The 72,089-nt window shown below is 39.1% G+C and overlaps 2 protein-coding genes across 3 annotated transcripts in view; both read right to left on the minus strand.

The window, feature by feature from the left end:
• Positions 1-19,304: 19,304 nt before the first annotated feature.
• On the minus strand, positions 19,305-49,150 carry agpat5 (1-acylglycerol-3-phosphate O-acyltransferase 5 (lysophosphatidic acid acyltransferase, epsilon)). The gene is made up of 8 exons (XM_051126731.1): positions 48,318-49,150; positions 47,752-47,821; positions 47,444-47,559; positions 47,200-47,289; positions 35,280-35,370; positions 27,234-27,395; positions 24,280-24,403; positions 19,305-20,982 (listed from the first exon to the last, which is right to left on the minus strand). Exons 1-8 carry the CDS (start codon positions 48,534-48,536, stop codon positions 20,757-20,759), a joined length of 1,098 nt encoding a protein of 365 aa, XP_050982688.1. The 5' UTR covers positions 48,537-49,150; the 3' UTR covers positions 19,305-20,756.
• A 5,022-nt stretch (positions 49,151-54,172) lies between these two features.
• Positions 54,173-72,089, minus strand: part of mcph1 (microcephalin 1) — a 114,997-nt gene continuing 97,080 nt past the window's right edge. For both annotated transcript variants that reach the window (XM_051126729.1, XM_051126728.1), the window contains 2 exons: positions 59,276-59,513; positions 54,173-54,503 (listed from right to left, as the gene is read on the minus strand). In XM_051126729.1, the coding sequence (XP_050982686.1) occupies positions 54,451-54,503; positions 59,276-59,513 (291 nt within the window). In that variant the 3' untranslated portion in view covers positions 54,173-54,450. The remainder of the gene's footprint in view (positions 54,504-59,275; positions 59,514-72,089) is intronic.

Here is a 72,089-nt window from a genome sequence, read left to right on the forward strand (position 1 = left end):
CAGACATACAGTTATTTGTTACATTTAACAAATAATCTTTAAAGCCAACAGCCCAGCTATATGCTGGAGTTTTGGAGACAACCCCCCCAAAGCAACTAACACCCCAAAAGGGCTCAGTTGCCAGGGCGACCATCTGATATCATAGGTTTTATTGCTTCAAGGAATGCAAACAGAGTACACTACATTTCCCTATCGGAAAGACACAATGCCTATAGAGATAGACTCTTTTCTATTCATTCTCAGACAAACCTATCCTTGACCTTCCTATCACACATAGCCCCAGGTCACTGTGTATAATTTTACTATTACTGCCTTGTAATTTTGTGTTTTCATTGTATTCTGTTGTATGCATTTGTTATAATAGATCTCTAGTGTAGTATAACTTACCTATGGCATGTTTGGTCTCTTTTAATTTGTATTTTGATGATCTAAATGATGGTGTATATTATATGTTGATACCTTTGCAACATGTTAGTGTTTTAAAAATCCTTAGTAGTTTTGCATCAACACCCAATTGAATTACATATGCAAAATACCACGCTCACAGACAAGGAGTCGTAAACTTTCCCTCCAAAGGTGAAACTTACCATTGGTTTGTGGACCTCCTGGAGGCGCAACCTCCAGAAAGCTTAAAGGCATCAAATGATTGATCGCCACTCTCTTCTCTCTCTTCTTTGTCTGCAACATGCTCTAATGCAATAGTACTTTAAGAAAGTTATTTTCTGTGGCCAAGAAAATATCATTTCTTAGAGTTGATATAAAAATTATACTGAATGTTCGCTGGGCGAACAGGTTAGTTGATGGAAAATTAATTCTGCTACAGTTACTACTGGCAGCTAATATAAATAATTGCAATCAATCATAATTAATTGTAATTATTTATATACATTTCCCTTTTGAGCTAAAATCGTGACATATTAATGGTGGAGAATGCAGGCAGTCGTTTAAACATTATCTGCAAGCAGATTCAATATCAAACTTGTGTGTTTGTCTTATAAATTTTATTAACGTCTTACACATGCTTCTGATAAAGTCAGATAGACTATAGCTTGAATGTGCCCTACCACAAGCAGTAGAAACTTGTTCAATGCTATAACACATCTTTAAATCGTACAATAAGAAACTAACCTGATATTAGCGAAGAAATCCTAATTGCTGTTGTTAGTAGAGCGTAAACCTTCTCTGACGAAGAAATCTCAGATTAGCAGCCCGTATAAATGGTACCAAAATGAATTAATCTAAATTTGGGTGAAGAAATCCCCACTTTTAGCTTTAAATGTGCAAGTCTCCTCTGACGAAGAAATCTCAGATTAGCAGCCCACATAAACAAATAAATTCATCTAAATTTGGGCGAAGAAATCTCCACTTTTAGCTTTAAATGCATGAGTCTTGTCTGACAAGGAAATTTCAGATTAGCGGCATTAAATAATCTGCATGGCGAATAAATCCCACTTGCATTGATATTAAAACTGAGTGACGAAGAAATCTTGCTACAGTATAGTTATTCTAATGGTGATTTGAGCGATGTTCCACATTTCTCCGAATTAAGGCCTTCTTGTAACCATCGCATATCATTGTAATCATGAAGATTATGCAAATGAATAGCGAATTAATGGTGTAATTCTAGTGATTTGTGAATGAAGTTGTATGCGAAAAGTCATAACTGACTGCGTGTAAGTTTCCCATGCCTGTTTCACAGCAGCGCAAGTTCTGCTCGGCTTGTTCATTGTTGTGAACATGCATCTGTCTCTTGGCAACGTCTGACCCCGGAAGTTGAGAGCAGCCTCTTCCGGTTCAAACTGATAACAGCATACACATCACAGACCCTTGTAATGTTCAAGCCACTCCTCTCCCCTCTCTCTCCCCCTTCCCCCTTTCTCCCCCTTTCTCTCCCCCTTCACCTCCTGTTTGTGCTATAACCTTCTGTTTAGACTCAGTTACGTTGGCCCTCCTCACATACTTGGGTTTTAACTGTGTTCATTTTATATTGACTTTGTTCTACCTCTTTTTGATTTTATTTCATTTATTTACCTTTGTTTAGCTTGAATGTACCAGTTCAGCTGAATTGATTTTAATTAAGTCACAAATTTAATTAAATCAAGTTATGTACTTTTCCTTTTAGTTTCCTAAAGCTATTAGGATATTTTCATTTTTATTTCGCCTTATTTTAGTTTATTGGACCATCACTGTCTTCCCTCTCAGTATAGGATTATAACAGTTCTAGCAACTGTTGTCCCCTTAATGAGCCGTACAGGTCATTAGTAGACTAATTCCTGTCTCTCCTTACTCCTTAGCAGTCAGGCCTGCTACATGAGGTACAAGTACCGTTCACCAAGCCATAGGCCCTGAGAAGACTAGAAACACTTCCTAGTGTTTCTGCTTATTTACCTTGTAATGTTTGATGCATCCTTGCTAGCTTAGCTAACAGTCTCCCTAGATTTATGACCCTACTGCAGCATGCCTTTGAACAAAGAACAACTGCGTAGTCATATCTCCTATCTTAAACTAAATAAGGAAAGCCCTTCCTTCTCCCTTTGTCTCTTTCTGATTTTATTTCAGTTTTGTTTTATTTGATACCTTCATAGTGACCGGACCTGTGAACCATCAGTGTTTTGAGTAATAATTTTACTACAGGTAAAGCCTGGTCATTAGCTGACCCCTGCTTACACCCCCATCAAAGTTACTTAAACCCTCTCTTTGTGCTGACCCGCACAAAATCTTAGCACCCCCACCTCACTAGCTGCCTTAAACTAGCTCTTCACACCTTACACAGCTTACAGAGCCGTTCCCTATACAGATAGCTAACACCTCTGTACGTACTTGCATTTGCCGTCGGCATTTCTCTCTCGTGTTCCCACAAGTGAACCGGCATGCCTCAGACATCCAGCCCTGCCACCCACCAGGAACACCTGGAGACCCTGCAGAGCACTGTGATGGACATCCTTCAGCCTAAAGCAGCCAACAACCTGCACCGGCAGAGAAAGGAACAGCGGGACTGCGACACCAGTGGACACCTCACACCCAGCCTGGAGAACCAGGAGCTGACCAGCATCATTTTCTCTTTGGCCCACACCCTCAAGGGCCTCAGACAGGAGGTAAATGAACTGAAACTGCAAGTCACAGAGTTCCAAAGGGAACCAACACCTGCTCAGCAAGAGAAGGAACGGGACAGGCGCAAGGAACCTGAAAGAAAGGAGCAACAGAAGGAAATCACCCGTCTTCAGGAGGCTCTAACAGCTGCCGGACACAGAGAGCAGCTTGAACAGGCCAAAGTCACTGTTAAAAACAGCATACGTGGAATTTAATGAGAGACACACTAGAGCTAAGGCCCTAGAAGGCCATCTGCATGCAGCCAGAGCTGAAGTTCAAACCCTGACTCAGCAATTCGGCAACATTAAAAAAGGGCTTGACATGGTTCAGAGAGAACTGAAACAGTCTTACAGACTGTGCATGGACTCAAGTAAAAGACACCCTGCTGCACGTCACACAGCCAGCAGTGCAAACCTCCGTGCCCCTGTACACAGATACAAAGGGGGGAGCCAAAACCTTCTGCCTGACACTTCACAAGTCAGTTTCCAGAAAACCTCTGCAGCCGCAGAAGGAACAGAATTCATTCAGACGAACTCTGAAGTGACACATGAAGTGACACTCAAAGAACTCAATCGAATGGCCAGAAACATCCCTGCATTCACACCAGAACTTGCAGGAGACCATGACGTCCACGCCTACCTGAGAGACATTGAGAGAACTACCAAGATAGACTTTATCTGCTCTGGATCACCTCTAGCCCAGAGGTGCGACGCTTCCTGGCTCGACAGCCAGGACACATACAATCGGACTGCCAGCAGCTAAGACAAGCCATCATTAAGGAATTCTCAGACCCAGAGTCTGAACACGGACTGATCGCTGCCCTGGCCACCAAACAGGGCCGGTATGAAACGCCACGTTTACTACCACAGACTTCAGCTAGCTTACTTCGGAGCTCGCAATGAACCCGGGATGGAGGAGGACACCAGCTTCAAGAGTCTCTTCCTCCAAAACCTCCATCCTATGGTGAGTCACCATTTAGGCATTCTAGCCTGCCCTCACTCAATGCCTATTCAACAACTGCGTGACCTGATACAGAAGGCCTTTAACAAGCACAAGGCCTCCACCAAAGGTAAGAACCCACTGATTCTGAACTGCACAACCCAGAATTCAAAGCAGGCACCAGAAAGTTTCCAGCATTGCCACAATGCCAGGCCCTTCTACAGAAAGACACTAGCCAACATAACCGTCGCCATGGCAACAAACCCAGGTTCCAGACCAACCACTGGGAGGAGCCATGGAAAAGGGCATCCTCAGCCTGCGAACACCACGGTATGTCCAACAGCAGTCAACCACATCCTCCTCCACACCCTTCACACAGGTGCTAAATGGAGGCTGCACAACGACAGCTGGACACACCCACTTTTGAGTTACAGGAGCTGCTGACACTAGCAAAAAAGCTCCTTGAACAAAACTCCACTGAGAAGTACTGGAAAGGACAAACTTTGACTCCTTGTCAAACATAACACAGCATCAAACTCCTGCAAAACCAGTCGACACCCCAGAAGACGCCAGACAATGTTGGACAGAGCAACAGGCCCACATGCCTAACAGCCAAACCTCTACCAACACAACTCAGGCAAGCTTAAGTCAGTGCTGCCACCAGAGCAAAGCAACACTGCCAACATCAGACTTTTAGTGACGTTTAAGCAGAACAGAGGGCTAACAACCACCTGCTGCCAGGGCGACCATCTAATATCATAGGTTCCCTATCTGTCGTACACTCCGAGTTGTGTCAAGTGTACAACACTAGGGGTCGCTCTTGGGAGCCCAAACACCTCTGATAGTTTTGAGAAAGGCCCATGAAATTGGGTGTGCAGATTTGCATAGCTGGCCACGCCCAGCCTTCCGGGTATAAATAGGGCAGCGCATGGTTCTGCTCACTTGTTCTGTTTTTCGGAGCCGAATGCAGCGTCTCTGTGTGAGAAGCAGCATCATTCACCTCTTCGTCGTTGGATCTACGGCACAGGCAGCGGACTCTCCCATCTCTAACACAGCTAAGTGTTGTGAGAGTTCCCCTGGGTGCTTCGACGGCGATCTACAAGAGAAGATTCTCCTCTAATTGAGCAAATTTTCTCTAAAAGAGCTGACATGATACAGTCTGTGTGTACATCATGCCTTTCTGTCTGTGTCCTTCTGGTTGCCGTTTCTACCTTTCCCCTAACGATCGGCACGTTCGCTGTGTTCACTGTTTGGGGCTTGATCATGCTGACGCAGCGTTCGCTGAGGGAGGTTGTCAAGCTTGCGAAGACTGCTTCCCGCTCCGGTCCTTCTACTTCCGGGTATGAGGCTGGTGCGATGTGCGTTGAGGAAGAGCAGGGGGAATTGAGCGAGGCTCTGCCGGGTGCGTCCCCACGAGCCGCTCATTCTACATGCTTACCGATGGAGTGTCCGGATGATTTTTGAAAGCTCGTCTCAGTATGGGCTGGATCTTTTGTTCGGCCCTCCTGCTGAGGAAAAGGCAGGCTCTGCAGCATTGGAGGGAGAGCGTGAGCTGTCAGAGGCTGACGCCGCTACTAAACTCACCACTCCAGCGGCCGAGTCTCAGTCAGTGGCGGATGCTGAAATGGCTGCTGCACTTCAACGGGCAGCCAAGGAGATCGGGGTTGTGTGGGTTCCCCCGCCCAGCCCCGAAACCTTCTAGGCTGGACGATTGGTTCCTGGGTAGCGAACGTGACTGGAGGCCACATTCGTCCCCGGATCCGTTTTTCCCAGAAGTGCATGAGGAGTTGACGAAATTGTGGAAAGCCCCTCTGTCGGCTCGACCTTGATATACCAACTCCCCGTCCCTCACCACCCCTGGCGGTCCAGCGAAGGGGTATACGGAGGTCCCCCAGGTGGAGAGAGCGGTTGCGATGCACTTGTGCCCGCAAAACGCCGCCTCCTGGAGGGGCCGCCCGAGACTCCCGTACAGGGCCTGTAAGTTTCGTCTGCTCTTGTAGCGAAGGCTTATGCAGCCTCTGGTCAAGCTGCGTCCGACCTGCACGCCATGGCTATCTTGCAGGTCTATCAAGCCAAGGTTCTCAAAGATCTGCACGAGGGTGATCCCGACCCGGAGCTGCTGCAGGAACTGTGTTCTGTGACCGTCTATGCTCTGCGAGCTACGAAGGTCACGGCGCAGGCTCTGGAAAGGGCGATGTCCACTATGGTGGTCCAGGAGCGCCACCTGTGGCTAAACCTGGCCGAGATGCGAGACGCTGAGAAAGTTCGCTTTCTTGACGCTCCCATTTCCCAGGCTGGTCTCTTTGGCGAAACCGTGGAGGAATTTGCCCAGCAGTTCTCCACGGTGAAGAAGCAGACGGAGGCCATCAAGCACATCCTGCCTCGGCGTGCAGCGAGCGCCAGCCCAGCTCCGCCGAAGCAGCAACCCCCGCCTGCTCCGCGCCGAGGGAGGCCCCCTACGAGAGCAGCTCAGGCCCCGCAACCTGCCGGTCCTGCAGCTAGACCCGTCCAACGGTCCAGTTCTCGTAGGAAGGTGGCACCGCCAGCTCGTCCTCAGGCCACAAAGAACCCTCGTCAGGCTTCAAAGCGTTCCTGAGACGGGCAGCCCAGGGAAGGAGGATCGTTTGACCTGTCCGGATCCACACTCGGCAAGGGGCGAGCGCTGGATTCGGCTCCAACTCGGCTGTCTGCCACCTGGCAGACGGCCACCACATGGTCAATAAAAGAACAATTTCCTTCTTTTCTGGGTGTCACTCACAGCACCTCTGACCCTCTACACAACGGTCGGAAGCTGTGTTCTCTAGTCAGGACATGCGGTCACACACCTCCTTTGTTCCCTCATGTTCTGAAACAGCAAGTTCGTTCAGACGATTCCTCTTCTCAGGGGAATCCTCTGCTCAGCTCTCACGGCACAAACCCGCCAGGCAAAACAGCCAGTGGTCTCTGGGGCTTCTCACCTCCGGCCACACGCCGTTTTCCCAGCCACGGTGCCCCCATCCTAGGTACGTCGGATGTAACTCCTTTGAGGCCCCTAGCGGAGAATTTTTCGGATTGGCTGAACCTCCCCAATCCTTCCCGCTGGCTCCTCAGGACCATTCGACTCGGTTAAGCGATCCAGTTTGCGAGTCGTCCGCCCAAGTTCCATGGTGTTCTTGCTACCTCGGTTTGAGGCAGCAATGCCACAGTTCTTCGTGTGGAAATTGCAGTCCTTCTGGCAAAGGATGCGATAGAAACTGTCCCCTCATCCGAAATAAGGAAAGGGTTTTACAGCCCCTACTTCACTGTACCCAAGAAGGGTGGTGGGCTCAGACCAATCTTAGACCTGAGAGTTTTGAATCGGGCCCTATTCAAGCTCCCGTTCAAAATGTTAACCCTCAAGCACATTCTCACGTTTGTCAGGGCTCAAGATTGGTTTGTGGCAATAGACCTGAAGGTCTTTCATGTCTCGATACTTCCAAGACACAGGCCTTTCCTGCGGTTTGCCTTCGAAGGTCCGGCTTATCAGTACAAAGTTCTTCCCTTCGGCCTCTCCCTGTCGCCCCGCGTCTTTACAAAGGTAGCGGAGGCTGCCCTTGCCCCCCTCAGGGAAATGGGCATCCGCATTCTGAATTATCTCGACGACTGGCTAATTCTAGCTCACTCAGGTGGTTCTCAACCACCTGGTTCAGTTGGGACTTCGGATCAACTGGGAAAAGAGCAAACTCTCCCCGGCGCAGAGGATCTCTTTTCTCGGTGTGGCACTGGACTCGGTCAGTATGTCTGCGCGTCTCTCCCTAGAGCGCACACAGTCAGTGCTGAGGTGTGTGAACATCACACTATCGTGTCGCAAGACACTCAGCCCTTGGACAGACATTGTGTTCCTGCAGTCAGGAGTACCTTGGAACAAGTGTCCAGATGCATCATTGTCACCACAGATGCTTTCAAAACAGGCTGGGGTGCCGTCTGCAACGGGCATGCAGCTTCCGGTGTCTGGACAGGCCCCCGACTGCATTGGCAAATCAATTGCCTAGAGCTGTTGGCAGTGCTTCTAGCCCTGAGGAGGTTCCAACCTTTGATTCAGGGCAAGCATGTGTTGGTCCGATCAGACAACACGGCGACTGTGGCCTATATCAACCACCATGGGGGTGAACGCTCCTTTCGCATGTCACAACTAGCCCACCATCTCCTGCTGTGGAGCCAACACAGACTCAGGTCTCTGCGTGCAACTCACATTCTGGGCGAAGCCAATCGTGTGGCTGATTCTCTGTCATGACAGGTTTCGCTAGGAGGCGAGTGGAGGCTCCACCCCCAGTCGGTCCAGCTGATTTGGGATCGATTCGGCCAGGCACAAGTAGATCTCTTTGCCACACCGGAATCCACCCACTGCCAGTTGTGGTACGGTCTAACCGAGGCTCCCCTCGGTATAGATGCACTGGCACACAGTTGGCCGAGGGGCCGGCTCAAGTATGCGTTTCCCCCAGTGAGCCTCATTGCACAGACTCTTTGCAAAGTCAGGGAGAGGACAAGGAACAGATTCTCTTGGTGGCCCCGTTCTGGCCCAACAGAACCTGGTTCTCGGACCTGGTGCTCCTGGCATCAGCCCCTCTCTGGCGCATTCCTCTGAGGAGGGACCTCCTCTCTCAGGGGAAGGGCACAATCTGGCACCCGCGCCCAGATCTTTGGAACCTCCACCTATGTTCCCTGGACACGACCAGGAGGATTTCAGAAACCTTTCACCCTCAGTGGTGAACACCCTCTTACAGGCCAGAGCCCCCTCCACCAGGTGGCTGTATGACCTAAAATGGCGCATTTTTGTGAACTGGTGTTCTTCCCGAGGGAAGGACCCACGGAGTTGTGGCATCGAGTCAGTGTTATCCTTCCTCCAAGGAGGCCTGGACAGGCACCTATCTGCCTCAACACTCAAGGTCCATGTGGCAGCTATATCTGCTAATCATGACTTGGTGGGTGGCACATCGGTGGGGAAACATGATTTGATAATCAAGTTTCTTAGAGGAGCCCGGAGGCTAAAACCTCCTCTGCCGCACCTTATCCCCTCTTGGGATCTTGCTGTGGTCCTTCAGGGCCTACAGCAGGATCCGTTTGAGCCCCTTCAGTCAGTCGAACTTGACGCCCTCTCCTTAAAGACGGCTCTCCTGACTGCGCTCACTTCTGTCAAAAGAGTGGCAGACCTCCAAGCCCTCTCCGTTAACAGTTTGTGCCTGAAATTCGGTCCGGCAGATTCTCACGTTGTCCTGAGACCCCGGCTTGGATACGTGCCCAAGGTCCCCACCACTCCTTTCAGAGACCAGGTGCTGACCTTGCAAGCTATTTCCTCCCAGGAAGATGACCCCAACCTGACCTTGTTATGCCCAGTCCGTGCCCTGCGAATTTACATGGAAGGAACTCAGCCCTTCAGACGTTCTTAACAGCTCTGTTATGGAGGACAGCAGAAGGGGAAAGCTGTCTCCAAACAAAGGATCTCCCACTGGCTAGTGATGCGATCCGTACGGCCTACCAGGCCAGAGGCTTACCCTGCCCACTGGGAGTGAGAGCCCACTTGACGAGGGGCGTCACTGCCTCGGCAGCTTTTGCGAATGGGGCCTCGTTAACAGACATCTGTAGAGCTGCAGGTTGGGCTACACCTAACACATTTGCCAGATTTTACAATTTGCGCATGGAACCAGTGTCGGCTAGAGTCTTAAACGCAAGCTCCTGACTCAGCACACTGGTTGGTGTAGAGCAGATATCACCAAACGGCGGACCTCGGTCCGGATCCGGACCAAGTTAAGCTTTTGTCTGGACCGGTAATTTGTGATAGAGAAATGCCCCAAAATACATAATCCCAAAGCACCGTTTGATCAATGCCTGGACGGCGGGCACAACAGCTAAACCAGTGATTATGACAGTTGCCAACCATTTACGGCGTATAGATCATGTTACGTTACGCTAAATCAGTTTGAAAAGTAATCTGGAAAAATAAAAACAGCTAGAGAGGAGTACTGTAGATATGGCATGCTCAAAGGTGAGAAAAGTTGATGCAGAAAATAGGACTTTTAAAAGTGAATAGACAGTTCTGTATGGATTTATCCTTCCAACTGGTAGTGTAAAACCTTTATGTCTCATATGCTGTGAAACGGTGGCGTTAATCAAAAGCGGCAACATTAAGCGTCACTACGAAACCAAACACAAGCTTTTTGAACAGACTTATCCATTGAAATCTGAAGTGAGAGCGCGGAAGATAAACGAGCTAAGAGTCCAGTACGACAGATCAACCCGACTCATCACACACTCTTTTACTGCACAGCAGCGTGCGCATGAGTGTTCACTGCAAATTGCATGGATTTTGGGACAGCATAAAAAATGCTTCAACGATGTGACGGCTGTGAAGGAGTGTTTGAGTGCCGCTGCAGAGACGCTGCTTGAAGGTAAACAAAAAGACGAACTATGTGACAAAATTAAACAAATTCCAATGTCAGCTACGTCCACAATCAGGAAATCTGAAATATTAGCAGATGATGTGTTGTCACAGCTTGAGGAAGCTATGCAGAGTGCAGAATGCATATCATTAGCCATGGATAAGTCCACAGATGTCACAGATAATGCGCAACTTTTGGTCTATGTGAGATTTTTTCACAAACAAAACAAAGAGATCTGTGAGGACTTGCTGGGTGTGAGGGCACTTGAGACACACACAAGAGGAGAGGACCTATATGACGCCGTTAAGGAGATGCTGATAAAGAGGGGTATTGATCCAAAAAAGGTGATCTCAGTCACTACAAACGGTGCCCCAGCCATGGTAGGAAGAGAGAAGGGGGCTGTAACCCGAATGAAAGAAGACAACCCAGATCTCATTGCATACCACTGTATAATCCATCAGACTGTTCTGTGTGCATCTCTGAAGGGTTTCATGAAGAGTTTCATGAAGTAATGAGCACCATGATGAAAATAATCAACTTCCTCCGAGCATCTTCGTCTCATCAACATTGTCTCCTGAAAGATTTTCTGAGAGAAGTTGAGGCAAATGCAAACGACCTCCTGTTACACAACAATGTAAGATGGCTGAGTAAAGGGAATACATTAGCTCGCTTCTGGTCCATTCGGAATGAAATAAAAATGTTTTTACAACAGCTGACGAGTCAGAGGGCCACACAGTTTTTAATGTTTTTGCAAAATGAGCACAATATGGACATGGTGGCATTTTTGGTCGACATCACAGCACACCTTAATGAGCTTAACTTAAAGCTTCAGGGACCAAACAACTTAATCTCTGATCTGATGGCAGCCGTCCGCTCCTTCCAGAAAAAGCTGGAAATTTTCAAAGTTGATCTTCAAGAAGAGTGCACACACTTCCCAAGAGTAAAGGAGCAGATTCAAGATGACAGAGACAAGTTTCTTTACACTGACTTCATCGAAAAGTTGATGAGAAACTTCAGTCAAAGATTTGACAGCTTCACCCTGGAAAAACACCACCTCTTGCTGATCCAGAATCCATACCTCATCAGAGATGTAAGGGAATTTTCAAAAGTAAGTTTTTTTACATTTTGATTTTCATTTTTATAAATTAGGTTTGTTTTTCATATATTTAATTGTTTGTTATTATACAGGAGGCAACACAGACATTCAAGTGGGCACATCCTGGTTCTCTACAACTGCAGCTCACTGATCTGCAAGCTTTCTGGCAACAAATTGTGCCTGAGGCTGCTTACCCTGATCTTACCAAGGTAGCCCTGCACACCTTGACCATGTTTGGATCGACTTATAACTGTGAGTCAGCATTCTCCGTCATGAACAATATAAAAAACAAGCACCGTTCCAGGCTGACCAACGAACATCTTCACATGTGTATGAGAATGGGACTAACCACATTCAAACCCAGATTCAAGCTGCTGACAGAGCAGTCACACGCACATTTCTCTCACTAAGAAAAAAAATCTGAACCTCAAAAAGAATGTAAAAACTGACTGTTAAAGAGAGTGCATATGTTTAAAAGGCTTGTTTTTGTTTTATGTTACCAAGAAGCTTCTTCTTCCATTATTACTTGAAATTAAGCTTTAATTTGCACATGTTATGTTTATTGAAAAGTTGGCATCAAATGCCTCTTTAGCTGTTTAAAAAAATTACTATTGTTGTTTAAACTGTGTTAGGACAGTAGAGAAGAGAATAAAAAAAAAAACGTTTTTTGCACTTTTTCAAGACAAAGCACTTTTGATTTTATTATTATTAAGAAATATTTACATTTGTTGTAATACAGGCCTGAAGTTGCCCCCGTTTGCCATATGTTTCATAATGTGAACATGAAAATAAATATTGAAATGAAAATGAAATATACAGTGTTGATGTTGATGTGGGATGCATGAGATTTCATAAGGTTCGGACCTTGTGGAAGAAATTTTAGTAACTGGACCCATTAAAATTTTAATTGATTACCTCTGGTGTAGAGCTTGCCTAAGCGCTTCCCCTAATGGTGATTATGCTTCTAAGTTTCAGTAGGTTTCCTGACGTGAACCCTGGACACCCTCTCCATCATTTGGCACTTTTGGACGCTCCACTGAGGAAGGCCCCGCTGCAGGACACTGCTGTAACAGGTCAGTTCTTGGACGTTGGAAGGTCACGAAGAGTTGAGCTGCAATTATGTTAACACGTTGGCTTGTTACTATCTGTGCCCGATCACTCGTGATGCAGCCAGACTTGTGGCATGTTTATATAGTGTCGTACACTTGACACAACTCGGAGTGTACGACAGATAGGGAACGTCTTGGTTACGTATGGTAACCATCGTTCCCTGATGGAGGTAACGGAGATGTTGTGTCCTCCATGCCAGAACTCCGGACCGCGTCTGAGTGAGTTGAGATGCTTCGGCTCCTCAGATCAGAACGAGTGAGCAGAAGCACGTGCTGCCCTATGCAAATCTGCACACCCAATTTCATTGGGCTTTCTCAAAACTATCAGAGGTGTTTGGGCTCCCAAGAGCGACCCCTAGTGTCGTAAACTTGACACAACGTCTCCAGGGAACGGAACGAGGGTTACCATACGTAACCGAGACGTTTTGTTGCTTCAAGGAATGCAAACAGAGCACACTACATTTCCCTATAGGAAAGACACAATGCCTATAGAAATGGACTCTTTCCTATTCATTCACAGACAAACCTATCCTTGACCTTCCTATCACACATAGCCCCAGGTCATTGTGTATAGTTTTACTATTACTGCCTTGTAATTTTTTGTTTTCATTGTATTCTGTTGTATGCATTTGTCATAATAGATCTCTAGTGTAGTATAACTTACCTATGGCATGTTTGGTCTCTTTCAATTTGTATTTTGATGATCTAAATGATGGTGTACAGTCATGTGAAAAAGTTAGGACACCCTATTGAAATTCATGGTTTTCTGTATCAGTACATAATAAAAAATTATCTGGTCCTTGGCAGGTCTTAAAATTTGAAAAATAAATCCTCAGATCAACATCATCACATGACATATCACACAGTGTCATTATTTATTTAACAAAAATACAGCCAAGAGGGAAAGGCCATGTGTGACAAAGTTAGGACACACTATGAGTCAATTGCCTGCAGATCCACTTTTAGCAGCAAATTTTAGCAGCACTTTTAACTTGAAGCATTCATTTTTTGTGGTGACTTTATCAGTCTCTCACATCTTTCTGGAGGAATTTGGACCACTCTTCTTTTCAACGTTGCGCCAGTTTATTGAGGTTTGTGGGCATTTGCTTATGCACAGCTCTCACCACAGCATTTGAGTCAGAATGAGCTCTGGACGTGGACTGGGCTATTGCTACACCTTGATTCTTTTCTTTTCAGCCATTCTGTTGTAGATTTGCTGGTGTGCTTGGGATCATTGTCCTGCTGCATGACCCAATTTTGGCCCAACTTTAGAACTTTCGGACAGATGCCCTTGCATTTGACTCTAGAATACTTTGATATACAGAGGAGCTCATGGCCAACTCAATGACCGTGAGGTGCCCAGGTCCTGTGGCTACAAAACAAGCCCAAAATGATCAGTCCTTCTCCAGCATGCTTGTCTTTTGGTATGAGGTGTTTGTGTTGACATGCTCTTTAGGTTTTCACCAAACTTGGCGCTGTGCATTATGGCCAAACATCTCCATGTCAGTCTGTTCAAGGACGTCTGTTCAAAGGACATTATTCTAGAAGACTTGTGTTTTGTTCAGATGCAACTTTGCAGACCTAAACTGTGCAGCAATGTTTTTTTTTTTAGATAGAAGAGGCTTTCTTCTGCCAAGCCTTCCAAACATGCCATTTTGTCCCATATTTTTCTAATGCTATTGTCATGAACTTTATCATTTAACATGTTAACTGAGGCCTGTAGAGTCTGAAGTGTAGTTTTTGGATTGTCTGCCACTTTCTCTGAGCTTTACACGGTCTGATCTTGGGGTGAATTTTCTGGGACGTCCACTTCTGGAAGGAGAGGTGTCTGTTTTAAATGTCTTCCACTTGTGAATAAACTTCAAATTGTTCGGAAATGGCCGTATTACTCTTCTCAGACTGATGGCAGCAACAATTGCTTCTCTAAGATGATTACTAATGTCTTACCTTCTTGGCATTGTGTTAACACACACCTGAAGGCCCCAAACCAGCAAACTGCCAAAGCTTATGCTTTTATAGAGGTGCTCAGACTTGCTGATGACCAGTTAATCAAAAGTATTTGATTAGCAGTGCTTGACTGTTATTTACCCTCTTAATTCCAATGTTAACAGTAAGGGCGTCCTAACTTTGTCACACATGGCTTTTCCATTTTGGCTTCATTTTAGTTCAGTAAATAATGACAGGGTGTAATTTGTCATGTGTTGTTCATCTGAGGTTTTATTTTCAAAATTTTAAGACCAGCCAAAGACCAGTTCTTTTTAATGATGTCCTGATACGTAAAACCATGGAATTCAATAGGGTGTTGTTGTGAATTTTTTCTTAGAGACCAGGAGACGTTTTTGGATATCTTGAAGCAGAAGTTTCTCTTTATTCAGATACTCGCTGCTTGGCACTGCAGTCTTCAAAAAGTCGTCTTCTAAGGCAGTGATACATTGTAGTTTATATACATTTAGGGGGCAGTGCTTAGATCTGGAGACAAAGCACCTGGGTGACAACCCCAAACAAAGCATGCAAATGAAGTATTCAGGTATAGCAGCCTGCACCATTTACACCAGTCCTAATCCAATCATCATAACTACTCAAAGACTGGGCAGAGGTACCAAGAGCCATTACAAACAAAAGGTGAACATCTCAGTTATCTGGCTCATTTGACTTACAATAAGAGAACAGGAACTGGCAGGAACCTCTTGCTACAAACTTTGCTTGAGAGAATCATTTGTCTGATGTCATCATATTTACCTTAAATGCTAAATACAATGTACTGCACCTTAGATTTTCACGTGATGCTATGTCAGAACATAGGATCAGCATATTTTAAACAGTTTCTTAAATTTGTAATCCTTCAGTGTCCTAACTTTTTCACATGACTGTATATTATATGTTGATACCTTTGCAACATGTTAGTGTTTTAAAAATCCTTAGTAGGTTTGCATCAACACCCAATCGAATTACATATGCAAAATACCATGCTCACAGACAAAGAGTCGTAAACTTTCCCTCCGAAGGTGAAAGTTACCATTGGTTCGTGGACCTCCTGGAGGCGCAACCTCCAGAGAGCTTAAAGGCATCAAATGACTGATCGCCTCTCTCTTCACTCTCTCCTCTCTTCACTCTCTTCTTCGTCTGAAACATCTTCGGATTGCTGCCCATGTGGAGGAACCCCCGGGGAGCCTGAGCCGGCAAAGGGCGTGCCTGGCGGGCCCGACAGGCCCCAACATAAAGAGCTGTGGCTCTCGACCACAAAGAGCCAGACATTTTCACTCAACCCTGGAATCTTCATCTTCATGACTCACCTTAGTCAGCCAGAGGTTCTTTTAGAACCTACGAGGATGAGGAGGATGAGCTAGAACTCTTCAGGACTTCCCTAAGCACGCGCCAGGCCTTGCGGCCTTGTCTTTCCATTCCCCAAAGATCACAGGACTTCAGCTGGGTCCCTCTCAGCTCTTGGTTCTTCTTCAATTTTCACATGGGAAGAAACTCCCAGTCACCATCGAGTCAGAACATCTTTGGAGTTCATCACTCTTCAGACCCGGAAGAACGTGATCGCAATTCCAAAACCACCACTGCTCCAAACCATCAAGACTTTCACCCGAGACTGCATTCAGACACTTGTTCATCGACCAAGGCAATGCAAGTATCGTACATTTAACTAAACAGAACAGAGGTTTAGTATAAGCTGTAGACAGCACTGATGGTTTCACTCAGGTAGTTAACTGACTCTTTTCACAGCTACATTCTCTTGTCTCTCTAACTGCTTCTCACTTGCCCTTGTCCCATGTATGAGTGATTTTATGTTTGTTTGTTTAGATTAGTTATGTGTTAGTTTTTCGTTAATAAAACAAATAATTCTGATTCTGCCTTGCAAATTAATGTCCCTTTACGATTCCGATTCGAGCTACATGCTCTAATGCAGTAGAACTTTAAGAAAGTGATTTTCTGTGGCCAAGAAAATATCATTTCTTAGAGTTGATATAAAAATTATACTGAACGTTCGCTGGGCGAACAGATTAGTTGATGGAAAATGAATTCTGCTAGTTACTACTGGCAGCTGATATAAATAATTTTAATCAATCATAATTAATTGTAATTATTTATATACATTTCCCTTTTGAGCTAAAATCGTGACACAATGCAGAAAGACACTTCTTGATGTGTTAGAAGTTTTATGCATATCAAATTTAGTTAGAGCCTCAGTGCATGAAACGCTAAGTTAAGGCCTTCTAGGAATGCCAATAGCGATTTTATGCATCTGGGCTCATAAAACGAAAGCTTGCTCAGAAATGCTCTCAAACGTCTTTTCTCAGTCAGAAAATGTTAGGCGTTCCTAGAATGCCTTAACTAAGCGTTTCATGCACTGAGGCTAAATTTGATATGCATAAAACTTGTAAGACATCAAGAAGTGTCTTTCTGCATTGCAAATAACATTCCTTTCATGCATGTGAAACATTTTAATGTGGGTCAGCTTTATTCATGAAACTGCATAAACTAACATTTTCTGACTGAGAAAAGACGTTTGAGAGCATTTCTGAGCAAGCTTTCATTTCATGAGTTCCAAAGTTTAGGAGCCATGGCAGAGAAAGATCTCCCTCCCATAGATGAAAGGCGAGATCTAGGAACACAAAGAAGTTCCTCTCCAGAAGATCGAAGTAGACGAGAAGGAATATATGGGGGATTTAGGTCAGAGAAATAAGTAGGTGCAAGACTGTGGAGTGACTTAAAGGAAAGCAGCAGAATTTTTATAGGTGATACGAGAAGACACGGGAAGCCAGTGGAGGTAAAAGAAATAGGAGTGATATGAGTAGTCCGTTTGGTATACATTGCCTGCTTTGCTAAACTTCAAAACAGAGGATTAGTATAAGCTGTAGACAGCACTGATGGTTTCACTCAGGTGGTTAACTGACTCTTTTCAGAGCTTAATTTTCTTGTCTCTCTAATGGCTTCTCACTTGCCCTTCCCCCATGTATGAGTGATTGTATGTTTGTTTGTTTGTTTAGATTAGTTATGTGTTAGCTCTTAGTTAATAAAACTCATTATATGAGTTTTGATTCTGATTCTGCCTTATAAAATTAATGTCCCTTTACAATTTCTGATTTAAGCTACATGATCTGATGCAACAGTACTTTAAGAAAATTATTTTCTGAGGCCAAGAAAATACAATTTTTTTTTAGAGTTGATATGAAATTATACGAATGATATGAATGTTCGCTGGACGAACAGATTAGTTTATGGAAAATTAATTTTGCTACAGTTACTACTGGCTGCTGAGCTATAATAACTGCTTCACACGTCATCTTAACCTCTAGATCATTCTTGTGATACCAAGTAACCAAAGACTCTGGCACTCCACTGACATGGGGGACAGGGGGGTCATCTTTAGTATTGCCTCTTCCACAGTCACGTTTGTAATGTTTAGCTTGGCTGTATGAAGACATATCAGAATTTTGTGCAAAAGTGTTTTGAGAAAGTTATACATTTGTGTAATTATTTCAGATGTTAGCCTCACACATTGCACCAAATATTTAATGATGTCAGATGTTAGATAGCTTCACACTGGGCAGAAATGGGGGGCACTAAGCTTCTGGTCGTTACTGCTGTGGCAATTTCCAAACTCCCCAAACTCGCTTCTTGAAGAGTTTCCTCATTTCTCCAGCAGAGCAGCTTAGCAGCTTAACTCTTGGTTTAGCAGTAGACCACTTAGAACTTAGCACAATTTCTGTGTCTTGAAGAGAACCTTTTAAACTTTTTCTGAGAAGGAGGGATTTACAAGTTGCCCCCTTTCAGGTCCAGTTATTTCATTGGCCGATGCATATTGGCTTAGTGTTCTATGAAAGAAAGACTTAAAATGTCAAATATAATTAAGACTTAGATCAAACTACATCAGACCGAAAGAATTTGTAAACGAAGAAAAAACTTTATTATGAATGAGCAGTACAGACAGCAAATGATCTGGAGTGTTTATATAGACAATGAATTCTGTGTTTGGCTTGTGTTAAAAAAGCTATTTAAAGAATACTCCATAAATAGTTATTTAAAAGATCAGTGCAGCACCAGTTTAAGAATGTTTGTTGCAGTTCAAACACTTTGCACAGTCTTACAGAGTTTGGTGATTTCAGAATCATAATGCATAGCATATAATAAAACAGAGTCTCAAATCTCAAATGATTCCACTTCTGCAAAAAGATGTTTTTTTTTTTTTTTTTTTTTTTTTTTTTTTTTATTAGGTTATGATTAATGCAAAAAGTTGTCATACAGAAATGTCAAGCAGCATGATCTTTTCCCCAAAACAGTTGCCCCATAGCCAATTTTATTGGTAAAAAACAGTGTTCACAAAAAGCTCTGACAAAAGACGTAACGAAAACCCAAACAAACCTTTGACTATGTCACAAACTTATGAGACACATTATGACCACAAATCAAAGTTTGTGTTTTCTTTATTTAATGTATACAGTCAGTTGAAGTGTAATTGTCACCTTATTTAAGATTTTGTTGAAAAATGTCTGATTAAATGTAAATGCTTAACTTTAGTTTCACTACTACCACTTTTTTAGCGAACTGTTGCAAACTACACTTTTAACATGGCTTCCCCAACACATTTTGTTTTTTTTTTTGACTGAGAAATTTCCAAGCCTTTTTCAGGTTTTCTATGATTGTGGGAACCCTGCTGTGATTTTGTCAACAAGTGCTTGATACTATTTAGGGGTTAAAGATTTGGGTTATAAACTTTATACTAAAGACATCTGTGCTGCTGCCTTATTTTCATTTGAGATTCCCATACTCCAAACATTCAAATACATTTCCCATTAGAATATTTTTAGATAATGGACTTTAAATGACAATCACATTATAAATTATGGGTTAGTGCAATCAGCTGTATGTCAACAAATGTTTTTAATGTGGGAGCCTACACTGACCTTTAGATCTAAAGTGTCCCAGAAGCTTCCAGCAGAGGGAGTCCTATTGAAGGTCTGGCAATGTCTATGGTCTTCCAAAGCTCTAAACATCTCCAGTAGCACTTGATGAAGCTGTTTTTTGTACAATAACACTATGAATAATACTATGATAATACTTAAATAATAAATAAATACTACTAATAAAAAGCAACAAGCTTTAAAAAAACAACAATTTGATGGGATGAGCAAGATGAGGTCCATTAAACATTTAAAAACAACCACTGAACTATGAAATCCATGACAAATGTTTCAGCTTTCTTTTTATGTGGACCAAATTATTGCTATTGATTAAGTTCTGGAAGAAAAAAATGGAAAATAGGTTGTGTGGGGATTCTTCAAAGAAATAAAGTCATACAAGTTTGGAATAATGAAGTGGACAATTTTTTTTGACTGAATAATCTTTAATACCCCTGCAACCAGCAAGTTTGGCAACTATCTGTGAAATATTCAGCAATGCAAAAGCCCATAACTGACAGGCTTTTTAGATCTTGGCATCAAATAAAAAAAATGACTGATGTATAACACATACAACCCAAACCCAATGCATAACCAAAAAAAAACAAAACAAAAAACAAAAAACAAAAAACAAACACCTCTTTCATTACACAAGGAAAATCAGCACAAAATAATGAATTACTCCAAATAATCTCAAGAACATCAAGATGATGACATACAGACCCTGTAAACACAATTAATGTTAGAAATTATTTATAATATCCAGAACCACACAAATCTATGAAAAAAACAAATAAACAAAAAAAAAACAACTTGCATACTGGAAATTTGAAAACATATGGTTCCACAAGGCCAATGAGATGGTTAAATGACAAATATTTCAAGACTGCTATGAGTATACTGTGTTACACACTGTTATCCATTTGTGCATTTCAGATTACAGTTGAGCAGTAACAAAACTGAAACATTCCTATTAAAAATCTGCATATCTGTCTATAGTGCTGCAAGCATATTATGCTGACACCTGGAACGTTTTCTTTTTTTGCATCTCATCTGTTACTGTACACCTTCTGCCAATTAAGAGTATAAAATAAAACAAATGAAAAAAGGTAAGTACTAGGAGCTAAAAAGAAACTATGTTGAGAAAAGAAGAATCCAACAATAAAACCTAAGTGTCTGGGTGTATGAGTGGTCAGAATGAATTTTTTTCAGTATGGCTAGTTTAGCGACTTACACTTACCCACACCCATCCAACCAGAGTCCCATAGAGCCAGGTATTGAGATAGAGTTTTCTACCTGACTCTGTTAACAGCATTGGTAAAGTTAGGCCACCCAAAATCAGCAGAGAAGGCAACGTCTTTATAAGACTAAGTGGTGACTTTTGTCCTTCTCCAGGGAACCTATACTTTTTCTCAGGTTCTTCAGAATCGTAGAAAGTGGTCAGAAGCCTAAACGGAAAGAGTAACATATTTTTAAAACATGTTTTGAACAGTACACAGAACACTTTATTCAATAGCAATGTAGCGTAAGGAAAGGCAGCATTGATATTTTTATGCCATGTTGTATTGTACACACATTTTTTTCATTTGAGCAAATTGAGGAAATAACCCAACACACTCTCCTTAAATGTTTTAGCGGCTTGACTCTAGTTTAACTACTTTAAAGTACATGTAGTTTTTATGTGAAACTGTTGATAACTGTATCAAAACACTTTTTGACACTTTTTGACACTTTTTTTTTTTTTTTTTTTTTTTTTTTTTACAGTGTCCTTGTTACACTTTACATGTAAATACTATAGTAATAACAATAAATGATGCATAATTACATGCATTGAAGCCTTGCATGCAACTACCTCTAAACCAAACCCTCATACTGAACATAACCCTAAGTACAGGGCCCAAATTCACAAAACGTTTTATCTTACCACTAAGAGTTCTCCCAAATAGCAGTAAAAGATTTTAGCTAGGAGTTTTCTCTTAAAACCTATTCACAAAGCTACCGAGACAAACTTTTACTAAGGAATAGAGAGAACAGTAAGGATGGGGTTGTTCTCATTGCTATAGATGATGTCAGCATGCTTCCTAACTATGCACACAGTGATTGGCTGATAGGGAAGGGGTCTCTGTCAGAGATTTATTCATAGAAATATTGTAGAGTGTGATATAATGTTGCCATAATCAAATAAAGGTTTAAAAATAAAAATGTTGCCACATCCAAATAAAAATTTTAAAATGAAGGCTAAGTGCTACACATAAACAATTAGCGGATATGTACATAAACAGCCTTTTAATTAACAGAGTAGAATAATAATGGCTGATAGTAAAACATGCAAAAACAGCTGTTACTTCTTGCCCAACTTATTTATGAAAACAAGGGTATAATCAAGTAAAATTTGAAGTTGGGATAACCTCAAAAAACAAAAAATCCATGGGAAAACGTGTGTGCAAATGAATGCAGCGTTTCTAAAATGCTTATGTTCTGAGGCAACAGCCATTTTAACTTTGCTGAAAAAAAAACCCCCAATAGAAACCATCACAGAATTTGTAATGGTTTTACTGGTTATAATGGGAATTGTACTGGTTTTAATGGTAACTGGAATGGTGCCTGTTGGTCTTTACTGGAAATTTGTCACCATTGGGAGCAAAAATGTAGGAGTCCTGACACGCCCATTATTTTTTAAGATTTTCTCCTAAATCAGCAAGTTATGAGCTACTTCTAGCTTTAAGATGTTTTGTGAATATGGGCCCAGGTAGTTAATTAATACTACTAAGTACCTGAATGATCCGATCGTGGTTGTATCTCTCTGTTAGTGCTACTGGATCTTAGTGCTGCGTTTGATACTGTTGACCACAACATTCTCTTGAATAGACTTGAAAATTATGTTGGCATCAGTGGTAGTGCATTGGCATGGTTCAAATCGTATCTATCTGACCGCCATCAATTCGTGGCAGTAAATGATGAGGTATCATATCGATCTCAAGTGCAGTATGGAGTACCACAAGGCTCAGTACTAGGTCCGTTACTCTTTACGCTTTACATGTTACCCTTGGGTGATATCATCAGGAAATATGGTGTTAGCTTTCACTGCTATGCTGATGATACCCAGCTCTATATTTCTTCGCGGCCTGGCGAAACGTACCAATTTGAAAAACTAATGGATTGTGTAGTTGAGTTAAAAAATTGGATGACAAGTAATTTCTTACTGCTAAATTCTGAAAAAACAGAGGTGTTAGTTATTGGGCCTAAAACCTCAGCGTGTAATAACCTAAAACACTGTCTAATACTTGATGGCTGTTCTGTCAATTCTTCGTCATCAGTTAGGAACCTAGGTGTGCTATTTGATGGTAATCTTTCCTTTGAAAACCACATCTCTAGTATTTGCAAAACTGCATTTTTCCATCTCAAAAATATATCTAAACTACGACCTATGCTATCAATGTCAAATGCTGAAACATTAATTCATGCGTTTATGACCTCACGGTTAGATTATTGTAATGCTTTATTGGGTGGTTGTTCTGCTCGCTTAATAAACAAACTCCAGCTGGTCCAAAATGCAGCAGCTAGAGTTCTTACTAGAACCAAAAAGTATGATCATATTAGCCCGGTTCTGTCTACACTGCACGGGCTCCCTATTAAACATCGTATAGATTTTAAAATCTTGCTAATTACTTATAAAGCCCTGAATGGTTTAGCTCCCCAGTACCTGAGTGAGCTCTTATCGCATTATAGTCCCTCACGTCCGCTGCGTTCTCAAAACTCTGGCAATTTGATAATACCGAGAATATCAAAATCAACCGCGGGCGGCAGATCTTTTTCTTATTTAGCACCCAAACTCTGGAACAATCTACCCTACAATGTTCGGGACGCAGACACACTCTGTCAGTTTAAATCTAGATTAAAGACCCATCTCTTTAACCTTGCTTACACATAACAAATCCACATTCTTATAATCCAAATCCGTTAAAGGATTGTTAGGCTGCACTAATTAGGTCAACCGGAACCGGGAACATTTCCCATAACACCCGATGTACTCGGTGCATCGTCAGAAGAATGGCATCTACGCTAATATTAGTCTGTTTCTCTCTTATTCCGAGGTCACATTAACCACCAGATCCAGTCCGTATCCAGATCAGATGGTCACTGCAGTCCCCCGGATCCAGTCCGAACCCAGCCCAGATGGTGGATCAGCACCTAGAGACGACCTCTACAGCCCTGAATGTCAGCGGAGTCCACATCAACTAGATGAGCCCCAGAGACAGATCCACATTAAAGACCACATCACCTAGACGGCTGTCGGCACAAGACCACGGGAACTTTGGCCAGAGGAGAACTGGCCCCCCGACTGAGCCTGGTTTCTCCCAAGGTTTTTTTCTCCATTTGTCACCGATGGAGTTTTGGTTCCTTGCCGCTGTCGCCTCTGGCTTGCTTAGTTGGGGACACTTTCTCTTAACACAATATTGCATTTTATTTTATTGTTTTTGACTAACTACCTTTACCTATAATGTGAGTGTTTAATGTTGCCTTTGGCATTGTTGATATACTGTTTCCTATTTAATACTGTACAGCCGCCTTGTCACAATTCTGTATTGTTAAAGGCGGTATATAAATAAAGGTGACTTGACTTGACTTGAATGTATAATTTCAATATAAAAAGGACACCATAAAAAATGTAACCATATGTAGTTGTGTATATGTAGTTATGCATAAATTAGACTGATGGACTAGAGACTATTTTGGATACTCACTTGTCCTTGATTTCAAATCTTTCATGCAGCCATCTGCGGAAGTACACTGGCTCCGTAGGAATTTCCCTCATGTCCAAACGGTTGAAGTGGATGTGCACCCTGGGGCATTCCTTGCACAGGAACTCTATCACACAGAGAATTTAAATCACAAAGGCATTTCAGACAACCATCAGACAGAAAACAAACAAACAGAAAAATAAACAACAATTAAAAACTTAAACTTAAAATGAAATAAAAAAACAAAACAAAAAACAAAAAAAAAAACTTTAATTCTTAATACTTAATTCTACAAATTATTTCACATTATAGTAAGAAAATTACAACACTGTCTTAATTTGTCAAATCTGTCTTAATTTGTTCACTTGCAAGGTTTTATTTTTTGCTAAAAATTGCTGGGAGTTTTTAGACATTTCTCATTACAAAAATGTTACGTTACCAAATGCATGTTAAAGCTGCAGTGCACGCACAGATACTTGATTACTGTACTTAAGTATTATTTTGGAGGATTTGTACTTTATTCAAGTACAATTTAAACTGACTACTTGTACTTTTACTTAAATACATTTCTGAAGAAAAAAACTACTTTTCACTCCTTTCAATTTTATTTCATCTTGAAAAGTACATAACATTTTTATTTTATCTTATGCACATTAAATATGGTAAATGGAAGCTCAAGAGATGATGAGAATTTGAAAACTGAAAGTGATGAGAATTTAAAAACAATTAATATTTTTGTGGGATTAGTTTTTTTTTTTTTAATTAAACGTTACAAATCTCTGAAAAGTTATTTATGAACATTGTATGTTATATTAATTGTAATTCATGTTTAATGATGTTCTTATCAGGTAGTAGATATGTTGTATGTATACTGTCATTATATGACACAATGAGTAGGAATTAGGACTGTCAATGTATATTTTTTAGTATTAATATTAATACAGTATTAATGTAATGTATTAATGTAGTATTAATATTTTAATAATTACATGACTTGCTCATTAATTAATCTAATTTGTCACAAATAATTAATATTTGCTAAGAAAATAACTCTAAATGCCCACCCAAAAAACCCAAACACAAAAAAGTGGCCTTTAAAAACAATGTTGTACAGTATGTTTTAATTCTATGACTCTCCTCATTAATTCAACACAATCATGTAGTCTGGAATATCTTCAAAGGGATAGTTTCGCCCAAAAATGAAAATTCTATAATCATTTACTCACCCTCATGTCGTCCCAGACGTTCATGAATTTCTTTCTTCAGATTAACACAAGCAAAGATTTTTAGTCCATATAATGCAAGATGACAGGACCACTTTAGAAACCACACAAAGTGAACACAACGGCCAGATTTAAAATATTAATATTTGTATTTCTTACATATGCCTATCGTTTCGCTTAAGACGACGCTGATTCATTAACAGGGATTGTATGCGTTACTGTCATATTCACTTTGTGTAGGTTTTGAAGTGTTTTTTTTGGACATCCCATACAGTTTTACAAAGACAGAAGATTTTTTTTTTTTAAACTCTTAGTTTGTGTTCATCTGATAAATGAAAGTAAAGACCTGTGCCACTGCATTCTGTTTCATTTTCGCCATTTTAACCAAACTTCTGTAAGTCTGCCAGGAAAAAAGTACTTCTACTTCTTTAATACTTGAGTACAATTTAAAATTGTACTTTTTTACTTCTACTCAAGTATGTTTTTGCCCAGATACTTGTACCTTTCATTGAGTAACATTTTCACTGAGTACCTTTACTTTCACTTGAGTAAAATCTTTTTACACCTCTGAAAACACCTAATCAGAGCTGCTTTAATGTAAATCAACAATAATTTAATTATACACAGCCTTTCGTGCTTTGATAAGCGCACTAAGTCATATTGCAATTTTAGTTCAATTGAAAGATGATTTGACAACGGCAAAAACACACAAATATATTGTTACTACGAGAAGTTTAATAATATTTTTTGTTTATTATGAAATTGTGGCCCACCACAGTCTAATTTGTCCTGCCACAATGTAATAAACAAGAAACAAGGAAAACAAAAAATTGTGACCAAAAAGAAAGAAAAACTGGGCTTTTAGAATGTTTTTTTTTCCCCGCTGAGTTGGTCAGTCTTGTGGGCTACTTTATAAACCGTAAAAAGTTATTTTCTGTGTTTAAGATATTTTCTGCTTTTACCACATGTATCGCTGAATTAAACTGAATGTTAATTTATAATGATTTATATTCAAATTCTTTTTTTTTTTTTTAAAGGATTATGAACAATACACGTTTTTACTAATACCCACTTGCTAACTCATGACGTAAATTAATAATCTTTCCAGGTTCAAGGCTTTACTATATTTCTACAGCAATTTAAGATCACCATTCGTTTAGAGCATACCTTTAAGCTTTTAAAATATAAGGTGAACACTACAGTCTCCATACTCACTGTGTTGCAGACATCAATATTTCAATGATTCACAGATTAATCACTTTCTGGCCAACTTAGATTTCAGTATGGCGATAAAGTATATTATTGGCGACTGTATATAACTTTGTTGTTTGCTTGTGGGATCTGATAGACCTGGAAATGGTGACGCATGACCAGAACTTTGATATTGTGACAGACCTTACCATTTGTTTTTTTTTTGTTTTTTTTTACAAAGAAGGATGTGACAATATCCTAACAGCTACCTAAATGTTGCTACTGTTTATTCCTGTGAAAAACAGGATGTTTTCTGAATGAAACCTCTTATTGCTTTAGTGTTTTTAGGAACCAATGGAAAATAACACACTGTAACAACTCACTGTTTACAGGAAGTAACAGGAAATTCACATATCTGTATTTTTCCAGCCCTCAATCAATGGTATAACACTGTGTCTGCCTTCTTTCCTGTGCTAGTTTCAGCTGAGGAAAGTAATCATGCTGCTTGCAAACTGAATGTATGACAATAACAGCATACTGTACCTGGCATTGTAGGAGCTGGGTGTCTCTGGCCATCTGCTGTGAGTGTTCCCTCATATGCAACGGTTATGTCATAGACAGCATCCAGGTGTTCCTTCATAGTCTCAATGGCAACATGTGATGCTTTCATTCTTGGTGTTAAAACATGTTTCAGCACAGCAAGTCCTGCAATAGGCAAGACAACATGACTACTGCAAGTAAATTTGTTTGAGAAACTGCAATTTAGTATATGGGGAAAACATTCAGAAAGCCATCTGTCTATCTATCTATCTGTCTGTCTGTCTATGTAATTACTACAAAGTTCTTTTTCATGGTTTATTGTTAGCAAACATCCCAATGCAGCCTGTACTGCTGAAAGCAGTGTTTAGATTAATGTATAAATATATGCTGTGTGCTTTCCTCTTAATAACAAAATAAACACAAAAACAACCAACGTAAGAAAACAGAAATTAAGAAGGCAATATGATAGCGATGTGGATATGTTTGCACCAGATTTGCAATTGGCACGCCAGTAAAGTCACGACATATTTATTTATATAACACTTTATGCAATAGACTGCTTTAAAGCAAGCAGCTTTACAGGATTAAAGGGGTGGTTGACTGTTTCTTTTTCTAGGCTTGATTGTGTTTACGGGGTGCAGTCTAACGTGTTACTGCTTCTGCTTTCCCTTCTCCAATGAACGCTCTGATGATTTCCTGGTTTTATTAAGCCCCTCCCTCAGAAATATGCAATGGGCTTAGATTTGTTAGCTGGCCCAGAGTGTTGTGATTCGCTAAACTGCATAGTGCACGTGAAGAAACATTACGCCCCTCACCTCAGTGGCATGTGCTCCAGTTTTTGTATTGTAAACAATAGCGTTGTCAATATAGCTCATCAATTTGAGCCCGAATGAGACCCAGAGAATATTAGGATCGTGCAAAACCTGTGTAAGCATAGCTCCTACAGGACGTTTCAGAATGGTATGTGTTTTTGTTTGTTGTTCTCTCATATTTTTACATATGCTGTTATTTGTAAACGTTACTTTTGTTAGCTTGTAATATACATTTTTATCCTGATTAAAGCTACTTATTGGTACGCATTTCGCATCTCACGAAAAAGTGCCCCCAGGTACGTTTTTGCTATGAGACTAGGTATACAGTGCATGCCACTGGGTGAGAGAGAGAGATGCAGAGCAGAGTAAGTGCAGAGCAGGGGGACACAAGGAACAGGATCAAGAACCACTGCTATAGAATATTGAAACTTACTCGATTAACTACTCTATTAGAATAGTTAGAAGACAGAATCGCGATTCATATATGAATAGATTTTTTTATGCACTCCTAGTTTTGACGTCATGGCAACAACTCTTCCTCTTCTCTAAAGCAGCACAACATGGCCTCGCCCCCCTTTGTTGCATGTTCCTGGGGGCAGGGTTTATGTAACTTTCAGGGTTTGTGATGTCACCAACTGGGAAGTAGCTCATTGTAGTCTCAACCAGCCATATTTGTAGGCATTAAACTGCCATAATTTTTAAAGGCAATATCACCCTTTTGCATTGAACTTTCAGTGTTGTGACTTTGCAGATATTGTTTGTTCAGCAACAGCAACATTACACACTAACTAAAGTTAAAAAGTGAAATCACAATCAACCACCCCTTTTTTAACATGAAAAAACAGTGCCAGTGTCACTTTCAGTTACAACTTGATTTTTTTGCAATTAAGCAGCTCTGTGTATATGAAATACACATGCACAGAACTGATAGAACTCAATATTTTAACATTTCAAAAGCTGAATAATTGATAAAATCCTACTGATTAATCTGTGAAATAAATCGATTGACTTATCTTTCTAATAATTGATAGATCAATCATCAAAATAACTGTTTGTTGCAGCCCCATTTTACAACATGACTGACTGAGCTCACTTACAACAAAACTGTTATAGACCTTAGTCGGTTTAGATACCATACTAAATTTAATATGTGATAAAAACAAAGCTTTGAGGCATAGACTTATGGTCTTTACAATGGCATGCACTATACAAAAGGTCCTAGATCACATAATTTTAACCAACTTTCAAAACAGTTTCATGGAGTTTTTTTTTTTCTTGTAGACATTTTGCCAGCTGAACAATTGGTATGTTGTCAAACAGCACAATACATTGAACACTAAAAAAAATTAAATATGGCACTATAGACTTCAGTCAGAATAGTCAATAAAGTACACACTGTCTAATGAATCACTCAGGTTACTAATGTAACCTTGGTTTCCTGAAATAAAGCAAGGTTATGTTAGACCAGAGTGTTTCCTATCGAAGTGGTCTCACATGTTGCGTTTATGACGCTTGGGGGAACGATATACCGTAGTGCTGTGCAAGTGAAGAACAGAAGCGGCCCCGTGAACCCAGGTCTAGGGTGCCGTCCTGTGAAACATAGGCTAAAAAGTGAGGCCTGGGCCATCGACAAGAGCACACATTCAAGACAGTCTAGACCACCTACTAGGGGTGCAAACAATTAGACCAACAAGATCTGTGCCTGAAGACCAGGAACGCCCAGGTTATAAAACATAGCAAAGGAAGACGGCAACAACCAGCCGGCTGCCTCACAAACATCCCTAACAGAAACTCCACTGGACCAAGCCCAGGAGGAGGCCAACCACTACTGGAGTGAGCCCTTACTCCAATGGAGCACTCAGAGCCCACTGGGGTGTATGCCAGGGCTATTGTATCCACAATCCAGCATGGAAAATCTCTGCTTCGTAACTGGCAGTCCTTTAGAGTGACCTCCGAAACCGGCTAGAGCACTCCACAGAAATCCTGAGACTATTTAGGGCTCCAAATGTAGGCTCCATTTCAACTGGGGATGGGGGAGCCACAGGGAACCCTGTGTGAGAGGTGGTCTTTCCTCAGCAGAATCGGCCATGGAGCAGTCAATGACAGCCGAATCAGGTCGGGAACCACGAATGGTTTTGCCAAAGTGAAGCCACCAGTAGAACTGAGCATTTTGTCTCCCTGATCCGTCTGATGACCTGAAAGAGCAGAACAACCAGGGAAAGGCATACCTCGTGCTCCTTGTAAAAAAATGTTGGGCAATGAGAGTTGTCTTCTAAAGCAAAGAGGTCTACCTCTGCATTTCCCCAAATCTCCTAAATCTGAATCATTTAGGGATGAAGTCTCCATTCTCTTGGAGACACACTGCCCAAAAGACAGCGTGTCCGCCATCATTCTGAGATAGTTGATGCTCCAGGCTGGATCAGGAGCCAACCGTCAGGCTCGCACAGAGCTGCTCAACCAGAGTTCTGTCATAACAACCTGAATGTGGGCTGCATGTGGAGTAGGCCCAGTGGTATTACAGGGAATGCAGCTGCCATAATTCTCAGGATTCTCTGGAAAGTTTTGAGGTGAAGGAAAGCCTCAAATACACTGCTAGCCACTGAATTCTCAGTCTATAACTTCCCCCAGAAAAAGTGACTTGCCTGCTTTGAGACAGACAGCTCTTTGCTGAATTGATTTAGAGTCTAAATGCTCCAGGTTGCTGAGAAAGCAGTGACCTGTGAGCACAGAGCTCATGCTCTGACCGGCCTGAAACCAACCAAGAGGGCCCTGTCCCTGCGCTTGCAAAGTCTGTGGAACCAGGGAAGGTCAAAATGGAAGGACTGTATATTGGTAAGCCACACCCTTCAAATGTAAATCTGAATAACGGTCTATAATTGTTTTTTTTTTTGGATAAGAAAGTAAGCTTCTTTCAGATCCATTGATTAAGTCTCCTGGATAAACCTGTGCAAGGATCTATTTTAAAGACAGCTGCCTGAATGGCCGCCTTATAAAGGTGCATTTCAGGAGCCTGTGATCGAAAATGGGCCCGAGACCACCATCTTTCTTTTGAACGAGGAACAGCTGTAAATCCCGACTTGCTGCACTCTGAAGGGATCGTTTCAACAGCTCTCTTTGCCAGTAGATACTTCACTTTGGAGCGGAGAACATGAACATCGTCGTCCTGAAGCGAAGTCTGGACCATGCCTTTGAAGCGGGGAGGTCTGCAAGCAAACTGAACCCAACCTGACACACCCAGGATAGCTTTCAAAGCCTGCGGTCGGGCAGCAAGGGGTCTGAGTTTTACGGGTGGCAGGTCTCTGCACAGAAGGCAGGGAACTGATCATCGAGGTGTTGTGAAGAACAGTAGTTCTCTTTAAAGGGCACTTGGACTAAGGCTGAGTAGATGATGGGGCAGACTCTGTAGGCTGTTGAGTTGGCGGAGCCTTCTGGTGACTTTGTTGTGTGCAGAGCCAGGTCAGTTGTGCTGCGCAGATCCCTAAAAGCTGCTCGGTCTCGGCCAGACTTGTCCATGGCCTGGAGGAATTTCACCTGAAAAAATTGCCTGGATAACTGGCAGTGTGTAACGTTGAGCTCACCTGTCCTGCTGTGGAGTATGCCCTAGCCATTACGGCTAAAGTATTTCTGCAGGGCTTGGATGGATGAACAGCCTTGGCTTTCCATCCCAAAGCCATTGGCGGGGAAAGGTGTGCAGCAATGGCTTCTTCAAGAGGAAGGAGCTTCTCACAGCCCTTTTGCTCTGTGTCATCAATGGAGGTGAGGATGGCGCAGGCAAAGTAATGGACACGAGCTGATTAAGTTCCTCAGCATCAGAGGCTGCCAGTAACACTGAATCAGTGGCAACGTCCACTTCAGATCCCCCGAAATAGAACATACTGTTTGTTCCAGAAGAGGGACACTGACCCTTTTGGGAAAAGAGCACCAGGGAATTATCTCATTGTGGGAAGGGCATTGAAGAAGGTGTTCCACAAGTGTAGTGAGATGAGACTCATGCTCTTGTAATCACAGCAATCCATCTCAGCCTCAGCATGAGCATGGCCGAGGTAAGCGACATACTCACTGTGTTCATCTGACTTGTGCAAGGGTGGCGTGGCATTTTGAAACAAACACGCCAAAATTTGTTTGCTTCGAAGAGGAAATTTGTTTGCTTTGAAGAGGAAATTTGCTCTTAATTGTCACCTGATGGCCACAGGGGAGAAGCGCTGAGCAGGAGAGTGTGTTTCTCTGCCAGGGCTCTTCTATGGTGAGTAGTAGGCTTCTTCGTTCTTTGTCTTCGGAGTCCAGTGGGGAGATGGAGAGAGGAGAAATATTCTGATGAAATGACGTTTTGGCAGGCTGAAATGCCATAGGTTTATGCAGCTGCTCAAAGGCAAAAAGAAAAAAAGTTTCCCCCTAGCGTCAAAAATGCAACATGAGAGACTGTTTCAGTCAATAGGGAACTCTTATTTATATTGTGTGGCCGGTTTAGGGAATTACCTGTAAATGGTGCATCATGCACGTGAGGTTATCTGACGGAGAGACACAAAGCAGAGTCCTGCACAGGTCCCGTTTGGTAAACCCGCACCTACAATAGCCTACTTCACAGAACATCTGACCCATTATCCGACAGCAGCACTAGTTTAATACTGTACCTGACCCGTTTGACATAAAGACCACGACCTTAACCCGCATCCACATTAAATCTAGGCTACTGGATCAGGCAAAATTATTTATTTTCTCATGCAACAAAAGCAATCAAACCAAAACAGGCATTCTAAGTTGGTGCTTTGAAGAAAAATAGACAAGCAACACAACAGAAAATAAGATGTGAACTCACATCCTTACTGTAAACAATAAAAACTTTTGCCTACATCTCGTGAACAATCTGCCAGGCTGAACAACTGTGCATAAAATACACGCTTATAATTCTTCATAAATTAAAAGAACATATTTAAATATGCCTTTACTGTTAAATGCCATATTGTCTCTCCTTAAACTCTGCAGTGAATACGTGGCCATTGGTCCTTTATAAAAGCATTAAAAATAAAACGTATTGACTAAAATTATATATAGTTAGGCTACAGAAAACGGACAACAAGCTTCAGCTGCAGCGTGAATGGCTAATAATGTGTCAATGCTACAAATTTAATGTGCAGGCACCACCATTATCACTGAATTTCATTTGTGTGCGTTATGTGTGTTTGTTTGCGGGAAAGTGAGCAAAACACTACAGTTACAGTTTCATGATTATGGTTAAATAAGATAAAAGACATCTAGGCCTAGATGTCCTAGCCCTACAAACAAATTATATTTGTTTTCAAATTAAATATCACAGCAAATTTATTATTCAGTATAGTGCTTTTAAATATGATCATTTAAGAGCAACCTAGTAGATTTATGGAGTAAAAAGACTTCTTCAATTTGGCATATATTTGTATACTTTTACCATCTAATCAATTTCAGCATGATTAATTTTGTGTCGCTAGACGGTTTTGTCACTAAGGTTAAATTAAGTCTTTCTTTGGCCTGCTCTCTAGAAGTGATCAGTTAATTCTGCTAAAAATGTAATTACTAAAACTAAAACTGAAACAACTATATAAAAACTAAATAGAAATATGTTCACAAAATAAAAATGTAATTAAAACTAACAAACTTAAAACAATTTTACTGCAAATTTGAAAACGATATTAAAGTAAAACTAATTTTAAAATGCAAAAGTATAATAACCTTGGTATCCACACTTTTTGTTACAATTAAAGAATTTGTGTGTGTGTAGAATGCAGTCAGTAAACTGCCAAGATATTGAGCTCATTCTGACTAAACTACAGTAAATACAGTAAAATCTGAAAATACTTTTGTCATTGCTTTTCTTTCAACATGACTGTAATTGGCTACAACACTCAACTCAACTGGCACCTTCGTTTCAGTATACTTATACTTCAGTTACACTCACAGGACACTGCACTTATTCACAATCACAAAAGCACATTATTTGCTTCAATGTCTTGCCAGTTAAACATTTCATATGCATGCTGTTCTCACATGCACTTTTCAAAACAGCGCACGAACAGTAACAGCCTGTCAGATAGGGCCTTTTTACTGAACTAAGTTATGTGAAAACAACTGAGAGAAAAATAGATGCGTGCAGCTCTTAAAGTGACAGTACTAAACATGCTGTCGCTTGTCATTAAAGGGATAGTTCACCCAAAAATTATAATTGTGTGTCATTATTTACTCACATGTTGTCCCAAACCTGTATTAATTTCTTTTTTTGTGCTAAACACAAAATAAGATATTTTGAAGAATGTGGGTAACCAAACAGTAGCTGGTCCCCATTGAATTTAATAACAGAAATTATCAAATAGATAATGTTCAACGGAAAAAAGAAACTCATTCAGGTTTAAAACAACCTGACAGCGGGTAAATGACAGAACTGACAGACAGATGACAGAATTTTAATTTTTAGGTGAATAATGTTTTATTGTTAATAAAACAATACACAAAGAGAAAAAAGAAAAAAAAAAATTCACTCACTGCTCTTGACTGAAGAACGTTAATACAGTTGCTTTAATAAGAATCCATGTACAATTGATGTATAGTGTATATGTATATAGTGTTTCACTTTTCATACTTGTTAATTTAATTTCTTCAATGCAACTGCTAAATACACCTACTGTACCTGAAATTGAAAGCACTTTTCGTTTTCTTTGTATTATATTTGTTTGTAATGTATATCTTTGTTCTCATTTTTTAATAAACATAAAATAATCACAAAGATTTTTATCTTCACTCATATTGGCCATTCTTTATTTATTTTATACTTTGTTACCTTGAAAGCCTTTGTTTTTAAAAAAGGGAAATTAGTTTGGCTTTACTGCTCAGACAACTTGCAAAATAGTAAAACCTACATGACAAAGAATTGTGATACAATCATGAATCGTAATATTTCTGGAAAAAAAAAAAGTAATATGATATTTTTACCATATCGCCCACCCCTACTGTAAATACAAAAATCTTGGCCTTTTTGATTAGAAAACCAGAGAGCACACACAAATACTGTCACACCTACCCCCAAATCACAGCTGACCTGACTGATTTTTTTTTTTTTTGGTGAATTGTTCCTTTAAAGTCAACATGAAATGAAAATTCACTCTATTTTCTAAATGCATATTACTTTTCCAGACCTTTTTCTGGATCTCCCAGACTTTAATACAAAAGTACATATCTGAAGGGTGGCTTTATAGAGGGGAAACGATACCTTCTTTAGCAGCAAAAGCCTGACTGTCATTGATAACTTTCTTGAGCTCAGGGTTGTAGCGGGTTCCCTCTGGAAAGATGACAAGATACATCTGTATGGAAAATAAACAGTGGAAGAGTGATAAAACAGTAGAACTTAATAATGTTAGTCAATTATAAGTCTATCACAGTCCTGGGACAATAATAGATTCTAAGGTAGGCAATTCTCAGTTCTGTCATGCAGTAAAAATACAAGACTTAAAGGGGTCAACGGATGCCCAATTTTCCACAAGTTGATATGATTCTTTAGGGTCTTAATGAAAAGTCTATAATATACTTTGGTTAAAAATTCTCAATGGTTGTGTAAAACAACACTCTTTTTACCTTGCCAAAATCAGCTCTGCAAAAATCATTCTGGTCGAGGTTGCTTTAAATGCAAATGAGCTCTGCTCACCCCGCCCCTCTCTTCTCTCTGTGATGTGACGAGTGTGTTTACTTTAGCCGCATTTAGCCACTAAACTCGCTAACTAGCACATTATTAGTAAAGACGATCGCGAATATTCATAAAAAAAACCCTTAAACTCACTTCTGCTGTAAGTGAAGCTGGATCACGAATGATTTGCGCGAACATAGACGGATATATGTAGATCGGGAGGTGCATTCCCTTCACAAACAAACGTAATCTACTGCGTCTTCAGCGGCTCAGATGTCGGAAGTAAAAGAAGACCACTATGTTCATTATTACATCCAGCAACACAACACCTCAGTCGCTCAATTAGAGATGATATTGTCTAATTTACATCACTGCTCCAGCATTGAAACAAAGAGGGTGGACCGTTACAACTGATTTAAGGTAAGACGCTCATGTCAATCAACTATCGTGGGAGCGGCCTCTGTCGGTGTAACGCCACAAGGACAGGCATCTGAGAATGGCTTGATTTGAAAAAGGGGATATAATTTTTACATATTAATTAAAAACCAATCCATGGATTTTTATCATTATAGGGTAGATTTGTACATACACTGCCAAAACATATTAATGTTCAAACAGCATGTAAAAGTGAACTTAGCATCCGATGATCCCTTTAAGGAATATCAAATATGGGGAATGACACAGAACCCCATCTCCTTCCTGATGAAAGAGAAAGGGCTTGGCTCAAACCCACAGTATGATGGGAACATTTATGACAGCTGAATAGCTCAAATAGTGTGGGTAAACATCTTTTAGCACAAAAAATTCCATACAGGCACAGAGATATAGTGAACAACACATTCCAGGGCCCAGTTTATGGCATGACCCCTCTCTGACCATAACAGTGGACATATGTTTGCTACATTTTGATTGGATCTTGCAGACTAACATAAGCAAACTTTCCAACGGCATCAGATAAAGATGCTAGGACATCAGCCAGACACCTCTTAGAGGAAAAGAAGACAGACCTCTGATACCTCGGAAGGACAGGACTTCTCACTGGTCAAAATGCAGTTTCTTCCCTTCACCCACCTAGAGACTGATCCCTAAGGTCTTGGCTTGTAACTGCCATAGGGATGCAGCATAAGTAGGTGAAACTAAGGCCCAATCCCAATTCTACCCCTTACCCCTATACTTTCCCCTACCCCTCTGTGTTTCAATTCTCTTTTGGTTGGAGGGGTAGGGGGAAGGGCTAGATAGCCCTCCAAACGAAGATTTTTCAGAACCTCACTTCAAACAAAGGGCTAAGAGAAATTTTCAACATGGCTGCTCACTCGAGCAAGCAGACCCAAAAATGTAAGTAATTTTTGCCATTAATAAGGATTTTTATGAAAATTTTTTCATTATATGTATATTACCTTCAATCTTGTGTTTGTGTTTACGGTGATGTTCTGTAAAGAAACGTTTGCCAAAAAAAAAAATAAATAAATAAATCACTGCAATCCACACAACTGCTATGACTTACGGCGACATCCACTTTGTTTCAAGGGGCAAGGGGAAGGGGTGATGAGTAGGCAAAAGGGTAGAAAATAGAATTGGGATTGGGCCTAAGAGAGATCACAAAGATTCATCCAAATTCATTAATTTATAACCATGTTATGAACTTTAAAACTCCTGCAAACTACAACACATTCATCTTATGGTTATTCAGAGAATTAAGTATTCTCAGTGACATGTAGTGAAACATCTTACACACACTCAGGTGTTAATGGACATATGAATGCATGCATGACAGTTCAAACTTTTTCCATCATGTTCTTAATGTATTTGTAACATTTCCAAAGGTATTCTGGTTGTGGTCTGGTAAGTGAATAATGCATTGGTAAAACTTTAGTGACACTTTTCTAAATGTGTGTTTGGACTATGCCAACAAGTTCCACAGGAGGAAAGAAATGTGGGCCAAACCATGCACCCCCCACTCTGATGGAAACAGCCATTCATAGCATGGAAATTAAGAAGCACCAAATTGCAATCTCCTCCTTATCAGAAAGGGATAAAGGTACACTTCCAAAAGACACTCCTTGTTTTGAGTCTTTTGTGTAGACAATAGCAGATAGAACGTTCTGAGTCTCCAGCCCACAAGGGAAGGGACATCAAGAGATGCATCCAGCGCTCAGCAGTAGTTGGTTAAGCTCCGTTGCTTTTAGCTACAAAATGAATACCCCTGACCGAAATACAGATGTGACTAAACGAGCTTTTACAACTAAGGAGAATGCAGACTAAACAGTTGATAAGAGAGAAAAGACTAATTCAGCGGTATGGAAGTGGTTTGGCTATTCAAGATTGGATAAACTTCAGGCTTCGGTGCGCTGCAAAATGGTCCTGATTAGCAGCGGGAACACGTCTAATCTTCCACCATTTCAAGCAGTTCAACCCGATAGAACATTCTGAGAGTCAGAAGATGAGACACTAGGGATGCAACAATACAGGTAGTCCACGGTTCAATACATATCTCGGTTTTTAACCACAGTTTTTGGCTCGGTTGTGATATCTTGCCACTTTTTTTTGCAACAAATTAACAAAATACACCCATAAACCTCTGTACACTGGAAAAAGCGTGGTTTAGTATACGTCTGCTTAATTTTTCTTTTGAGAGAGGTATTTTTCCGATTTTTACGCAAAACAGAATGGGTTTCATTCATACTGGATGGCAGAGGACGCCCTCGTGCAGAAAATCCACATATGCGTCAAAGTAGTATCACTGATGACGTTCCGTTCCAGCTTCTCTAATATGGATAAAGGCATCGCTATTGCTGTAACTGAATAAAAACAACATATAACATTAAACGTTAAACAAATTATGAAATGTAAAGACAATAAACATTCGTCTGCAATAATATATGCTTTATCTTTGTTCTTCAAGTCATCTCGTGCATTTTCATAAGCCATGGCTCAGCGACATACATAGAATATGAGTATAGAATTTATTGTCTGCCTCATTCTATGATAAGAATCCACATCAGATCACATAAGGAATTTATTTCAAACACTTGACTGATATTTCAAACATTATGCTGAACGTTATAATGTTTTTTATAACTTTTGTTTTTATAACTCTTTTGCTGGACAACAGGTTTAGAAAGGTTTATTATTGCATATCATTAGAATGGAAGATGCTCTGCATGTTGCCTTTTCAAATATTACCAGGGAAGCGTTTCCTCATGTCAGCATGTAAAATTACGCACACACTTACAGCAAATTCCGAGATAAATAAAACAAGGAAGTTATTTAAAAGCAAAAACAAACAAAAAAAAAAGAAACGCATTTCACAAGCATGTATTGAACCATGGATGTTGTGCCGAACAGTTAGCTATTATATTGAGAATTGTGACATCCCTAACATAAAAGTTTAAACCAACTTGTCCCCAAATCATCACCACCACTTCCATCCCCCTCAAAAACACCAGCTGTGTCAAAAGAGAAGTCCATGCAGCAAACACAAATGCCTGCATTCATACCTTATGACAAACAGTCTAAACATCATAAAGACATTACTAAGGCTGTTACAAACTTCTTGGCTAAGAACACGATGCCGTTTAGTACGTGGGCTTCAGGAAAATTATGTCAGTCATCAACCCTAGATACGAGCTCCCTGGTCGAAAATATTTTTTACGCACAGCTACACCTGCACTTTATGGTGAAGTCAGGGAAAGGGTGGAGGAGCAACTGAAGTCAGTGTTGTATTTTGCGACCACCGCTGATCTGGGGTCTAGTCGAACCTCTGAACCATACTTGAGCCTGACAGCCCACTTTATTTACAAAGACTGGAATCTTGTCAGCTTATGCCTCCAGAGAGTCTACTTTCCGGAGGATCATATGGAGCAACAAAGCACCAGATCTGCATCACCACTGACAGCGGGACCAATATCATCAAAGCCGCTGAGTTGAACGGATGGACAAGACTACAATGCTTTGGACACCAACTGAATTCTGCTATTGGTAAGTTATACACAGTTAATGTAAATGCTCGCCACAACACTGACCTCCACCGTTAGATTTTCAAAAAGGCTTTGACTTTGTTAAATAAACATGAGCACTGCACATTTCTAAGTCAAAATGCTGTGCTTATGATGCTTGCTTGAGGTACTTCCATAACATTTCAGTTGGATTAAGGTCTGGACTTTGACTCTGCCATTTTAAAGCATTAACTTTGTTCTTCTTTAACCATTCTTCGGTAAACAACTTGTGTGCCTGGGGGGTCCCTGTCTTGCTGCATGACTGACTTTCTCTTGAGACTCGGTTTACAAGAAGAAAATGTCAGGACATCTGTCAGAGTTTGCAGGTATAATTCAAAATTCACTGTTCCATCAGAGATGGCAAGCCATCCTGGGGTCCAGATGCAGCAAAACAAGACAAAACCATGATACTACCACTACCATATTCATAGATGGGATAAGTTTCTTATGCTGGAATGCAGTGTGTTCTTTTCTCCAAACATGGCGGTTCTCATTTTAGCCCAAAAGTTCTATTTTGGTGTCATCTGTCCACAAAACATTTCTCCAGCAGATAATTTTCCTGAATAAATAAATGGCAAAGAAAATACTTTCACAAAATTTCAAGCAGCACTATAATCGATCTATCAATCACATTATGTATTACTTATTACTAGGGATGCTCTAATCCGCCTTTTTCTCCTCCGATTCCGATACCTAGGGTTCGGTATTGGCCGATATCGATCCGATTCCAGTTCCATGTTTTTTTTTTTTCCCCATTTAAATAAATGTAGAATTTATATATCTCTGTGTGTGGTATAATCATTTTTCACAATCTACTAAATACAGACCACTTCATGATAAAGAAAAATAAATGATGTTTCTTTGTTGGAATGGAATTGCTAGATGGCACTGTCCCAAAAAATAGGGTCCTAGAAATGTGGTCCTAGAACAGCCTCCGGTATTGCAGGAACATCGTAGTGGGGTTGTTTTTGTTCAAACCAAAGCAAAAAGCGACCCATGTTTTTACCCTGCAAACTTATCTCACAAGACGAGCCGAGACTGGGTTCATGAGAACGAGACGAGACGAGATTTTTAAACTTTTCTTAAGAAATCCTCAATGATGAAATATATAGGGAAAATAGTCTTTTGTTCAACTGAAAAGGACAACATGCAAAAAATTGTAGGTGCATTTTGAACTTTATGAAATTAAACTTTCATTTTAATGAATTATATGCAGTGATAACATTTAAACAAGAGCTTCACGATTCTGATTGAATTGAGAATCCCAGTTGTTTTTAATAAATTGGAGACCATGATTCACTCTCGATTATGGAGACAAAAGATTAGAAAACTAAACAAAATAATGTAATTTACTAGTGGTTCTGACAAACTGTTCATTGCTTAAATCTAAAACATGTATTCATTTAAACAACAATAACAACAACAACAAAAACAACAAAAAACATTCAATGAAGGAGTCAGTGATCACTTCATTAAGACTTGTTTGACTATTGAAATCTCCTGAATGAATGATTCAATGACATACTTTTTAAAACGGGCAGTTGTCGCCACCTCCTGGCGGAAGAGGATAAGCGTTACAATACATACAAGTGTTAAGATACTTTCGTTTTGATCGCTATGTAGACAATAAGTGTTTATACCCAAACTATAAACTTATCCCAGTACTTCTCTTATTTAAATGTCTATAACACAGAAATAATGATTATAATGTAGTTGAAAAGACTGTTTGTGTTGCTCTTTCTGCATTCACATTTACCCCGACCCTCTGATTCATTAACATGGGCAGCGACAAAATGTGCTTCTTATGCTCCACTGACACTCCGATGTGTGTCCGAATAGACATAGCTAAGTCGTTGTCATTCAGGAATAAGATCGGGTGGGTGTTTGAATCGAGATCTTGATATTTTAAGGATTAATCGTGCAGCTTTAATGTAAACACTGCAAAACGTTCTGGGAGGACATAGTTACGAGATCTTGTGAGTATCTTAAAGTGCCCCTATTATGCGTTTTCAAATATGATCTTTCATGTAGTGTGTCATGTAGCTGTATGTGAACATGAACTATCTGCAAAGTTGTGAAGCCGACAGTGCACGATACATAAAGTTATTGTCTATCAAAAAAAAAGAGTCGACTCACATTTGCCTAAACGAGTCGTCAGGATTTCAAATCTTTCTCTGTTACGGCCACACGTCACGAAGTAACAGATTTGCATAATGTCCACCTACGTTCTACGTCGCGAACAACTTGCCCGCCCATACATTTCCATGGGGTTTAGGTCACATGGAAATTTACACGTACATTATACGGAAGACGCTGTATCATACGCTGTGAGTAAAACTATTTTATATTCACTTCTAAAAGATGATGAATCTACAAATATTGTATTTTCTAGCGATCGTTCAAAATACGTAGTTGTGTATGTTGTTGTGTAACAACCCTGCACATGTCATGCTAACCGGCTAAATCACGCTTGTGTAGTTCTGTTGTTCAGCTGTGGACCCACTGTAGTCTGACAATTTGTGATTGATGCAGCTTGACTGTCTCATTAGTTGGAGTAATGATAAAGGATGGCGTACGAAGCGGCTTTCACACCGAATGCGGAAAGCGCTGTGCTATGAAACCCATTCGTTTCAATTGCTTCCGCCCTGCGTGGACGGCTTGTTTCGGCCTCGACTAAAGCGGACGCGCAGCGGAGCAAAGTTCAAATGAGTTGTTCAAATGAACTTTTTCCGCTGCGCTCTGAAGGGCTGCACTGAACCCAGCGGCCAGCGCAGCGCTTTCCGCGTTCGGTGTGAAAGCCGCTTAATGCATTATACATTGCTGAAGTTTACAACATAGAGGTGTGCCCGGTTCGGTTATAAAAGCAAATTGCGAGCACTTTCCACGGTAGACCGTGCTAACTTGTGGATCAGCCACTTCAGCCGTTTCATCATCAGACTCTGGCTGGAATCGATGCCATCTTTTTTATGTATTGACAAGTATCCAGTGCTGTCAGTCAGTTATGGCAATGGGCGTTTCGTTTTCCGACACACCGTACGCGATAGACCAATCATAAAGGACTGCGCCATCTGACCAATCACAGCAGTGAGGGCTCACGGAAAGGAGGGGTTTAGAGAGACTGATTCTTCGAACTGCTTCGCACGAGTCGTTTAGGAATCATTTAGAAATAGGGTAAATTTAAATCTATTTTTGGAGAAAACTAAAGTGTTTTTTGACCTTGCATACATGTAAACCTGTTTTGGGAGTCTATTAAAACAATATTAGCAACCTTTAAAATGGCATAATAGGGGCACTTATCCTCTTCCGCTAGCAGGTGGCGACAACTGCCTGTTTAAAAACGTATGTCATTGAATCATTCATTCAGGAGATTTCAATAGTCAAACAAGTCTTTAACAGTGGCAGATTAAGACTCTTTGGTGCCCCTGGGCAGGGACACCTAAAGCTCAAGTAGAAAGCCTTACAAAATCAGGTTAACACTTTTTACAGTGTTCTAAGATTAGATATAAATCTTAACAGTATGCTGCAAATTCAAACATGTTTTAACTAGTGAAACCAACTGTTACAGGTATAACAATAATCCAATCTGTTCATCTCATCAGACTCTATGGCCAGCAAAGAAAGTTTGGATAGTGTTTTAGAGTCATTGTTGTCCTCAGTTCATTTTTCATTCATCTATATTTAATTTTCAAAATAATTTTCAAGTGTTTTACTCCCTTCAAAGAAAGGTGTAAAATGGGTGTTTTCAGAAATGTGACAATGAGTGCATGGTCTTGTTGCAGGGATGGGCAGCATTTCAAATACATGTATTTCAAATACATGTATTTGAAATACAAAATACTACTTTGTATGTAAAATGCATTTAAATACATTTAATCTTAGAATTTTTGTATTTTCAAAATACATAAGGTACTTTGTCAATCAACCTCCTTATTAGACTGATGATTTCCTGCAGGAATGGGCAGTATTTCAAATACATGTATTTAAAATGCTATTTTGAATCTTTGTATTTAAATACCTTTGGAAAAAGTCAATTTTACCATTTGGTATTTAAATACATTTAATCTTAGTATTTTTGTATTTGTATATTTAGTATACTTGTTGATACAGGAAATCAGCAGTCTAATTAAGAGGTTAATGAAGAGGATAATACAAAAATACTAAGATTAAATGTATTTAATTACAAAATACAAAATAGTATTTTGTATTTCAAATATTGTATTTGTAATACTGCCCATTCCTGACTGTGCTTAAATTTATTGGACCACCACCCAATGCACAGTTTGCGCCACAGCTGCCCTAAACTAAGTACTGGTGATTATTACCAAAATCATTTTTAATGTTTCTGTAATGGTTAATCCACCAGTATGGGTAAGATCTCTAGTCAAAGTAGTGTTTCTAATGCTAAAATATAATTATTGTTAGGACTGAATGGATTCAAAGACAGATTGCACAAAAGGTTAATCAAAAGCAAGTCTTTGTGTCTTTGAGCAACCAGAAACTATTTGGATGTCAGTAACAACAGAGACTGCGGAAAAGTGCATTAAAACAATTTCAGCAAGAATGCAGGATTTTATCAAGGCCAAAGGAGGCATACAAAATAAAAATAAAATATTTATTTATTTGGTTTATTAGTTTTTGGTTATTATGTGTGAATAAAGACAATTTAGTCGTTTGTTATTTGCCTAATAAATGACAATACATTGTTTAGTTCTAAGGTTTTTGACGGGTGGTCTGAAAAGTTTGTTAAGCACTGTATAGCTACATAGTTTTATGAGGATTTGAACCGACAATAAAACTTACAAACTCACTTGTTTACACTCTGCCACTTTCTTGGTTGCCAACGGCTGCAAAGAACAATGTGAAAGCGCAAAGCTGACGCTCTGTAGCGAATTCTCACATATGTAAGTGAGGCATTTTAATTTGAACGCGGCGTTATGCGTGTACGCTTTAAGTGTGCATGAGCGCCCGGTCTCCAGGAGAGCGCGCAAGCTCTGAGTGGTTAAACACTGGAAATAATTAAAAAGAAATGCAATTTACAAACTTTATCAACGATGCGACATTGATTCTATTGTAACTGTGCAGCTCGCTTATAGTCAGACGCGATGTGGTGATAGTAAGCCATTAGCACACTTTAGAGAGAGAGCGCGCGGTCATTCACTCGCGCTGTTTGTGAAATTACGGCTCGCATAAGTTTTTCAAATTACTTTATAAGTTATTAATGATGAAATATTGATTGTACCTTCACCTTCAGCATTATAATTGTTTTACCCGCGCCAAAAAGGGACAGAGACGGTGCTGCTGCAGGTCATGCCAAACCTCTCACGGCATGCGCATCATCAGCTTTTTTAGAGACCGCCGATCAAACATCCCCAAGCGATTACTGGCCGATAGTGATCGGTAGCTGATCTATCGGAGCTCCCTACATTGAATGTTTTTTTGTTGTTGTTGTTTAAATGAATGTGTTTTTAAAAGACTTAAGCAATGAGCAGTTTGTCAGAACCACTAGTAAATTACGTTATTTTGTTTAGTTTTCTAATCTTTTGTCTCCAGAATCGTGAGAGAATCATGGTCTCCAATTTATTAAAAACAAATGGGATTCTCAATTTATCCAGAATCATGAAGCTCTTGTTTAAATGTTGTTTATTACTGCATATAATTCATTCAAATGTTATTTTTTTTTGCATGTTGACCTTTTCGGTTGAACAAAAGACTATTTTCCCTATATATTTCATCACTGAGGATTTCTTAAGAAAAGTTTAAAAATCTCGTCTGGTCTCGTGAACCCAGTCTCATGTCTCATCTTGTGAAATAAGTGTCTCATCACACCCCTATTTAATATACTTCATACAGACATATGACTACACATTACATGAATTCTACAACGTCAATTCCAGAGAAGTTGGGACATTTTGCAAAATCCAATAAAATTAAGAACGTGATTTGTTCATTCTCTTTAACTTTTATTTAATTGACAAAAGTACACAGAAAAGATTTCCAAAGTTTTCACTGACCAACGTACGTGTATTTTGTAAATATGAACAAATGCTGTTTTTGACAGCTGCAACACATTCCAAAAAAGTTGGAACAGAGGCAAAATAAAAGTGAAAAGGTTATAGAATATACACGTTAAACTGTTTTGAAACAGTTCACAGTAAGCAGGTGAACTGGTAATAGGTCAAGGTATTCGCAATACCAAATTGCCAAGAATTAGGTCTTTCACCAAGTACCATACATAATATTGTAAAAAGATTCAGGGAATTCAGAGATATCACAGCACATGTAGGGCAAAACAGGAAACCTCAGCTGAATGACCTTTGAGCCCTCAGATGACACTGCACAAGAAACCGTCATGCTGTGGTGTTACATATAGCCACATGGGCTCAGGAGTACTTCAGAAAACCATTGTCATTTACCACAGTCTGCTGCTGCATCAAGAAATGCAACTTGAATATCTGTTACTCTAGGAGAAAGCTACACATCAATTCTGTGCAGTGATGCTGCCGGGTTATCTGGGCCTGAGCTCATCTCAGATATTCAGAAAGACAGTAAAAATGTGTGCTGTACTCAGGTGAGTCCACATTTCAACTTGTTTCCAGGAAAAATGGATTTCTAGTTCTCAATCCCAAACACTAAAAGGACTACCCAAACTTTCAATAGTGACAGAAGCAAAAGCAAACATCTGTCATGGTATGGGGGTACAGTAGAGCAAACAGCATGAGTGACTGACATACGTGCGAAGGTACCATTGACATAAAGGCATATATTGGGATTGTACAGAGACATGTACTGCCATCAAGATGGCATCTTTCATGAGAAGTCCATGGTTATTATATTAAGACAATGCCAGGTCTCATTCTGCATGTGCTACAACAGCGTGATTTCGTAGACAGAGTGAATGTGCTAGACCAGAGGTGGGGAACCTTGATCCTGGAGGGCCGGTGTCATTGCAGAGTTTAGCTCCAACCTTGGGGAAAAACAAAAAACAAAAAACAAAAAAAAAAACAAACATACCAACCTGTATCTAAACTCTGTATCTAAAGATCTGTCTCCTATTATAAATGTATGGCTCATCATGAAAAGGAGAATCAGACAACAACAATCACAGACTGCTGAGCATCTGAAGTCTTGTATCAAGCGAGACTGGACAAAAAACTTTATCAATTAGTATCCTCAATTCCTAAACAATTAAACATTGTAATTAAAAGGAACATTGATGTGACACGGTGTAAAACATGCCTCTGTCCCAAATTTTTTGGAGTGTGTTGCAGCCATCAAAATCTAAATTTGTTCATATTTACAAAATTCATTTATGCTGGTCAGTGGAAATTTTGGAATCTTTTCTTTGTACTTTTGTCAATTAAATAAAAGTTAAAGAGAATGAACAAATCGCAGATTCTTGATTTTATTGCATTTTACAAAATGTCCCAACTTCTCTGGAATTGGGGTTGAATATACATGTGTCAAGCACTGCTTTCTGGATTTTCAGTCGGTGAATGCTATAGATATATACTCACAGGTGTACCCATTTTGGTCTGAGATGATAATTTCTTTTTCATGGCTTTCTCATCGAAGTTGGCACTTCTCTTCACATACACACCTCCATGCTGTGAATCACATCAACCATAGTCATAAACCACAAACATACAACCGGTCCTATTCTTGTAACACTTGCAGAATAAATGTATGTGTAAATTGTTTATAAAACCATTCAATAAACATGAATGAGGTCTAATGTTTCAAATTAGATGTGTACACTACCTGTGAGAAATACCATCCATATAAAGGAAGCCACTTTAGACCATCTTTCAGGACATATCTTACGTGTCCAAGTGCATTTTGTCGAATGGCTAACATATCAGCAATAATCCAGTCAGCTGCAATGGAGAACACAACCTTTACAACTGGTACAGTGATGTTGTTAGATACCATGATACTGAGATATATAGTGTGGTACCATAGTATTTACCCACATGGTACAAATGAAAAAAAAAAAAAAAAAAAGGTTTTCCCATGGTCTGCATCACAACTATTTCGGAACATTTATAGATAAGAGCATCGAGACTTACCGGTTGATTGATGGTTTGACAGGTAAATCACATTCTCCTTCTTTTTTGGTATGTCCCCATAAATGACAATCTGGACAGATATTTACATGAACATTTGCAATACATTAGACAACAAGAACGATATAGTTATAGTGAAAATGACATTAAGGACATCACTGTCTGAAAAAAAGGCTTGTTTCTAAATAGATATGGAGTTTGAGCCCTTAAACACGCAGTAAGCAATATTTGACAAACACTGATAAATTAAATCAACACCCAAACAAACATCCCTCCCTTCATTGCTTTGAACCAAAAATCATGAACCCACTAAGCAACACAAACATTACCTGCTTCTTATTATACGCATACAGTGGATACAGAAAGTATTCAGACTTTCGTTATACACTTAAATGCAAAAATGCTTTTAAATAATTCAGTTTTACATAATTTTACCAATTTTATCAGTGGTACATTTAAGCACTATATAAAGTGTGGTTAATGTCTGTGGTTATTTGTTACACCATCATGTAAAAAGGGGGCCCTTGTTTTTGTGGGGTAAAACACAAAGTCAAAAAAGTCATACTGACCTCCACTCCCGTGTAATTCTCAAAGAAGAACAGGACCATACTCTGATACACTGAATACACACGGTCATCCACAGAATGATAGAGTCTGGACGGCAGCACAGTGGACAACAGCCGCCAGACGCTCCAGGACAGCAGGTAAGCAGGAGCGGTGCCCAGCATCACCGCCGCTGGAAGCCAGTACCGCAACGAGTACGTGTGCACCACCAGAGACAGCAGCATTTTGACAAAAAAACCAAATGACGAATCCGATCCCTACACACCTGCAACTCAAATTAAGTCAGTGTCCCCAGTGACCCTGCCCGACATGCATCGATCTTTTCGCTCAGTTCAGTTGGTTTCAGTTATTAATCACACAATAGCTGTGCAAAAAATTTCGGCCAAGGAGGGGAAAAAAAAAAGTTCATGCAAAATTTCACGCTACTCGTCTTCCGGAAATTTCCTCCAGGTTTAAGCATGGCACCCCTGTTAATACAGATCACTTCCTTAACTGTAATTCTAGTCTAATAAGGCACAATTCATAACATTTTAAGATTAACCAGACATAAACTGTGCTGCTACACGTTGCGTATACTATACTCTGAATTTTCCTTTGTATTACTTTAAAAAACGACTAGAAGTAGATGCAATTTACTTACTAAACACTCCAGAGGACACTGCACTGACAGAAAACCTAAGCTGATTTAAGCACGGGTACTAATTTTACAACTTTCCCATTTATACCATAACAACATAAACAAACGCGATGTCTTACGAATACAACCTGCCACAGTGCTGGCTCTCAAAAGTCACACACGACTTCCAGCCTCCATGTTTCACTGCTGTCATCAGCCACATGCTTGTATCATGCTCGCTGATTGGCTGAAGCAATAGTTCCGGTGTTACGAAATTTTGCCTAGACATTAACTCAAAAGAACTCAGATTATTACTGCTTTTATTATTACTAAGGCTTTTAGTTGATTAAAACATTTGTTTTTTTTGTTCCAGTAAATATATAATTTTTCTATTCAAATGTGGATTCTGAATAAATAAAAGTTATTAAAATAAAAACGTAAAACAACTGACAGAATATGCATTGACATTACATTTATGACTATAACACATGCAACAACTAATGGATAAAACAAAAAACTGAATAAGATGGACACTTAAAATGTAATATTGTAAAACTGTTTTCTGTCTGTTTTAATAAACTTAAATTGTAACCATTTTTTATAACTTTATGCTCCACATCTACATTTTGCTCCTTCCTTTTTTTGTATTTATTTATTTTTTTAATTTCAGATTCAACTTCATGCCTCACCTTCTTTCTGCTCTCTCTCTCTCTCTCTCTCTCTCTCCTTTCCTCCATATCTTACTTGAATTTCCTAACTGCACACTCATTTACAATTTCTGAAAACAGTCAATATCTAGCACATTCAGCCAAGTGGACAAGCCATGTTTAACCACCTTACAAGAAAAACTAACATTTTAAAATTGTATTCTTTGAATTTTAATCCCTGTTAACTACAGTAACAATTAAAGGAGAAGTCCACTTCCAGAACAAAAATTTTCTTCAGCCGTAAAGAAATGATGTTTTTGGAGTTAAACATTTCAGGATTTTTCTCCATATAATGGACTGATATGGTGCCCCGATTCTGAACTTCCAAAATGCAGTTTAAATGCGCCTTCAAACGCTCCCAAATGCAGTTGTAATTGATCCCAGACGAGGAAGAAGGGTCTTATCTAGCGAAAAAAAACAAACAAGCAAAAAAAAAAAAAAAACAACAATTCAAATACTTGTTAATCTCAAACACTCATCTTGTCTTACTCTCCCTGAACTCTGTGTATTTTGCCTCAAAATACCAGTTAGGGTATGTCGAAAAACTTCAATCATATTTTCTCCAAATTGTATTTTCTTCAAAAATCATTTAAAAATCATCCTACTTCGCTGCAGAAGTTCTGACCCAGTCTTTGCAAAGTGAACTTTGTGGGTCTTCGGGTGTTCAGCTCAGGTATCACACCACTGAGCCCCTCCAGGTCAAACGGCAGTTGGGCCAGTCACTTTTGAGCTAGCTAATGGATCTTGCTGGCATGCCAGTTGTCTTCAAAGTGTGCCCACCCCCTCTGTTACAGAGGAAAACCTGAACTGACCTCTGGAGCCCATTCTGCCACCACTTAATCTGGATCCTGACCCCGTGAGGTCAAGGGCATGTCCTGCACACTTCCAGGGATTAATAGCTATGTTATGGGGGGGGTTGTTCATTGTTATTATCTGTTGTAGTAATACTGTCGTGAAGTTTCACAGTTGTACCATACTTCGTTCTGTTGCCGCTGAAGTTCCTTGAGTAAACTAGCATTCACCCGAAGCTCTGTTTGTATGTGTTTTTGATTGATGTTATGTCTACCACCTGTCATAAATGAATTCAACTGAATAAAAGAACTGGCTGAAAAGAGCGATATGCTTGACAGTTTAACATCACTACATTAGATGGTGAAATGTAAGGAAAATGTGACAAGTATAAAACTGTAAACTGTAAAAACTAACAACTGTGCTAACGTAATTCTTTTTGTTGACTTTAAGTGTAATTGTTTGTTTACCTTACTAAAGTAGATTTATTAGTGCCCCAGCCCAAGACTGCAAAAAGCCCTATTGTTTTCCTTAGGTTTCTTCTTCTTAGTTATTATTATTATTTTTGTTCAAGTTTTTGGGGGTTTTTGGGGCCCCTAACATGCTCAAAAACTCTTAAAAATTGGCACACACCTTGGAATCTGGCCAGGCAGAGACTGGTACATGGGCGTGGCAAAGGGACTCTACAGCGCGCCCCTGGAACTTGAAGGGCCATATATCTCACACACTTGCACTTACACATATGAAACTCGGTAGATATATAGAACTCATTGAGTTGAACAAGTTTCACACTGCATGTCATTAGCTCCTCCCAACAGGAAGTTGGTTATTCTAGGTTTTAAGTAAAACGCATGCTCGGGAATTTTATATACTCCTCCGAAGTTTTTCAATCAAATGCCTCCAAACTCGGTCAACTGGATTTAAAGACATTAGGGATGTAAAATTGTGAGGGGATATTTGATACAGTATCTCGAACGGTTTGCCTGTGGCGAGGCAACAAATTTATGGCAAGAAATAAGAAACAGGAAGTGCCTAATAACTTCAGCATACATTGTCTGATTTTGATCAAACTTCAGCAGTTTGTTTGTTGTATGAGGCTGATCACATGGATGTGACTACTAGGAGTCAAAGTTATAGCACCAAACTGACAGCAGGAAGTGTATCTCATTTAAAAATGCTTTGAAATCACATGGTTATTTTTACCGGACTTGCTTCAAACTTCAGTATAATGTCAAAACACAGCCGATGAGAGTCTGTTAAAGGGGTCCTTGATGTATTAAATACTGTAGCCATGGCAACAGTTATGTTCAGGTGTTTTTGTGGCCCTTAACAAGCTTAGAATTTCATGAAACTTGACACACTCATCAGCATTAATGATAGTCAGACACTGGCAAAAGCTCATAAATGGGCATGGAGGAGGAGCTCTATAGCGCCACCTTTTGACAAAAGTGAGGGGGTTAGTTTTTCCTGCAGTCACCAAAATCAGTACATATACTGTTCTCATCAAGCCAGACAACTTTCTAATTTACAGTCATTAGCTATGATCAACAGGAATTGAGCTATTTTTGTTTGAATGTGGATTTTTGGAAAAATCAGGCTGTCAATGCATACTCCTCCAAGCAAAAACAAGTAGTTCACACCAAGCTTTGTCAATATGACACCAACATATATAAATATATACATACTGACTACAAGCTTTTCAAGGTATAGTGTATAATGTTACAAAAGCCTTTTATTTCAGATAATTTTTATTTCATGATCTTTGGATCTTTATATTCATAAGACAATCCTGTACTCATCTGTTTTAAATATTGATAACAATAATAATATTTCTTGAACAGCCAATCAGCATATTATAATTATTTCTGAAGACTGGAGTAATGATGCTGAAATTTTTGCTTTAATCACAGGAATAAATCACACACACACATACACACACACACACACACACACACACACATATATATATATATATATATATATATATATATATATATTCAAAATTCAAATAGAAAGCAGTTATTTTAAATTGTAAAAATATTTACTGATTTTATTTTGCTGTATTTTGGATCAAATAAATGCAGGCTTGGTGAGCAGAAAAGACTTCTTTAAAAAACATTCAAAATCTTACTGTTCAAAATCTTTTGACTGGTAGTGTGTCCTACTCTCTCACTCATAGGATAAGAAATCTTTTAAGCCTGATCCTTCACTGCTCAGATCCATTAGTTAAAATGACAAACAAATACATACTATATGTTAATAATTACTGTACAGTTAATATAGTTTTATATAATTATTTCACAAATGATCATAGATCATTAAAAGTTTTGGTAACACTTTACAATAAGGTCTCATTTGTTAGCATTTGTTAATGCATTACCTATCATTAAACAATATATTTTTACAGCATTTATTAAACATTTTTAATGTTAGGTAATAAAAATGTTCATGTTAATTCAGATTGCATTAATTAATGTAAACAGACACAATTTACATTTTAATAATGGTAGTGGTAATGGTAACCTCAGAAGACTGCATTGGACAGTCCGGACTGCTGAGCGAATTATTGGTACAACTCGTCCTACTCTCCAAGAACTGTACTTATCCAGAGTAAGCAAAAAGGCAGGCAAAATCATACTGGACCCCTCACATCCAGCACACCCCCTTTTTTTGAACTGTTGCCATCTGGTCGACGCTACAGAGCATTGAGCACCAGAACTGCCAGGCACAGGAACAGTTTCTTCCCTCAAGCAATCCATCTCATGAACACTTCACAATAAACGTGGAACACACAACACTATTATCCATTCACTTATCCAGTTATTTATTTAACACACATACTTATTTATACTTCAAATTTGTACCTTACCTACATAGTAAATTGTTAATTTTGTTTATTGTAAAGTTATTGCTATTATGTGCATTGTCTGTCTTGTATAATTGTATATTGTTCTTTTTATTATGTTTTTTTATCGTGTCTTAATATACTGATTCAAGGGCCCAGTCTCATAAAACTGCGTATCAATAGCACGATTTTCTGTTTTTATTTGGCGTGCTATTCATAAACTGAAATGGACTTTTCACGTGCCTATTATACGCATCTACCCCACGCCTAACCCTAACACAGAACGACTCCATTCATTCACGTGATCATTCAATATGACAGGCAACCCCTCCTGGTAGTGTGATTTATATAGTGTCATTTCTAATAACGCTTTGACTCTGAGTACCAGCAACATGTTAGAAGTGCCGGTACGCACAAAAAAGTGCCAGTACGCAGGAGGCTAAAATACAGAAGTGCGTACCGGCCCACTTCAAGCACTGACTCTTACAAAGTACCATGCTGATTTACATTTGTTTTCTGCATTTTGAAAAATAAATGTTTTAAAACACTTTTAGCTCGGTAGTTACTCTTAATGTCCCTCAGATCACAGATTCAATTAAGTTAACAAAACAGAAAAAGTAAGTAAGGAAAACTTTAAATATTTTAGTAAAGACTTAAATTACACTTAATACAATTAAGTTGTTTACTTAATTGAATTAATGCAACAAGTTTGCACAATTTAATTAGGTAAACTTAAATCACTTTTTCCATACAGCCAGCTTGTCAATGCCTTATTATTATTACTGTATCTGTTTGTTGAAACCTAATGTCTAAAATGGATGGCCTACCCTAAATGCAAACATTTACTCTTTAATCTTTACCACATTTGCATTTACATGAAGGATGCTGTCACTTTTTATAGTCACAGTTTCAGTTTTATTAAATGGAAAAACACACACACAGGAACATAAAAGACATAACTGACTAAATAATAACATGACAATGACAAAACACTACCCTACTTAAACATTTTTAATGTTAGGTAATAAAAATGTTCATGTTAATTCAGATTGCATTAATTAATGTAAACAGATACAATTTACATTATACAGACACAAAACACACATAATACAGTACAGATACTTAATAATAGTAGCTAAACAAGAGAAAACAAATACAGGAGTATTATATTCCAGGGATCTTCATTCCAAGACATAGTTTTCATATGGGAGGAGTGTGAGGTGTGTGACACAGTCTGAAAAGAATAAAAACATCAGTGTTATATTAAATAAGGATGGCTCGACACTTTTCATGTCCAATACTGTAATCATTAGTAACTGCTAACAACAACACCAATTCAATACCAGTACTGTTTTTCCCATCAGTTGAGAATATACCTCTTTATCTACACATGCCTTCATTATAAATAAAGAGAAACACACACATACATACACATCTTACTGCTACATCTGGTAAAAATCTACAATTTTAAAAACTGCAATTACAAATTACTACTTTTGTGCGTGTTGGTCTGAACAATACTACATTCTGGGATAATACTAAATAAATATATACACTATAAAAAAGTGTTTCTTTTGTAATGCATGGTGCAGATTTTTAATAGGACAACAGATGTGATAGATACGATAAATAAATAACATATTTATTGTCTTTTATTGCACAAAACTATCATCGTATGAAAGGCTTTCATACAGAGAGACACAAAGGCACCTTTCTCTCTCTCTCTCTCTCTCTCTCTCTCTCGCTCTTTTTTTTTTTTTTTTTACCAAAAAGCCAGCAGTCAAATTTAGGCAGTTGTGGTTTCAGTTTTTTTTCTTGGGCTTATTTCCAGTTGCATATTTTGGGCTTCTTAGTTGTTTGCTTCCATAGAAATAAATATATGATTTTTTTTATAGATGGTGGGGGGATAACATTTTATTTTTTAATTTTTATCTCGAAAGTAATAACCATGAGAAACCCACAGTATCAGATTTGAATTGGTCCAGTCTGACTGATACCTGACCCAACAAAAAAGTAATATAAATATCTAATATAAAACAGACCACGTGATTCATGGTGATACTACCATTCATGTTCTGTACTACTAATTCTCTCTATTCATGACCCGAAACTGAAAAAAAGGTGCAATAAATAAAGTACAGAATGCAATGATGCCAAATTGACTTTTTGTTTCCAGTGGGATAAAAAAAAAAAAAAGATGTAATAGCAGCCTCTGCCTCTATATAAGGTTGTGCTAAATGTCATTTGCTCCTTCAGACAGCTACGTTCTCTTCCATCATCCTTGGTGATAAGCTGGCCAGACAAGTCCCCACTCTGCTGCTACTGAGCTATAAAGAAAGACGTATCAAATATAGAAGCCAGCCTCCAGCCAGGCAGACTCATCTCATTCAGCACCTCGGAAGATGACGTTATGTTTACAGCAGCATCTGAGAGGGAGGACTGGTCCCACAGTCCCATGGATGAGTCAGTAGCCCCCCTCAGTGATGTTAGCATGCAGATACTGGCTGCTATGGACAAAGGGCTGCACACGAAGGTACATTATATGGACATAACTGTAATAACTTTTGGTGAACCCTGAGTGTTTGTACATGAGTGTTTGTCACTTCATCTGCTATTTGCGTCAACTCCTGTACACACACAGAGCCCAACGCAAAATGGTCCACACTGACAGATAGTGTAAAATCCTGTTCAAACCAGGGACAATAACTATAATGATAATGTTCATAATGTTCATAACTTCCTAAGATCGCTGAAAATATAAAAAAAAAAAAAGTAATTCTGGTAATCTTTAAAGGGCATCTATTATGCCTCTTTTTACAAGATGTAATATTGGTCTTGGGTTCCCAAGAATGTGTCTGTAAAGTTTCAGCTCAAATCATTTATTATAACATCTGGAAAATGTATTTTTTAGGGTGTGTCTAAAAAAAAAAAAAAAAAAAAGAGCAGTTTTGGTGTGTATCACTTTAAATGCAAATGAGCTGCATATTATAAATGCATAGTCATGTTTTGTAAATGATACATTCACCTTTAACTGATTTCCTGTAAGAGAATGAATGAATGGTGAATGAATTAAAATATACACAAATTGTTAGCATATCACTTATTAATCATTTATCATTTATGTTTTGTAAATGATTATTTCAACATTAATCACTTATAAATGACTTACAACTGAACGTAATTATAAAGTGTTACTATTATTTCCTATTTGCAGACACTCAAACTTTTTGTCATCTGAACCTCTTTTACCTAATATATTTACTTTAAAGGGGTGGTCAATCAGCAATTCTGTAAAAGACAATATCTCCCTTTGCATTGAATTTTGAGTGTTGTAACTTTGCAGATGTTGTTTATGCTCAAACAGCAACATTAAACTAACTAAAAGTAAAAAAAAAAAAAAAAGTGAAATCACAATCAATGACCCCTTTAAGTACCCCTGAGATTTTAAAATAAATGCTTTATTAATTATCACATTTGGAAGTTCACGGTTCTCTGACATTAATTAATGGTCATATGGCGGTAAACAGGCAAACATAAAATATTGAATCTTTTTTAATAAGTGTATTATTTTGTTATTTTAAAATGATTTATTTTAATTTTACATTTTTTATGATTGAATTACTTGTTTGACTTTCATTAAACTCACAAACCCCCTGCAGTTCCTTTACAAACCCCAGTTTGGAAAACCTTGCTGTAATATAATGTTTAATGCACTTCATGCTGTTAATTACAATAAAAAGAATATATTTTCTCACTTTTTGGATTTTTACATCACTATAGTACAAGATTATCCTATTTAAATCACTGTGATAAATGAGTTTGGTCAAAAGTAATCTGAAAGTAATCTAAAAGTAGTCTGATTATATTAACTAAAATGTGTAATGTAATGGATTACGTTACTGAATTTGGAATCAGTAATGGATTATAATCTACCCAGCTCTGTGCTTTGCATACCTACAGCAGTAAACAATCGGTAGAAGCAACATGACAGAGTGAAAGAACCGATGTTCAGCCATACACATGGGAAGCCTAACGATGTTACAGAGCTAGGCACAAACTAATGTCACCAGCGTGGCGCTGATCATTTAAAATACTTTGATAACATACACACACCAATACGATTAAAACTCTAAGAACTATAATGACATTCACAAAGATATAAACTAGGGATGTGACGAGATCTCGTAGCGATATCCTCCCAGAACATTTTGCAGTGTTTACATTAAAGCTGCACGATTAATCCTTAAAATGTTAAAATTGTTTAAATGAATATATGTTTTTAAAAGACTTAAGCAATGAACAGTTTGTCAGAACCACTAATAAATTACGTTATTTTGTTTAGTTTTCTAATCTTTTGTCTCAAGAATCATAAGAGAATCATGATCTCCAATGACAATCCCAGAAGATGCTGCGGGCGGACAATGTACATAAGACTGTAAGCTTTAAACTTCTCATTTTCGCTTAAAAGATTACCACAGCAAGCACAGAAATATGTGATGGCTTGTGAAAGTAAACATTTGTTGTTTTGTTTTGCATAGTTTTAATGAAGTGAGAAAGCCTGTCGTCCTTTTTATTGGCATGTTAAAAAGAATTTTAACATTGCCCAAGAATATTTAACATTATTCATCTCCTTTTTTTTCCCCCCACAAATACACGCGGTAAAAAGCTTTAAAATAATATGAAAATATTGTATATAATAAAATGAGATAAATGTTTTAAAAGCATTATGACATTTGTTTGTGATGTTATGTGTTATTTATTGTGCATTGCGTGCTGCTGTCTGTTTCCTTATGACGTGCTGGGACAGTAAGTTGAGCAGCAAGTTCACAGTGCATCTCAATTCTAACAAGGATGCGTTCTGTGTTCTTGCATCCTTCTAAGTTTGTTCTTTCAAGGTAGCCTGGCAAGACCAGTCTCCACAAGAAAACAAGTCCGTACTTTGCATTCTTGGAATTGAAAAACAGCCATTGTTGATGTTACAGCTGCTCAAGCACGGAGAAAATCGAGGACAGCAAACAACCAAACACAACTGGCTGAAGGTGGAAACTACAGCAATGCAGGACTGTCAGTCAGCTTCTTTTTTTTTTTTTTTTTTTTTTACAACTTGTAAGAAATTCTCCCAAAACGTATAAAAAAAACCTTTGGTTTTGGAATCATAAGGCTGATGTTAATTATTCAAGATAATCGTTATTTGACTTAAATCACTGAACTGTTTTAGAGTCTAATCTCTGAGTTATATTTGCAATAAAGGAAATATTACTCAGAGATTAGACTCTAAATGAGTTCAACGACTCAGGTAAAATAATGATTATGTTAAAACATAATCATCACCACCTGATGACTTGTGCTCTTGGCTTGTCTGGCTGTTTTAACTCAGTTATGGTAGCCAAACAAAATCTAAGGTTGAAAATGTAAGTGTCAAGAGCCCAACTAATGCAAACACTGACTACTATAATGGTTGCTTAAAAATTGTGATTTTCTCCTTTGGTGATTCTATTTGTTAACATCAGGTGTCTTCAATAATGGTCAATCATCACTTAATTGATCACTAATTATCTCATTAACTCTGCTTTAGTGTTAATTTGACACTTTTCAGTAAGTTGATAGAACGTGATAGAACCTTGAAAGTTGACAGAACCTATGTTTTGTTGTTATATGAACATGTTATTTAAAGTTTTAAATTTCTATTTAAGTTGTTCCATCTCGTCCTATTGCCTAGTGAGACACTGCAAGTTGACAGGACATGATTTAACTTATCCACCTGACTAAAACTCATTTTTCACAATGCACTGGTTTATGCTTCTGGGCAATGAGAAGATTTAAATGTAATCCCACCTGACACACTTCATTCATGTTCATATTTCAATTGCGACATAATATAGATTCAGACATAATAGATTCAGTTTAATTGTGCAGAGGCACAATTTGCCCTCTTGAATTTGGGGATGTGTTATGAATATCCTACATCACTTCTTGCTCACTATTATCATCAATTTGCTATCTTACCTAAAATCCACTGTTCAGAAAGACTGCAGCTTCCCTCTGGTTTCTTGCCATTATACTCTCCAATAAAGATTCCAGCCTGACGCACACTCCGGCACACAGTTCCTCCACAAAGCTGAATAAGTTCTACCAGGCTGCTGCAGGGGGGCTGGGAATGTGAGGACACAAACATGGGGCGCTGATGCTGGAACAGATCCTGCTGATGTTCTCCAGCAGATAGATGCTGCTGCAGACGGCATATCTGCAAGAAGAGAGAAAATCTTATCACTCATATTCTTTTTCTAAATATTATAGGTAACATGAGCAGAGTCCATATACAAGGGGTCTCAAACTTTAAATTGGTATGGGGGCAACTTCTGATATTCACTAAAAGAAGGGCCATTTCAAAGTTTAAGGAATAGTTCAACTAAAAAATTAAACTTTACTATTAATTTATTCACCAATGGTCCTTAGTTCTTTATAAAATGCAGCTACTGTCACTTTGAGAGTCACAAAAATATCAGGCAAAACAAAATTAATACCCATGGTTGCTGATGATTTATTGAGATCTTATGAAGCAAAATGGTCAGTCTGTGCAAGAAACTGAACATTATTTACAACATTATTATCTGTAATCCATATCCAATCCATAGTAAATGAAGAGATTAAAAAAAAGTTTTTTTTTTTTTTAAGGTTTCTCATGGTTTATGTAAAAAGGTGAGTCAAGACTATACTCATTTTATAAGCTTTAGACACGTAAAACCTCTGCATTTTACATCATTATTCAATGCTTTAATAATATATTAATAATAATATAATAATATAATAAGAAGTGTTACATCATTGCATTACATGAACTGGTAAATCAGTAATTTGAACCAGTTTATTGCAACAGACTATTAGAAAAACAAATTAATAAATACAATAGTTTGTGGAAAAGAAAAGGCACTAAGCGATTTTTTTTTTGCTTCATAAGATCTCAGTATATCATCATGAGCCATGGGTATTAATTTTGTGTTGCCTGATTTTGTGTTACCAGAAGCAGCACACATAGGATGACACTACAGGTGGCTTTCGTCACCGCAAGGTCTCTGGCATCAGTGGGGTATGTCAGGGCCCTCAAAGTGACGGTAGCTGTTGACTAGCATTTTTATGACTCACCAAAACAGTTTCAGCTAAAAATCTTGACACTTCCACTTCAGAAAAAGTCACCTATATCTTGGATGGCCTGAAGGCGAGTAAATTAGCATCCTTCTAAAAGGTCATGAAATCCCCTTTTTCAGCACCATTTAGTCTTCGCCACAGTTTTGAAAAATGCTTTTGAAACTTTATTTTAAGGTCCAATTCTCGCTATTAACAAACCATTAACTGCAGTTAGTAAGGTAGTTGTTAAGTTTAGGTATTGGGTAGGATTAGGCATGTAGAATATGTGCTTTATAAGTACTAATAAATAGGCAATGTGTTATGAATAGGCATGCTAATAAGCAACTAGTTAATAGTGAGAATTGTTCTCTATACTAAAGTGTTTCCAAAAATGCTTCACAACTGGGTGTGGTGCACTGTGGAGTGAAAGGGAAAAGGGAGGACAAGACAACAAAATGTTTTCAGATTCAGACAGTTTTATTTCACTGAGATAAAATCAAAGATTCTCTCAAAAGCTTGCTGCAATTTACTATTTCATGGAACAACATGAATATATTAGTGGTGTCAAAATTAGCGAGTTAATGCAGGCAATTTTTTTTTCATTTTAACACATTAAAAATAATTAACACAATTAACGCAGGGGCAGGGCTAGGTTTTGCCACCCCACCCACAAGCAGTAAAGAATTACATTACGCAGAATGTAATAAGCACATCAAATGGGAGACTTTTTAGATACGTGCTGCAACGTCACCTCAGCGCCAGGGAGGTGCTTCAAGGAGCTTCAGTAGAACATCAGTGAACTGCGGTCAGATGAGATGTTGCCTGGTCATATGTCAGTAAAAACTAATCTTCCTGTCCTGTCAGCCGTTATACTGTGCTCGTAGCTCGTGCTCTTCATGTGCACGCACAAATATGCTGGCGTGTGCTGTATTAGACTACAGCCTATTAAAATGCTGTATCATATTCAAACCCAAATGAAACTAAACGTATGTAGTTAGTCGTGGTTATGATGTCAGTTAAGTCATTAAGTTACAAAAAAGCGACTAAAGCTGCCTTAAAACTCTGCATGTAACTGTTTGTTATTTAAGAGTCACATTTTGGTGCCCCTGGGCAATGACACGCCCCCCCCCCCACCAACACACACGTTATACTGTGTTTATTATTATTAAGTATAAAATGTCATATTAGCAAACTTAGTAAAAACACTTACAAAATAAGGTTATCACCTTTTTCAGTGCACTAAGTTATTTATAGCTTGTGAACCCTACTCATACAGGTGTAATCTGTTCTAAGATGGGATATACACTACCGTTCAAAAGTTTGGGGTCAGTACATTTTTTTAAATTTTTTTATTTTTATTTTTTTAAGAAATTAATACTTTTATTCACCAAGGATGTATTGTTAATAATTAAAAGTTTATTAAAAGTTAATAATAAATAATTTACATTGTTATAAAATATTTATATTTTGAATAAACACTGTACTTTTTAAACTTGTTATTCATGAAAGAATCCTGAAAAAAAAAAAAAAAAATTCACAAAAAAAATATTTGGCAGCACAACTGTTGATATTATCCAACATTGATCATTCTAATAATAAATCCGCATATTAGAACGATTTCTGAAGGATCATGTGACACTTAAGACTGGAGTAACAGCTGATAAAAATTCAGCTTTTCATCACATGAATAAATTCTATTTTAAAGTATGTTAAAATATATAAAAACATTTTGCAATATTACTGTTTTTTTCTATATTTTTAATCAAATAAATGCAGCCTTGATGAGCATAAGAGACTTCTTTAAAGACTATTACAAGTCTTACTGACCCCAAACTTTTGAACGGTAGTGTAAATCTGAAAAGTGTGCAGCAAATTTAAACATTTTATGACTAGTGAATCCAACTGTCACAGGTATAATAATAATTAATCACTTCAGGCTTTATGGTCAACAAAGAAAGTGTGGATAGTTTTTTTTTTTTTTTTTTTTTTTTAAGAGTCATTGTCCTCAGCTCATTTTTTTTTATTCACTTACTTTTTTACAATTTACAAAATAATTTTTGAACGTTTTACTGCTTTCAATTTACTGCTTTGCAATTACATATACTGTGCATAACAAATGTTTAGACCATCACCCAACGTAAGGTTTGTGCCACAGCTGCCCTAAAGTAAATATTGGTGATAACCAATTTTATGTTTCTGTAGTGAATAGTGTAAGATCTTTAGTCACAAGAGTGTTTTGAATGCTAAAGTACAATTAGCTATTGTTTGGACCGAATGGATTCAAAGATAGATTGCACAAAAGTTTAATCAAAAGCAAGTCTTTGGGGAACAACTAGAAACTATTTGGAAGCCAGCCAATCAGTAACAATGGATACTGTGCATAAAAATTATGCTAGCAAGAATGCATACTTTATCAAGGCCAAAGGAGGCCATAAAAATAAAAAATAAAATATTTATTTCTATTTTTATTTATTTCTATATCTATATTTCTCGGTTCGATACGATGGTTTTGTTGTTCAATCTTCAATTCAATCTTTTGACGCCAAATTGCCGCTAATTCTAAAGTGAAAGTAAAATGCTCATTTGCAATGCACAGGCATTTACAAGTTATTTAAAAGCGAATAAAAGCGAGGAAAAGAGGGAAAACTCTGCCTCACCGTGACAACCCTACTGGAAAGTGGGAGAGGCAGACATCACATTGCCAGCTAGTTTGTTTGCCTAATAAATGACAATACAATTTTTTGTTTAAAAAAAAAAAAAAGTTGACGCGTAACAGGTGGTATAATAAATTTGTTAAGAACTGTATATAGGTACATAGTTTTGTGAGGATTTGAACTGAAAATGAAACTTAGAAATTTGTTAACACCCTTTCTTGATTGCCAGCGGCTGCAAACTACAACGTGAAAGTGCAAGGCTGATGCTCTGTAGCAGATTAAGATTCACACATCTATGAGTGAGGTAGTTTCATTTCAGTTGCAGAGACTGGAATTGCACGACACCGCACACCAGGCTCCTAGAATCCGTTTGAGTAATATATGGGCGTCGAAACGAAAGCGCACGGGTTCACCTAGTACGTGTTCATCCAGCGATAGATCGCTGATTCACGCAGGAGGAAACAAAAACACTTTTAACAAAACATTCAGGATAGGCTACATTTTGGCGAAAGGGTATCGGCCATGGCTAGATAGACATTTAAGAATACATCACTTGTCTTACCCCAGAAATTTTTTTTTTGCGTGGTGCCCCTCTGGACGTGGTGCCCCAGGGCACCTGCCCAATTGCCCATATGGTTAATCCGCCTATGTTTAAAGCAGTGTAAGCTCCGCTTCAAGTTCAGCAACCAAAATATCTGTTACTTTAAAAGCTGCCGCTGCTGAACTTGAAGCGGATCTGACACTGCTTTAAATGTGACTCTTAAATAATAAACACTTACATGCACAGTTTTAAGGCAGCTTTAATCGGCTTTTTTGTAACTTCATGACTTAACCGACGACATAACCACGACTAACTACACACTCGTAGTTTAATTTGGGTTTGAATATGATACAGTGTTTTAATAAGCTATAGCCTAATACAGCGCGCGCTGGCATATTTGTGCATGCACTTGAAAAGCACATGCTACGAGCACAGTATAACGACTGACAGGACAGGAAGATCCGTTTTTACTGACATATGACTAGACAACATTTTATCTGACCGCAGTTCACTGATGTTGTACTAAAGATCCTTGTCACCGGTACTGTTTCCCCGCCCGTTTGACTGGACGCTGGAGCATGCGCCAAAAAAGTCTCCTGTTTGATGTTCTCGTTATTAGGTTCTGCGTCTAAATAAATGCAATTCTTTAGTGGTTGTGGGTGGGGTAGCCAAATCTAGCCCCTCCCCTGCGCTAATTGCATTAAATATTTTTAACGCATTAAAATGAAAAAATTAATCGCCTGCGTTAAAGCTCTAATTTTGACAACACTAGTTGATACCTTTTTTTTTTTTTTTAAATTAGAGGGGGCTTCATCAGTGGTAATGCCTGCTGAGGTATATCTTTGGTTGTTCACTGGACTCTGTAACTCGTCACTTTAAATTGGTCATTAAAGGGATATTTCACACCAAAATAACATTTTTTTCGTCATTTACCCTGAGGCCACCTCAGATATATATATATATATATGACGTTTCTTTCTTTAGATGAGATTTAAAGGAGAAGCAGAAGGTTTGTGTGAGAAAAGTACTAATATTTTAAACTCTATATAGTTCAAAGGTTTATAAACCATCACTTCCGGGCAACTATCAGCATGCTTAGAACTGCCAGCGTGCAAATGTCTGTCATCACTGTAAATCCTGATAAGTTAAGAATACTCAAAACATTTGAGGAAACTTACTGCCTCAGAAAATGTATTTTAAGTTAGTAGAGCTTAAAATTTTTGTCACAAGTGGGGTGGAGCTAAGTGCTCTAAAAACCACCAAGCCTCGCCTCATAATTATATATAGCAGTGATAATTATATATAGCTTGCTTACAAAAACATCACATTAACTCAGATATGTATTGCTAGATAGCAACAGCACACTAGCATGTGCTAATGTAATTATCAAAAAGACTCATTGCTTTGCTGTCCATCCTTAGCCTAACCACATGTTCTCCCCTTCACCACAACGGTAACACTACAAAATCAAGATAACAGAAACGTCAGTAAATCCTAACATAACACTAAATGCTAACTTATGTCTCCCCGTGCTAATCTTGCACAAAAACACACACAATACCACTTAATTTCAACATTTTTGTAGTTTGATGCAAAGCATGCTGGGATCCAGCAGTTCAGCTTGCTACAATGACATCTTGAGTTCAAACTATTTATTTTAATTAAGTCCGAAGAAACTTTCATGATTATTTGAGTAAAATGAACTAATTTCATTTAAATTAGTTCACTGTTCGGTCAAGAAATAAAATGGAAAGTCAGTCACAGCTCTTGACTAAATAACTTTTGTAGTTTTGAAAAGGACTCGGAAAGAAAATCTTAATTTATACAGTAAAAACTATGCAGGGTTACTTACATTTAATTTTTCAATATCTTTACCTGAATACTATTGTTAGACCTACCGGAGAAACTCAAAACACCCTTTTTATTTCAGTTCTTTATTCTATTCTATTTGTTTGTGCTATTGCTTGTTTTTTTTATTTGTTCTTATTTTATTACTGACTGTTTACTTTATATTAGTCAGGCTAGCAGTTTTTGCTGTGGTAACAAGATTGGAATTAAGAATTGTGAAATTTCACTGGTATCTAAAATGTTTGTGTCCATAACAAGCTTATTTATGTAACTGCAAGGTTACATGTGTTAAAACAATGAAAACAGAAACTACCTACTAACTAGCAGGGCCCATGGAAAATCTGAACTACTGACCTGACTGAGACAAAAAAAAATCCCATAGATCAATGATGCAGTTTGAAATATGGATATCAGGAAGTCCGGTGTCAACAGAGGTCACAAGTCTCAATTTATGATTTTTATTCTTAGACTAAATTGAGAAATATTCAGAAACCAGTCCGGGAGATATATAACATATAATATATATATAATACTTATTTCAAAAACACATGGTAACTTACTGCAAATTAAATGCTAATAAGAATAAAGAAAAGGCTTAAATGATAGCATTCAAAGAGTTACACTTTAGAAGAGAAAAAAGGGATGAAAAGAGGAAAAAAAGATGCAAATTTCAATAATATAAGTAATCAACATAAGCTGACTTCATAAGTTATATAAAAGGCCACAAAATGTTTCTGATAAGTTTCTCATGTTTTATGACAGAGATACAGTTAAACAGGAATCAGATATACTCAGATATGCTCTATGTTTAAATAAACTAGTAATAATTTGAGCCACTGGTTTATTGAAAGATCTGTTCTGTCTTTCCAGTTAAGTAAGATGTGTTTCTTTGCTACTGTCAGTGAAATCAAGAAAAATGGTTTAAACTGATTAGAAATCTGTAGTGTAGAAGTGTCTCCCAGTAGAGCTATTTTTGGACAAACTGGGATGCTAAATTTGGATATCTGAGAGCCTGCTCATGACCTTCGACCAAAATGAATGAACCAGTGGACACCGCCAGAATGCATGGAAATAATCATCAGTGGAGCCTGGACAGTGTGGACAATTATTATTTTTAATATATCCCATGCATTGCAGTTTGTATGTTGTGATATGAGTTCTATGAATAACTTTATACTGAGTCATTTGAATTTTGGCATTGCAGGACATAGAATAAATGTTATGGCAAACTTCTTGTCAGTTGATAATTTGATCTGTAACCATGTCCTTAGTCCATTGTTGAATTGGACCAACTATGTCGGTTTCTGAAGATATTAAGAATGTTTATTTTATTGTTAATTAAAAACAATGGATTATGCCATATGGCTGTACTGGCTGATGGTTTCACTGTACAGTGTAAAAGGTCATGTAACTTCCACCAAGCATTCATGGTGGTATTAATGGTATTATTTTTGTAACCAGGGAGAGTTTTTATTGATTTGTCTATTAATGGTAAAAACTTAAAATCTAATGGCTGAACCAGATTTTCAATATTTAACCAAGGGACATTAGGATTATGCATCAAATGGTAAATGTAAATTAACTGTTGAGAAATGAAGTAAAGGTAGAGGTTAGGTGTCCCAAGTCCTCCAGACTTTTTTGATCTTTGAAGAGTAGACCGTTTTATTCAGGTTTTTCTTTTTTGCCAGTAGTACTTCGTTATTGTACTGTCTAAAGAGGAGAACCAGCCGAGAGGTGGAGTGACTGGGATCATGGAGAAAAGATGGTTGATTTTTGGAAGTATGTTCATTTTCACAGATGATATACGGCCGATTAGAGATAGGGGCAAATGGTTCCATCTTTCCAAGTTGTTTTGTACTTCTTGTAATAATGGGGCATGGTTAAGCTTAAATAGATTCTTTAGATTGGATGAAATATGGATCCCAAGGTACTTTATTATTTTGGTTGTTCACTTGAATGGGTAGTTCTCTATTTTAGCATCCCAGTTCAATTTAGTAATAGGCAGAATCTCAGATTTGGAGCAGTTAACTGAATATCCTGATACTTTACTAAAATGACTTATCAGATTATGGGCTGACAGAAGCGAAGAAGATGGGTTTGTAATATAAAAGAATGCCATCTGCATACAGACTGATTTTATGATGGTAATGTTTTGATTGGATACCAGATATGTTGTGTGATTGCCATATTGCTGCTGCCAAGGGTTCAATAAAGATTGTAAAAAGTAGTGGTGATAATGGGCAGCCTTGTCGGGTTCCTCTTTTTAATTGAAATGGTTATGATAAAATACCATTAGTTATAATAGATGCTGCTGGAGTATTATAGAGTGTTTTCAGCTAATTAATGATATATGATTAAAAGCCAAAATGTTTTCCCCTTCTTGACTCCAAGCTTAGATGAGCCAAGCAGTGACTTTAGAATCTCTGTATAACTGTCCATTTCTGTATGATTTATCGATTACAAGTGAAGCATGGCTCCCGGCTTGCCTATGCTGCTTGAGAACAGTATACAGTATTTTCTGACGTTCCATTATTTTGCGACGGAATTGGTCACTTATTCCGAAAATGGTGCCTTTTAATTCTCTTCCTCTGCTCTTCACCAGTTCCTTTTGCTTTAAGTGTACAAACTTTGCAACTATAAGACGCGGTCTATCTTTCAGACGTTTGCCAAGACGATGCGCACAATGGAAGTTGATATTTTTTACCGTATCAGCAGGTATTCTTTAATGTTCTCATGAATTATTCCAAGTATGTTCCAGTTTGTTGTTTATCGAATCTACACTGACCTTGATTTCAGTAGTAAGCAGATCATCTGTGTATGAGTCTGTATTTTTCCTTTTGCCCAGCTTCTGTGGTCCTTCAGAAAGCTGCTTGTTGGTGTTCATCTCCTGATAAAAATAGTTGTCGATGAACTCCTAAATTATCCATGGTAATATAGACAAGTAATGATCTTTCAAGATGGCGCCGCACAGGCAGTGATCACAGAGTCCCAAAGCGGCCTGTGGGACAAAAAACTGGTTTTGGCTTACCTGAAGGACATCACTGGACCCGTACTGGACCCCCTGCAGTTTGCTTACCGAGCAAACAGGTCCGTGGATGATGCAGTAAACATGGGACTGCACTTCATCCTGCAACATCTGGACAGACCAGAGACTTATGTAAGGATCCTGTTTGTGGACTTTAGTTTGGCCTTCAACACCATCATTCCAACACTCTCCAGACCAAACTAAATCAGCTCTCTGCTCCTAGCTCTATCTCTCAGTGGATCACCAGCTTTCTGACAGATAGGCAAGTGAGAATGGGGACACTAATGTCAAGTAGCCACACCACGAACACTAGCGTCCCTCAGGGATGTGGTCTCTCCCCACTGCTTCTCCCTGTACACCAACGACTGCACCTCTAAAGACCCCTCTGTCAAGCTCCTGAAGTTTGCAGATGACACCACACTCATCGGCCTCATCCAGGATGGTGAAGAGTCTGCTTACAGACAAGAGGTTGAGCAGCTCACTGTCTGGTGCAGTCTTAACAACCTGGAGCTCAACACGCTCAAAACAGTGGAGATGACCGTAGATTCAGGAGAAACCCCCCCGCATTCCCCCCTCTCAGCATCATGGACAGCACTGTGGCTGCAGTGGAGACATTCAAGTTCCTAGGGTCCATCATCTCCCGGGACCTGAAGTGGGACACTCACATCGACCGGAGTCAGCGCATCAAGAGTCACCACGCTCAGACATCTTCAGGAAAAGGGCTACCAAGCCACTTCAGAGTCTGGATGAAGGCTGGAGAGGCACAGAATCCAAGCTGCTTCAAGTCCAGTGAGAAGTTTCTGAAGTTAGTGATGATTTGGGGTGTTGTGATGTCTGCTGGTGTTGGTCTACTGTGTTTTGTCAAGTCCAAAGTCAATGCAGCAATCTACCAGGAGATTTTGGAGCACTTTATGCTTCCATCTGCTGACAAGCTTTATGGAGATGCTGATTTCCTTTTCCAACAGGACTTTCGCACCCCACAGTGCCAAAACCACTTCCATGATTTTACTGTGCTTGATTGGCCAGCCAACATGCCTGACCTGAACCCCACTGAGAATCTATGAAATATTTTCAAGAGAAAGATAAGAAACAGTCGATCCAACAATATACAGACAAGCTGAAGGCTCAATAGTGCCTCAGCAGTGCCACAGGCTGATAGCTTCCATGCCTCACTGATGCTGTAATTTGTGCTAGAAGCAAGTAATTTGCTGTAATTTGTGCTGCCGACCAAGTATTGAGTGCATAAATGAACATACTTTAAAGAACTTGAACTTTTCTGTTTTGCAAATCAGTTTTTTTGATTGATCTTAGGAAATATTCTAATATTTTGAGATACTGAATATTGGACTTTCATGAGCTGTAAGCTGTAATCATCAAAAATAAAACAAAACTTTAGAAATGTTTTACTTTACATGTAATTAATCTAGAATATATGAAAGTTTCATATATGACCAGTTTCACTGGTCGATTTAAGGGAGTCCTTAAATCGACCAGTGATGTTTGCCACTGACAGTGAACCAGAGGGTGAGTCACATGCTTCCCATTTAAATGTGTACTCTGATCTGTTCCAACAAGTAACTGCAGGAGGCTCATTCAGCAGAGAACAGAGAGAAGACGAGCGCCTTAAGAACTGCTGGGATCAAGTTAGAGTCATTAATGGCGGAGAGCGTCTACCCCCGCAACATCCAACACCACATTTCATTGCGCAAAATGGGCTGCTCTACTGTGTGGCACTTAGGAGAGGTGAGGAAAAGCGTCTGTTGGTGGTGCCTCAAACCAAGACGGGAATGGTTCTGTCCCTGGCCCACTCGCATCCACTGGCGGGGCTCTTGGGTTCTGATAACACTCTTCAGCGGATCAGGGACCGATTCCACAGGCCAGGAATAAATGCATAGGTGAGGCGATTCTGTAGAAGCTGCGAAGTCTGTCAGCACACCGCCCCACAGAAACCACCCCCCAGTCCCTCGATTCCACTGCCCATTATAGAGGTACCTCTTGAGCGCATCGGGATGAACCGGTGGGGCCACTGCCAAAGTCAGCTCGGGGTCAAGAACACCTTGGTCATCATGATTTATGTCACCCGGTATCCTGAGGCTATTCCACTCCAAAAAGCCACCTCAAAGAGTATTGCCAAGGAGTTGTTCCTTCTGTTCAGCCGGGTGGGCATACCCAAGGAGACTGACCAGGGCACTCCATTTGTCTCCCGGCTTATGGCGGACATGTGCAAGTTGCTAAGGATAAAACAACTCCGTACCTTGGTCTACCACTCTCAGACAGATGGGCTGGTCGAACGATTCAATCAGACTCTTAAGAGAATGCTGAGACGGGTGATAGCCGAAGACGGATGTGATTGGGACCTCATGATTCCATATGTGCTGTTTGGCGTTCGAGAGGTTCCCCAGGCTTCGACGGGGTTCACCCCCTTCGAGCTATTGTTTGGACGGCAGCCAAAAGGGCTCTTAGATATAGCCAAAGAAGCCTGGGAAGGCCAAGTCTCCCCACACTGATCTCTGATAGAGCATGTGCAGGAGACAAGGGAAAGGATTGACAGAGTGATGCCCTTAGTGAAGGATTACTAACCGAATCCAAATGGACCCAACGGCAAGTATACAACTGCCTCACTCAGGCACACGAGTTTCACCCAGGAGACAGGGTATTGGTGCTAATTCCAAATGCTGCTTGTAAATTTCTTGCATCTTGGCAGGGGACCGTATACAATGACAGAAAGAGAAATTATCGAGTTCGCCAGCCAGGACGACGACGGGGTGAGCAAATCTACCACATTAACCTGTTGTAGAGATGGGTTGAACCTGCAAACCAGCTGGCAGCATTTGCTATAAAGAACACGGCTGTGGTGGATCTGGGAACAGAACTTTTAGCAGACCAGAAGAAAGAATTGGAAGCCCTGGTAAGCAGTTTCTCGGATGTGTTTTCAGAGACCCCGGGCAGACAGACATCCTCTCTCATGAGATCCACACCCCACCTGATACCATCATCAGACAACGGCCCTACCAGGTACCAGAAGCTCGCCGACAGGCTATAGAGGAAGTGCAACGAATGCTTCATTTGGGAGTAATTGAGGAGTCTCGAAGCCCATGGTCTAGCCCTATAGTTATGGTGCCCTTCACTTTTAAAACCTCCCAGCTTTCCACCCAGCTTTCAAACAAAACGAAACTACTCTGCATGCTTTGTGCACATGAGACCTTAAACTGTGCTTTATGCTAAATAGAATTTATTTATCCTGGACTGTTCAAATCGTGGTAATCGAGTACGGTTTAATAATAAGTAAAATATAAAAACAATACTACTAACCGTGGGGAATTTTATTATGATTTATCATCAAAACGGTTATGGTTCCACTCTAATATATATAGGGTAGAGTGGGAGAAAACGTGAAAACTTGAGGTAATCATTAAGAAGACCTTTGTCTTCTTAATGATTCTTAAAGTCATTAAGAAGACCTTTGTCTCAAGACATATTCAAGACTTTAAAACTTGTTTAAATTTAAAACATTTTTAAAAACATCAAATATTAGATCAAGCAAGCACAGAATCGACTTTGCGCTGCTGCGCACGATCACGCCAAGGATCAGGCAAATGTTTACGTGTACCTTTTCATGTAAATCAC

Source organism: Labeo rohita, chromosome 13 (genome assembly GCF_022985175.1).
Source record: "Labeo rohita strain BAU-BD-2019 chromosome 13, IGBB_LRoh.1.0, whole genome shotgun sequence".
Classification (NCBI taxonomy): Eukaryota; Metazoa; Chordata; class Actinopteri; order Cypriniformes; family Cyprinidae; genus Labeo; species Labeo rohita.

What these genes read in the sequence shown, in the direction of transcription:
- agpat5 (XM_051126731.1), bottom strand. Translation starts at nt 48,536, where the DNA reads ATGCTGCTGTCTCTGGTGGTGCACACGTACTCGTTGCGGTACTGGCTT. An exon ending in CCCAGCTCCTACAATGCCAG is followed by an intron (nt 24,404 to 27,233) that starts GTACAGTATGCT and finishes TCTGTGTGATAG; the next exon opens with AGTTCCTGTGCAAGGAATGC. An exon ending in AGATTTGAAATCAAGGACAA is followed by an intron (nt 20,983 to 24,279) that starts GTGAGTATCCAA and finishes CTTTCCGTTTAG; the next exon opens with GCTTCTGACCACTTTCTACG.